Source organism: Ixodes scapularis, unplaced genomic scaffold (genome assembly GCF_016920785.2).
Source record: "Ixodes scapularis isolate PalLabHiFi unplaced genomic scaffold, ASM1692078v2 PGA_scaffold9__187_contigs__length_104089568, whole genome shotgun sequence".
Lineage (NCBI taxonomy): Eukaryota > Metazoa > Arthropoda > Arachnida > Ixodida > Ixodidae > Ixodes > Ixodes scapularis.
This window is the reverse complement of record NW_024609884.1, coordinates 29,108,719-29,180,807: the sequence shown is the minus strand read 5'-3', so window position 1 is coordinate 29,180,807 and position 72,089 is coordinate 29,108,719.

Genomic DNA, 72,089 nt, shown 5'->3' with positions numbered 1-72,089 from the left:
ACGAAATCGGTGACGTCACTTTTTCTGCCGTTCGAAATCCGCCATGTTCCAGGCGAAAAAAAATGCAGCAAAAACTCAAGAGCTGATCCGCGGACCACTGGAACGTATCCGGGGACGAGTCCGAGGACATGTTGAATGTTGTGTATCACGTGGGTAAACGTCATAAAATAGGTCCACGGACCTGTCGTACTACGGCTATCAAGATTTTAAACTCGTTCAAATGCCGGTTTTTCCTGGCTCGGCGAGGTTCGTGCCACGTCCACGGACTCGGCAACTCAGAAGGAACCAATCGCGCCAAACTGCTCGCGCGAAAACGAATGCACAAGTCGTCGCTTTTCTTTTTTCCTTTCCTTCTTTCTTACGGGCCGCTTTTAATTAATAAAAAAAAAATGATTTGAAGACAGTTTGGATATGAACTGGCCAAACCCGAAATTAACTGGTTGCAGTGGAATTGTACCGGGCAAATTGGAAATCAAACTGTCGCCACTGGCCAAATTTGGGAAATGAACTGGTCAACATGGCAGCGGAAGGGGGAACAACAGCAGCATCTTTTCACACTTAGGCGTTGATATGCGTAAAGGCTGAACCGCACGTAAGCGATTAAGCGAGCGACGGTGACAGCGACGAGAGTCAGCGAAGAGTGACGGAGATTTCCCACGGTCACTCGTCGCGTCGCTCGGTTTTTGGATTTCTAGAAATCGTCGCTCGTCGCCTTGGTCGCTCGCTCCGTCGCTTTCATGCAGTTTGCCTCGTCGCCCGAGTGACCGAGCGACAGCGAAGCGGATCGTCGTCGCTTGTCTCGTCGTTCGCTAAATCGCTTAGTACATGCGGTTTATACTTAATTGCCACGAGACTGGCACCACATGTACGATGGGCACCACGCTTCCATATTTCCTCTTATACTGTTTATGACAATACTTATTATTTATTCGTGGCATTAGTCAAATACAATTCTAGAACAGACGGGTGGAAATAAATCTGCCATGGTTCTCATTACTGATGTTTATTCTTATTTCAGATGCCTTGGGGTACTTACTATGTTAGCCCGACACCCCAGAAGAGGTGGAGATCTCGCCAACCGGCTGAGAAACATGAACAATACCATGACAAGTTTTTTTTTAAAATTTTTTTTTTGAATTGTAAGGAATTATGTTTATATGTTTATTTTTGCGGTCTGAAATATGTGTATTTTTTGTGGAAATAAAGTGAATTTTGAACCGAATGGTGCTTATATGCTATTTCTTGTAATTACTGTCTTCGTCTTTACCGCATGTAAATAACTTTTAAAAATCGAGGATGTTTTACGCCGTTTGTCATGGCAAAATTCAGATATAGGTCTTAGCATTTCAACAGAGGAAACACAAAAGGTAAACGTAGTTATCTAAAAGCCCCAAGCAGTATTATAATACGTATGTTTGCGATCTCATAGCAAGATGTAACAAAGAGTTCCAATACCACAACGCAAAATCGTGTGGTCATTTATGACTATCAAAAGTAGTAGTGAAACGTGGAATATACATTTTATTTCGGGAAAAAAGTAAATGTGTTTTTATTTCTCTTATTCTATTTCCATTCACCAGATGATCTCGCGTCCCGGAAATGATATTTATTTTGATTTAAATCAATTATAAATTAAAAGGCAAATGCTAACTGCAAAAAAATGTTCAATGCGTTCAAGAATAAAATGCTGTGACATCGGTTCGACCTTGTAGATCGATAATTTCTGTTCCTAAACATCGTTATCGCTTGCGTATCATTGGGATTTAGGCGGAACACGATACGTTGCTATTTATTCTCGGATGTTCTAGGAGACATTCAATTAGTTACACACTTGTATGTGACACAGAATAAAACGTCTTTCGTTTAATGTGCAGATGTGGTCCGCCATTATTCTTTTAAAATGGCCGACCACATTGCCGCAAAGATTTCCGTAATCTTATTAACGCATCGGTTCGCTATTTCCATCCGGAAGCTGAGTATTTGTCTCCAATTTTCTTTCTATTTGGGCACTTCCCAGGCAAGCCTGATGGTTTCCCACTCGGGCCTGATGCTGCGCACGATGTGAGCGAGGCGTGTCAATGCAGGATGCTGTCGTATCAGCCACAATAAATCGCAACTCTGTTTCGCAGGATAGCTGTAAAGTAAAAAAGAAATTCGTGTGCTATTGCCGTGTTTCTTAACTATCCTGAGCCCCTTCCCGTCAGTTATTCCACCATACCAGCCTCTAAACGCAATTCCACGAGGCAACATTGATGAGTGTACATGTTCTTCCCAACTTTGTCGCTTTGATGAAGCGCAACTCCGGTACAAGACGTAGCTGAAAATTACTAGCGTTAGGAGCTTCACTCGGCGTCTACTTCGCATTTCAGTAAAACGTGACCTAGCCGAGCGAACAAAGGCCAACATATGCAGAGCGTCGTCATGGCCGGGTTCAAAGCCAGCGGTGATGCGCAAACTATGCAAACTATGCTAGATATCGGCAGCCTCGTCAACGTAAAACAAGAAGTCATCAAATCGCCTTTTTGGTAACTTACGGCATAAGGATCCTCATCTTCTCAGTAGGTTTCTGTGCGTGCCCGGGGAAGCACAGGCTGTTGCGCCATACGAACTGGAGGCCGCGGTAGAACCTCCTCATATACCGTATCCGTCCTCAGCAACTTGGCCACTTTTTTTTTTTTTTAACCTTTTCTTGCTCTAGCTTAACGTTGCGTTGCTTTGATTTCCTAAAAAAAAAACAAAAAAACAAAAAAACAAAAACAAAAACGTTTTACCTTTTCTAATATATAACACAAATATAACCGGGCATATAGAACTGCGCGGTTCACGTGAATCAGTCAGCGTTCAATGATCTCACCTGCCATGTAAGGCCCATATACCGGCAGAAGGCAGCCACTCTATTTCTTCGCTGAGGCCAGAGTTGTCATTTTATATCGTTGTTTCGGTACTGATCGTATTGGAGGCACTGCAGTTGAAGAACTTCTTCCACGAGTAAAGAATGCCGCTTCGTCGCTGGGGCCCTTCATCTTTGTCTTCTTCACTGGCAGATTGGCCAGACGCTAAACCCAACGTCGCGTGCGTTGTCTGGTGGTTCTTTTTTTTAGCTTGGAGTGCGGCGAAAGCTAGGGGCGGAGGGTGACAACTTTGAGAATCTCTGATCTTGTTTGGTAGCACGCGCAGCGAAAGCAGCAACCGAAACTACGAGCTCGGACTCGCACTCCTCACTTCGGTCCATGGTAACCATGGGATTGAGAGCCAGATCCGCGAAATAACCGCGGACCTGCCGATTTCTGCGTAATGACGTCAAGGCACATTTCTTTGGTCTGCGGACCTGGTTCTCTTAATTTGTTCGCCGTGTGAATACACCTTAAACAAAACATGATTACTAACGGCACAGAACGTACTGACGCGGTCAGTATTAGCGTCAAAAACCCGCCAATTGTTTTTCGCCGACTTCCCAGTTTTGAAAGAAGCTCTGGTCTTACAGGGCTAGAACGCGAAATTTAGGCTCTAGTCTCTGAACCCTTTGACATATAGAGATGAAGAAGCTACTGGCCAGTGGTCCGATGAATAAACCGCTTCGGCGTTAATGGGGAAATTCGAGCCAAACCAGAGAATAACCTCAATGCATAATCATATAGAACCCCGCCAATCAATACGAGGCGGAGAGTGGCGATTCGGAAGCAGTCGCAATTCCCGTATACGATCGGAGCAAAACGGCGCCGAGGAATTTCGATTTCGCCACTTCGAAGCCCCCTGAACTCTTCAATGACGTCCAGTCTCCACGTGTCACCGCACTCTCCAGCGCGGGGAAAGTCCCGCCTGGCGGGTCCTCGAATCGCAGTGCCCACAAGTCCGGCACGAACCGCGCTCGGTAAGCGCGCGTCGGCTCAACGACGCACGTGGGAACAGAACTCGTGCGAGCGCTCGGGACACGTGGCCAATTTTACGTCGAAAATGTTGCGATAAACAGACGCCGCACGTGGATACGACAGAATGTACAGACGGGGGAGGAGACTAGCGAGCGATGCGAGTCTGAGAAGAGCCGCCTCAAGAAGCGGGAAATGCGAAGGGGAATAACGCCGCGGGTTTACCGGCCGTCGCAGTCAGCGTCATCGGCCGCCTATCGGGCTGCGACGGATTGCGGCATATCTCTCTCGCAGTCATTGACGCGGAGAAAGCCGGAGCCTCGTTGAGAGTCAATGCGCGGCCGCTTGACGTGGATGGCAGTCAAAGGGAGCCGCGAGCAGAACGACGCGGCACGTATATATCGTCGGAGATGCGCCGATGGTCGAGTTCCCACCTACCGGGCCACCAAAAGGAGGTGACCACTGGGGTGTTTTTCCACAGTTGGTCGCCGCCGGCTCGTCAGAAACAAAAGAAGCAAAAAGGAGGTTACGCGCGCGAATTAAACTTGGCGTCGTTGGTAACTACGACCCGGTATTTACCCCGCAGGATTACCCACTCCTCCCTGCGTCGATCTCGGTCCCGCTGTACCCCTTCTTTGAGCCCTCCTCGAGAGATCGGTAATAATTATCATTATTCACGCGCCAGACCATCCGCCGAAGCGGGGAAATCCCCGGGAGCCCCGCGTGGCTGGCCCTCTTTTTCCGGCTGCTTTCGGCCGCTGGGATTCCGTCGGCGGGCTGACTTGTCCTGCTTCGCTCTGGGCAGTGCAGACCCGTCATTAGGAGAGACTGCGCAATGCAGCCGCACTGCAGCAGCGCGACTTGGCGGAAAGCGCCGCCGCCGCGTGCACACTGGGCTGTGCGGCGGCGCAGTGCGCCCTGCTTTGTTATGCAAGCAGGCCCCGGGGACGTTTCTGCCCTCGCACGAAACGAACGGCCAGGTGCCCGCGCGTGCGCCGCTGTTAGTTGGCGTGCGTGCGCCCGCGTCCGGGAACGCACCCGGGCAGTGAAATCCACCTGGAGGGGGACTTCCCTCTATCGCGAAGAACATCGACACGAGGGCCAGCCGCTCAGCGGCCTTGAACTCGCGTGCCGGGCACTTGGGGCGAGCCCTGCAACTCGCGCATGTACGGCACCGAAGGAAGGCAACGAACGCAGAAATTCCCCGCGAGCGAACATAACGCAGGGGCGCTGTTGTTGATTCCACGTTGCATTCCCAGAGAGGCCGCAGGGATTCCCGACTGCATCCGTTTGATAATACGGATTTAGTGAGTCGACGGGTCGTGGCGCCCAGAGCCATAGTGCTCGCGGCGGGGGAGACGAGCGAATGCGGCATGTAAACACTGCACGCAAACCCGCAGTGAAGCACGCGTAGAGAGCCCGTGCAACGAAACGTTTAAGTGCAAAACAATACGATGAACAAATCGTCTCAATGTTCCGGTCTTGTTCGTTGGCTTCAAGGTTCTGCCGTTCCCTGTGCCGCCGAGAACTACCTTGCAGATACAGTGCTATAAAACTCAAAAAGCAAAGCTCAAAAGCGAGAGGACCAAGTAACATGGTGAGACTAAAGAATCAGGGCCGGCTTGCTAGAACAGCGTATCAGCTGAGACTGGGTGAAAGACTGCAAAGTCTGGGGCGCTGGAGCGTCTTGAGATGCGGTCTGAGTCCCGCTCAGCTCGTACGCTGGAGTTGGCAGTGCTTCCTTTCACCCAGACTCAGCGGAGACGCTGTTTGTAGCAAGCCGGCCCAGATGTTGAAACCGCAAGACATGCAAGTGCACACAAAGACGGCTTTTAAGCCTTTAACGCATCGATGGAGTGTCCGTGGTATCGACAAGTGCGCAAATTAACAGCAAAACTGAACTTCAGTTGACACGAGTCAAGTTAGAGTTTGACGCAGATTTACGATGATACTCGAACGTTCAAAGTTTGTGATGCGGCAGAAGAACCGGCGAGCTAATAAAGGTGAGTTCACCACTCCCCTGCCGGGCAGCGGCAGAGCTTAATGACCGCTGTAAAATTTTCCTGCTAGTTTTTTCGCCTCACATTCGACAGGCAGCGAAACCTTCGGTCGGCTCGAAAGCGCAGCCGCCACTCCCGCCAGTCGACAGGATCTCGGCCAGCCAGGACGGGGAACGGGAGTGGCTAGGTTTTCAGCCTAATTATCTTGAAGGTATCGATTTCCTGGTTTGGAAGCAAACAGAAAAGAAAGTTAGCTGCCGTTTTCGTGGGAGCTCCGTCCTTCGGCCACCCGCCTCGTTATAGACGTTAAATTTCCTAGGCAATGAAACACATACCAGACAAAAAAAAAAAAAAAAAAAAAGTCAATAGAAACAAGAAAAAAAAAAAAAAAGAAGGAAAAAAACGCATACACGAACAGAAACGGAGGTCAATTTAAATGTTTAGTGTAGGTCCTATTCGAAACGTCGATTAAAACATTTCAGAGCCGCTCTTACTGCCCCCGTTTTCTAATACTGCTTACAGATTTTATACTTGTACCCAACGGGGGCCGCGATTCTATCAAGTTTACCGACGTGAGAGCTCCAACAACAGGTTCGTTGACGTTATTCCCTCAAGGTGACACAGGGCACAGCATATAAACCAGAAAGATTAAACGGCAAAGACAGGTCCGTACTCGTCAGTTTTGGGTTTTGCTTTCAGAGTAAGAAACAAGCAAAACAATTTAGCGAGAAAAAGAAAGGCGGCAAGTTCCTCCGGGGACAGGATCGAAGTAACTAGAGAAACAACGGCGATCTATCGAACGATTCGAACACGCATACAACGTACCTAGAGATGCACACACACAAAGCAAGTGGAAGGAAAGGTATAAGCATGACCGGGCTAAACTTCCCTTGTGTTCGGTTGGTACGAGCAGACCTTTAGGGACTTTATCTCCTTCCGTCTTAAGGTGGATTATACTTTATCCCGACCATCAAGATAACTCCTCCTTCGAGCACGCGGAAAAACACAATATAAAAGAAAGCTAGGGGAAGGGGGTAGTGCATCGGTGGACGCAGAATTATAGCGTCCTTTACTGCAGAACATACTCGTTATTGAAGAGAGCGAAGTTTAATGTGCATCGATTTGTGAAAGGACGTCTATATCAAAACATCGTCTGGCCAATGTCACCAAACTGTTTTTTCCTACAAAGGTAGTCGCGGCGAGAGGAATTTGAGACGATTGAGAACCTGTGTCCGTCCTTTTGCATGTTCTGTCGAATTTTTAGTACCCCAAGGCCTTACCAGTGGCAGATTCGTTTCCTCCTAGCTTGAAATAGGCACTCGGTAGAAAAGAAAGCGAACGATTTACCAAAGTCGCGGTCTTGCGTAACCTAAAGAGCTCTTTAGGACAGACGACCAGGTATCGAACCGAAACAAATCTTTGCGGTTTTCGATTCAATAGAAACAAAAATAAAAAAATGGCGCGCAGAAAGTATGTCGCAAAACGCAGTATAACGTATCTGTGTATATCCATAATTTCTGTACTTTCAGCTAACGTTATTAAACCTTAAAAACTCAACCGAATAAAAAAAAAAAAACACATCAACAAAGTGTTTTTGAGAACTTTTACACACACGTGAAAACCATCTTCCGTCTGTGACAAGCATTTATGCACCCACGCACATTAAGAGACATTGCAACGTTAATTGTAACTTGCTCTTAGAACAGAAGGCTGACATTGACCGGCTAATTCACAGTAAAAAAGTCGTCCTTACAGGAAAAACAGCGCCAAGAAAAAAGAGTCAGTAAACTGGCGAGCTGGATCATGTTACACAGAACTTCACGCGTTGACACGACTGGTCATTTTGGTTTTGCGACCTCGGTCAACCTAGAACAAGCTTTCACTGCACAAAACTGTATTTTATCGGCTGGGAGCCGAGACCAAAACAGGCCTATTTTTTTTTTTTTCGTCCACACAATTACGGAACAGTTCTCATTGACTCATGTAATTATGAACCGTCCAGCTTTACCCTTTCAATGCAATGCAATAATAAAAAACTATATATATATATATTGTTTTTTATTAGTATTTCCTTAAATCCTATTATTAACGCGCGAATTTTAATCGGCAGGAACCGCCCTTTTTTTTTTTTTTTTCAGGAGCTGAACCGGATTTGAACCCTTTTTATTAAACCACAACAAAAACCAGGACGAAAAACGCCTGGTTTCGACGCCCCGCGTTGAACCGCGATTCCTGACAACCCGTGACAAGCCGCACTGTCGACACACTCTATGTAATGAGTACGTGTGCTTTGGTAGCTATACGCGTGCTCAGTACGTACTGATGGTTTCCTCCTTTTTTTTTCAGTGTTTAGGCATCTGGCCTCACACCCGCCTCGTGTTTGCGTGCAACGTGGAAGAAATTACCCTCGCACCTCCCAAACTTCGGCAGGCGCAAATAGCGTGGGCAGCCAGCTCTTCACCTGCTGCGTGAGCACGAGGTAGTAGATGGAGGGGTGGGTGCACACGTACGGCTGAGCTAGAGTCACTGAATGTTACCAGAGTACCGAATTCCATTCATATTGCCACGCGCGTCGCTGAGCGGGCTGGTACCTAGCCGAATGGGTACCGCGCGGAGGATCTGCAGGTTCGATTCCAGGGAGCGGAATGTTCTTTTATTTATTTTTTCTACTTGGCGTTCTCGCAAATTCGAGAACTTTCTCGTCGAATCGAGTTAGGAATTTTCTAGGCGCCGAACGTTCTAGGCCGAATGCTCCAGAAACTCAAGCGCTACAAAAGGTGCTCCGCGTGGCCAGCCGCGGGGTCAGTCTCGCTCCGGCGTTCGATCCTGCTGTTACGCCGCCACCGACGCCCGCGACGCTCTGTTATTATTGTCTGTCTCCTTTTTGTTCTGGGCACAAGTTCGCCCCATTACACGTTTAGTTTGTTTCAGTTTTCGTCGCCTCATCGATGAGTTAGAACCGAATGTAAAGTGCGTTGATTTTCTCTAGAATATTTTATAGCAAATAGCCGCTAATCTGGTTCGCCAAAAGAAGATTGCCGGCTCGTTTGCTCGTTCCGGTTGCGCTGGTACTGCGTTTAAAACTCTACGCCTCAGCCGCTAAGCCTAACACTCGAATTCGACGTGTTTCGAGGCGAGAGAGAGAGAGAGAGACGAGACAGCGAGGAGCTAGTCACGCATCACTCGTAACGAAGGAAATAACTTTAATAAAAACAAATCATAAGTCGCCACAGGCCAGGAACGTGGATTGAAGAGCTCATACGAGAACGAGCGCTACGCTGTAACCGCTTCCGACCGCACAGGGCAGCGCCATGTTGGGGATCGCGACTGCTCTGCCGCGACTCGGTTCTGAAGCGAAGCTTGGGAGTTTCGGTACTCTGGGAACATTCAATGACTATATGCTGAACCTTTCAAATAGAGCGGCAGCATGCGCCACCTAGCGAGTCTTTTTAATATGAACATTTAATCTCAGCCAGTCACCTCTACCTAAGACCCTTTTAAAACTACGCTCTTTTCTGCTAGATTTCAAAACCCTGCCCAGCAGCGTGGGCAAAAGGCACCATTGAGCTGACTGGAGTATAATGTGTACTAGGGCTATTTCCGACCATCTGTACGAGCACGTTTCGCGGTGTTGGTCGTTCCGCCTCATTGCAGGGTCTTTAGAGCTTTGCGCAGTGGCGCACTATTTGGATAAAACAAGCGGCTGTCCACATTATCGACTGTGCGGTGTTGTCGTACCGAACCGCCACGAATGGAAGCGCACCCCCCAGTTCATGAAGGCCCGAATGGATCAGGAACGACCGCTATCGATGCCGAGCAAAAATATCGCGCACTTAAAGCGAAAACAGGGAGGAAACGAAAACAGAAAGGAAACGGAACACAGACACGTGATTCGTAAGGCACCGCGGAATCTCTTCGGGACTGACGATCGCCCACGGCCGGCTTTCTTGCGGTCAATGCAATGAGCGCGTGCACCGCGCACTTTGCTTAACTTGGCTGCCGCCACGACTGCGCAGGTCGCGAGAACGCCGCGCCAAAGCGTGGCCGCGCCCGGACGAATCGATGAGCGCACGGAGGAACGTCACCCGCTGAACCAGATCACGTGATAATTGGCGGCGTAATTCGCGTAATTCCCAAGTGCAGGGTCAGCAGAAGCCCAGGAGCGACGCCCAGGCACGTGCGAAGGCGTTATTAGGCCCGAACGTGAGACGCCTGGGAACCAGGCTGCAGCAGCGCCACTGGGTCGAAGCGGTTCAAGGTCGTCCGGGTCAATACCGTTTACCGTCCCATTCGCCACATCACGTGGCCCTCCCCTGCACGCATGCACGACCGGGCCGAGTCCCTTTTTGGCGTGTCCGCGGCCTCCATTAGACAGTAGTAATCCGAGCAGCCATTGGTACTAGTCGGCGTCCAAGTTCCAGCGGGCTCTTCTGGCCTCACTACACGTTGGTGGTATACGCGGCGACGTCCGACTGCAAGCAGCAGCGTCAACGCTGCGTTGCTGGAAGCTTCAAATGCGCTGAGACGAAACAACGAGCTAATTATGTCGAGTTTCTCTCTGTTTACCCGTTTATTTTGCTGCGGCTCAGCAAATCGCTGCTGCACTGACACATCAAGTTATGTAAGGCCGAAGAGATTACGGCGTCGACGTATACGTATGCATTGAAGAGCGCCTTGATTGCGAATCTAGAATTCTTCAAAGAGCGAGCTGGCATAGTCTGACTTCAGATGCGTAATAAAGACGAAAAGGATCTATCTTTTTTTAATAATATTTTATTTTATCATCTAGGCATTAAATTGGAATAAAATTTTCTATATATACTTTGATATGTGTTTTTGTATGATGTCGCGAACATTCCAGGTGCAAGAATGTGGATACGATTTCCCTTTCCCCTGACCTTGCATTTCTACAATTGAAATCAACTTTTGCAACGATAGAGTAGTTAAACAAAATATGAGCAATAATATATGGAACGGAACATTCCGCCATTACAACGATGACTTAGCAGGGCCGTGAAATTAATCGATCAATATGACGATTAATCGATGCAATATTCGCTGACTAATTTCTTAATCGGTGAAAAGCGGATCCTTAAACCTGCGGGAATGTAGCGGCCATCATCTTAATTCAACATCTACAATTTAATATACCCTTTTCAAAATGATGCACAGATTATGTGTGGTCGCCATTAGTTGGTCACGCAATATGTGAGCACGCATTGGGCACGAGCGCTTCGTCAGCACTCGGACTGTACTCGGACCGAAACGCATGCCACACGAATGCTGCGTCAGTGCTCGGCGCGAACTCGGAACCAATGAGAGGCTTCACACCGGAATTTGGGAAAGGATCAATAGACCCTTTCCTAAATTGTGAAATGATGCACACCCTTTCCGAAATGGTGAAATGATGCCTACCCTTTCCAAAATTGTGAAATTATGCATAGATTATGCGCAGCCACCATTAGTTGGTCTCATCGCTTCCGGCGTGAAGCCCGCGATTGGATCCGAGTTCGCGCCGAGCACTGCAGTGTGCAATGCGTTTCGATCCGAGTACACTCCGAATGCTGGCGAAGCGCTCGTGCCCAATGCACGCTCACAGTGCATGACAAACTAATGGCGGCCGCATATATTCTGTAGACCATCACGAAATTGCGAAAAGGGTCTATCCCCCGCTTTCGTCGAGTGCTATGTTTTCCAACACATTTTCATTTCCATTGTGTGGAGAAGCTGTCCAATACCGCCATTAGGGCGTCAGGTATGGATCTGCACCGATTGGATAGACTGACTTTTGACAAAGATCAATTCAGTGCCTTTAAAATGCCTGTGTGGAAAAAAAAATCGGCTGTGCTGATAACGCCATGTGTGTGCAGTTCGTACCCTACGATGGCGGATTGCACAACTTGGGTCGCTCGACGGTTTTGTTAGTTCCACGGAAGTGAGTCATTGCTTTGACTCGCTTGGACGGAAAGGAAGTCCGTGGCTCCAATACGTAATGCGGGTTAAAGCACGCCACGGACAACGAGGAACGCGTACACGCAGGTGATGCGGCTGATCGATCCGTTTCACTCCTTCTAACGGCCCCCTCGGTCGGATTGTCGCGGTAGCGGCGGCAGCCCGCTCATTGCGTCGCCGACATCGTCCTTGTTTCGCGGCATACAGACTCCTGCCCAAGGAGGCCGAGGGAACAACAGCTCAGCCAGACGGAGTTGCCAGCCGGAAACGACGAGTAGACGCCAGCTAGGTGGGGGAAACAAGAGTGACACGAGGGAAATGGCTTCGCTCTCCTCATCGTTTGCCCTGTTCCTCAAATCCGAAAAAAAAAGCTGACGCGGAGAAACTTTATTTACGACAAAAGACGACGCTCCGAAACGCGCGGCTCCTCGAGACGAGCCAATGTCGAGCTCAACACTGACAATGTGCCAAAGCAACACAAACTGCCTCAATTTTGTCACGTTTAATTTCCGTGTATTCTCTTCATTCTTTTCTGTTGCATTGGTGGTGCCTGCGCGGGTCTGTCTATTTGGTGGGGAAAGAAATTTGCAGGGTTTCGAGCATCGCGTGACACTAAAGCTGGCGAGCACGTGACAGTTCCACACAAGAAATAGTAGTGCTTCAAACAACACTCCTATAAACTTTTTTTTTTTCTTTTTTGTGAGGGCGCCCGTTATTTTGACAATTGCGGCGTCGACGACGCCGTCTAGTGGCCTAAAGCTTGAAATACCGGCTGGTTATGGCAGCACAGCTATCTGGGTAGGCAATGGAGTGGGTAAGGGGGGGGGGGGGGGACTTGGCTAGACTTGGGTATGGTGGGCTACGATAACTTGGCCGGTTGAATTGAGCTGGCCATTACCATGCCTTCTCGAAAGAACGAGGATGACGACGATGGCTGTTTTTGATTGAGTTTCCACAACGAAGGCATATATGAGCAGTTTAATGTAGGTATGCAAGTGGGCTCGACGCACTTCATAGCTGCATGTTGAGTGATGGCACCGTAGACATTTTCATATCCTCCACATATCATGCAGCAATAGCATACCGTGCAGTGATAACTTAATCAGAGCACTCGCACTGGGTTGGAATCGATCCTCTTGCCGTACACGACGTAGTCGTGAGCATAAACGTGATGAGGAAGCTGATACAAAGCCCTCGCGATTCACGCTCGCAATCGACCGACTTTATAAGTAAGGATCCTTGTAGAACGTGTGAAGCCCAATAACATTGCAGCCACACTCGCGCTGCAGCTCCTTGTGCTCATCGCAGATTTTCCGCTATTGTTTTTACGCTTATTAAAATTATTTGCGCACACAACGACGACGCAGTGATAGCCAGAAAATTGTAGCTTTTGTAAATTGTAACACGGGAAAACGAAGCACTCTGAACTAACCCACGCACGACGTGCGTTTCTAAGCCTTTTCGCCCAAACCCTTGGCGGTTGTATGCCCTGTGTCAGCGAGCAATCCAAAAATGCACCGGGCAGAGGGTAGGTCAGTTGCTCGCTGGTATGAGGTTATGGCACAGTTATGCGAAAAAGGTCTATAGACCATTTTATCGTGGCTAGCGCCATCGGAATACTGCAGCGCCATCTAGCGAGCGTTACGTTCCACGGTCATGCTAGGTGGTTAGAAACGTTAGGTGAAAGTATACTCTTCGGGGCGCCGCTCCCGCGTTGGGTGTGCTGTTGGGTGCTCTAAAGTGCTGGGTATCTGACTTAGGGCGCGTCTTGTGTTCTTGTGTGTCGCAGACGGTGTTTTTGAACTCACTGAGAACGCTTCTTTCCCCGCATTTTGAGATCTGCCAGTGCCGCGATGCCGAGAAGAGCGGCACTAAACGCGCCACCGATAGAAATCGGAGGTGAGTACTCAAAACCTTATATCTGTATACAGCGATTGAATTTCCCTTCTTTTTTTTTTTTTGTCGTTTTAGATGTTGTAAATCGATAATATTTTTGGTGTTTCGTGTCGTCCACAGTAATGAAATATAACGCGAACAAGGTCGGGCGAAATAAGAACATTGCAGGAAACGATCGCTCCCTCCGGCTTGCAGATGTTTATAAAAGTTTTCATTGATGATCCTATGTCGACGAGCGTGTTCTTTGTCTTCAACTGAAAACAGCGAAGTCGAGATGGGCCCATTACCGGAGCGAGTCGATCAATGATTCAACGAGTCGAAATCGATGCATGAGCTATGTTTCAGCAATAGAAATTGAAGTTTTCTTTCCAGCAACGTTATATACTAATCTGGAAAATAAGAACAACCCAGCCGCGTTTTGACGGTCAACGTAAGTTTATGGCTCTCTGCTATCGGGCGGGAGATCGCAATTAAGGAAAACCGATAAAACTAACTTTTCGACAATTTTCAGCCTCACCCGGCGGCGGAAGTGAGCCTTCAACTAAGCGTTGTAGATGATCAAAATAAAATCGAGTCAATGTCACCACTGCAAGATGTGAGCATTAAGATAAACTAGGTTACGAAAACCTAAAAGCTGAAACAGGGATTCTCACGAGAAAACTTGCACATACCTTGCGAGCGTACCCCACGTTCATCGACGGTACAGCGGTAAATTTTGTGCGCGTTCTTTTCACAAAATGTCCCGAGCACACTCGAGAGGATGGCGTCGGGGAGAAGTATTTTTTGTTTACGGACGCAACTTACTGGCGCCGGAGGTTTTGGTCATCTGGAAAGCGATAAAGTTTGAAGACATTGCAGCCGCAGTTGCCTTGTCGGATCCCGTGCGCGATACAAATGTCCTCCGATAATATTCTGCGCTTCAGACAGAATATTTCCAAACAATAATGTCCCGATGACCACGGGATTGCCGTCATTGATTCCACTAGCTCTAATTACGTCTGGAAGTAAAGTAAAATGGAAAAAACTGCGAAGAAAACAACCAAACTTGGAGAGACACACTCGTCCAAGGCGTTCATCCAGGTCTTTCGCTCGTTCCAATACCACTCAGTAAGAAAGAAAGCGCCGGCAGCCTTTCCCCCCTTTTCTCTCTTGCCCTCTTTCAGTAAAACGGTCTATAGTTATTGCCTCGAATAAAAAAAAAAAAAAAAAAGCTCGGACAGAAATTGTATAATACAGGAAAACGTTAAGATACATGAAGCGAGTGATCGTCAGTTTTAATGAGTAATGACTACTCATGCAAGTGTATTTGAGACTGCTTATACGCCGACAGTCGCGTCTTTCGCGGGTCTCAAAAAAGTAAGGTTACGAGGCAGTCAACAGATTTTCCTCCAAGGAAGCGGCAAGGCGTGAAAATGCGCAGCACACAACCCAATTTACGCGCTCAGAAGAAAAAAAAAAAAAAAAGGAAAGAATATAGGTGCATTTTGGTCCCCCTAATATCGCCACAGGTAGTTAAACCCCTCAAATTACGCCGAACCCTATATATAGGGAGAGCGCGTAATGACGGCGGAACATCAATATATAGGTCAGGTAATCGCGTGCGTTGCATAACAGCCCAGCGGTGCACACCGTCGCTTGAGCGTAGCCGAAACATTATCTGGTTGGACCGTAACCGCAACATTTGGTTGTTGCGGTTACGGCCAGGCACTGACTGTGCCATGTGTTGAGGATGTATGTTTCGATGAAGAACGCCGGATTTCCGTGCCACTCTTTTAACGAGGCATCGTGCACGCGCGCTGAGTGACATTTGGCAGTGATCGCGCATGTGCACATACAGCCGGGGCATAGAGCAGCATACTTATTTAGCAGAAACAGGGTGAAAGAGCAATTTGAACACAGTCTCCTTCAAACCTGGAGCCGCCACACCGGCAGGAGCTTTGATGTAGGGATTTCGAACCTGGGTGTAGGGATTTTTGACGCTATTTATGGGAAAATAGGGAAACTAACCTCGTTCGTCAAAGCTGGGTGTGTGAGCACTTGAGCGTGCTCACATTAAAACTGTGAGCACGTCTTTGGCGTGTCGACAACAGCCTACGGTTTGACAGGAGCGTCGATTGCGCAACCAAAGTCATAATTTACATGGGGCCATTTTGCTTGCGAATTCGCAGCTGCGACGTCGGACACCGCAACTTCCCCGGGCTTTTTATTTTTTTTTTCCCCGCACGAGCGACGTCGCAACTGCGAAATCGCAAGTAAAATCACACCATGTGAATCAGTTAGGATTTAGTCGGGCAACAAAAAAACCAACAGCAGTACGTCCGCTGCCACATGCGCCGAAACTTCCGTCTGTTTATAGACTAGGAACCTCCTGTTTATAGACTAGGAACCTCCCAAGATCGGACACTCCTTCCTCCGCTGTGGCAGAGGAACAAAGCGGCGGCAGGATCCTGTTTCCCCGAATAACGACGTGAAGAGAACGCGAAGAAACCAGGCTCCTAATATGTTGTCACAGTCTCTGTCTTCTTCCTCGCCGGCGTAATCGCACGCCAACTTTCCGTCCGCGTAATAGCATCACGGATCGCGGCACCGAAGGCAGCGTGTGTTGTGTCTGGGGCTTCATATGCAAATCGTTCGCGGAACGAAGCACGTAACAGCCTTTTCCACACCTACGCGTCGCGACCGCGTAGCGATGCCTATGGTCCGGCCGTCGTCTCTCCGACCAGGTCTCGTCAGACCTCGCAAGCTCTCGTCCGTGGGTCACGCGTAGACAATACGACGAGCCGTTGTTAACGCGCGTGCAGCTGGACACGAAAGCGCATGCGCGGAGCTGCTGTCGCGAATGTCCGCCACGTTCCGCGCTAACGCACACGACCGGTATGCAGGAGCGCACCACGAGGCAGGACCGGTATCGACGAGTGGGCGCTGCGAGGCGTGTGAACGTGTGCGCGAGGAAGTGGCGCCGAACATCCGTCACCCGAAATAAGACGGCTCAGTCAGCGCGGACTCGGCGTCGCCGGTGTCTCCTCAGCGTCGGCTGAAAAAGACGACATTAAGCCCCGTCGGGATTTATTCCTATATTAATTTCGCCTTAGCCCGGGTTGCGTGCGCGCCCACTCAGAGCCTCTGCAAAGGATCGGGCGCCGTTCCGAGGCACCGCGAGATATTCGTTTGTCGAGCACCAAGTCACCAAGTGTCGAGCACCTCTGATACAATTCAGAAATGACCAAATTCGTTTCCAGAGCTAATGAGAAGGACTGTACACAGCGCATTTGAATTTCGGATGTACTAGACGAGCCAACTTTCCTTTTCTTTTTCTAAGTTTTTTTTTTGTTTTTTTGTTTGCCTGCGGGCATTTTGTTTTTCAGTGTTTCAATGAAACACTGCAAAAAAAAAAAAAAAAAGGAATGATACAAACAAAGTTACAGGCCGGAAGGAAGGAAGTGGCCGCATTCAAAGTCCGGAAAGAATTATTACTCGAAGCGCGCTTTGTTCTCACTGCGGAACGAATTGCGCTCGGAAAAAGGTGCTCGGGGTTGACTGCTCTTTCAAAGCGCGCTTTTGCGGACGTCCAACGATGCTTCGCAGCGACAAGGGAACGCCGGTGGAGCACCCCACGGGCCCCGGACCCCGTAGCGGAGGCACTAGACTTGAAGCTTAACGAGTGTGTTAAAAAAAAAGAAGTTAAAGATACTTTATTGAGGTTTGTGTAGGTGAGTTATACTGTTGGGGGGACAAAATATAGGGGGCTTATCGTCACGATAAGTCAAGCAATGAATTAAACTTCCTTAATTAACTTTTTAATTAGTGGAAATAGGCCATTTGGTTCTAATCAGAAACTTGCTGAGCGCCATCGAAAACCACTAAATCAAGAACCAGTAGAAAAGACTTCGAGCGCGTGGGAAGTGCACTATTGCGTTCAAGTTACCACTCGCGCAGCATTTACAAGGCTGGGGGAATTATCTTGGGAGCGATAACTTAAAAGCAAATTAAAATTACAAAAATAAGCAGAACATTTTTGCTCCGTGACACAATCGGAAAAAAAAAAAAAATGAAATGATCGGAGGGTTGGAGCGAAGCGACTGGCCATTTGTCTGCGGGTTAGGACCATGGCTGCCGCGCCGAGGACGTGCACGCATCGTCGCCTCGTCGGCCTCGTCGCTAAGCCCCTTGCTAAGTTTAGGCTCCGAACACGATCGGTGCTACCAATGAACCTGGGCTGTTTATACATCGGCATCGGCGAACCCAACACGCGCCGGCGTAGAATGATGTTCGTCGTCCACTTCTCCGCGTCTCGTCATCGAATCCAGCGCGGTGGGATCAAAGCAGCGATTCGGGGAAAGAAGCTGCACCGTCATAGGTGCGAAAAAAGAAGCACATGCTTGCTTGGGATAACAAGTGCAAAGAAACATTTGTTTTCTATCAAATGTCACATAAAAGTCTACAAACAAAAAAAATCCCAATGGCGCGTCAGTGAAAGCATCCGCCAGCCGGATTTGACGGATTCGATGCACTCGCGTTTCGCAGCAGCCTTCCACTTTGATTTACATGAGACGTTGAAGCGAGCGGATGATTCCTAAATTACGCCGTTCACGCGTTCAAAATTGTAGCGCACACCGAATAAACATTTCGGGCTTCAACTTCGTTTTCATCGCCACACCGCTTCTACATATGACATTTCTTGCTTCGAGAGGGAACGGCTGTGGGTGAGATACGACTAGCTCCATAGGCGGAACGTTTTAAATTTACCGGAGGCGGCAAGCCGACTGCTCATCCCAAAATGCTTACCGCTGATCTCACTGGTCACGCGTTTTCAACACACTACGTTGAGCTATTTTTGCCTGACCGATTCAAAATATGATGCGCTAATATTGCATGGCTACTACTTGTTCCCCAAGTAGCCCGAATCACTAATGAGGTGATAACATAAATAGGTCAGAAGCTCAAATGCCATTAGAGGGTCCCTTTAATCGCGAGACGATGGCTTGTCTATCCTGAGATAGCGCGACTCTATGACAGACTTTTAATTCTTACCACTTCATAAAACCTTCCGATGTGCTGCTTTCGTGACCTTCATACGCATTTAAGGTAGTCGGTTCCTCGGTTAAACATCGCACCTCTCGAGGTGTAAAGGCGTCGTCATCTTAAAGGAAAGCTGAAGAGGTTCTTGAATAAAAACGAGGTTGAGGTGAACTCTAGAGTATTTTGATTTCGCAAATTTGAATATCACGTTCGTTTTCCTCAAATATGTGTCTAAACGTGAGAAAGCACGAAAAACCTCCGACCAGTCGTTACGTCATACCTAGATCTTTTGGGCCGCCAAGCGCGTGTCGCTCGTGTGGGCAGTGCGTGCAACTGCAAGGTTGCCAGGTATATTGCCCGCGCTGACACCAGTCGTGACATATTTTTCTGACCTTTTTTGAAAATAGCAAGAGTACGCGTGCATAGCTTTGATAGGCGCTCAAGATCCGCAAGAATGGAGATGCCGTCGTTCTAAAAACTCCATTTATGACGTAATACTCCGAGAAGGAGGCACTTTAGCGGTGCTTTGGAAATGGTTTTCTGCAGCCTCCTGTCACCAAATTAAAAAAAAAAAAAATCTCGATATTTGGAATCCCGAAGGCCAAATGAAGACGATTTAAGTGCTCTTACCCGAATTCAGAATCGCTTCAGCTTTCCTTTATGTTGACTTTCGAGATACGCAAAATATATCATCCAGTTAGAGAGATAACCACGTGCGAGACACTACGGGCTAGCAAACATTATCTTTGTAAGTGGCGAGTACAGTCAGAGCGAGGGAGCCAAGCACGTGTGCGAGGCGCACGTATTGTCACGTGCCTCCCGCCTACGCACCCATTGGCTCGATGGGGCCGCAACTTTCGCTGACAAGATGAGAACGGAAGTTCTCACACTGTCAGCGGTCCTGCCTCTAGCGCGAGCAATATCTTCGGCAACGGCATCTCCTCGAGCGAGCGTACGCAGCCAAAGCATGGCGGAAGGCGTGTAGCGCGTGCTGAAGGCCGGGCGTTCGAAAGACACGCGCTGTCGTTTTCACTCTGTTCGTGACTTTGGCTATGTTTTGTTTTTAAATGTAACCGAACGTATCACTTGTACACTCTTCCTCGCTTCCAGGTTGAACTGGCGAATCACGTTGGTGTTTAAGCGTGTTCGACGCACCTTTGCCTGCACACTGTCTTACTACGCGTCGGGTTTGGCAGCAGCTTTCAAGTGGCTCGTCTCATCTCAGCGACAGAACAGCAAACACGGCTCACTGACGCGTCAAATGCACCTTGTTAGCGCGCTTGTTGGCGCTAGAACCTCACGAACTGACCCTTTTGTTCATCCGGCTGGCAACGATCGAAGTCTTTGCTGGATGACTGGATGTAGCTTAACCACCCCTGCCCCCCCCGCCCCCCCCCCCCCCCCCCCAGAAAAAAAAAAAAGAAAAAGCTTTTCTATTTTTGCATTTTTGTAACTACCAGCCAGCAATGTGGGATATCACCAGGATAACCTTTGTAAATATCACCAGGCATGAATACTTCGTCTACAGTTGCCTATTCCCCACCGACATCGGCCTTCTTTCTTTTTCTCTCGATTGCAGGTTTCACTCTGGGTTGCTCGGTCCAGTCCGGAAAAACTGGCCTTGCCGTTGTCACCTGCCGCCCTCGCAGCTCGACCTTGTCCGAAAGACACACGAGACAGAGGAAGGGGAGAGAAAGGGAGAAGAAAAAAAGAAGGAGCAAGCGACGTTAGTGGGGGCGAACGCAATGCAGAAGGATGCCAGATGAAACGAAGAAAGCGAGGAGAGCCAAAAAAGCAACCAACCTCGCGAAAGAAACAACCACGCCCTTTTGTAGCGCGCACCCGCAAGAAAAAGAAGGAAAATAATAATAATAATAATAAAAAAGAAAGATACTTGTATAGCCAGCGACATAGAGGGAAAAGATAAAGGCGCAATCAGAGCAGAAATACGCGCTGAGAGAGCAAAGCAGCACCCAGAGACAGGGTCGAAACGACGGCCACAAAGAAAAACGGAAACGGCCGCCGCAGAGGCCGGGCGTCCGCGCAGCCGGGGGGAGACTAATTCGGAAACCGCCTCGAATTGGGCTTTTTGCTCGAAACGGTGCTGCTTTCGTTCCTTTTCTGGGGCTAGCGTCATTCCCTCCCAGTTTGTATTTTTCGCCTTACCGTTTCGCGACAGTGGTCATGTAAATACAGCCAGAAAATCAGAATGAGCCTCGAAACATTGCTCGGAATAAGGCATCTCGTGAAGAACAATAATGGGTACAATAGTTTCATATTCACCCTCTTTGTTGCGCCGAAGCAACTCTGCGTAAATCTCATCACTAAAAAAAAAAATAAAAAAAAAATTAAATAAAAAAATTGGGTTGTGTGTGTGTTTATACAGCCTAGAACTTGGTCTGCCTCAGAGGGGCGACGAGTCTCCCAGCTGTAGATGAGAAATTTAGCCAGTGCGGTACAGCCGCTAGCCTGGGGTCTTTAACGTGCACCACGCAGTAGTGATACACGACCGCACGCCGGTACGATGCTCATCCAGATCGAAACGGGCAGGGGTGGGGCTCGAACCCAGGATCCCTGGGTTCTGCAGCGCGAGCTTTCGCTCCACGTGCTCCGAGCTGGTGTGCGCTAGACCACTCGGCCACCGATCCCCCCCCCCCCCCCCCCCCCCAAAAAAAAAAAAAAAAAAAAAAATTAACATTCTTGAGCAGACGAGACAAACGAATATTTGTGTTTAAATATATATATATATATATATATATATATATATATATATATATATATATATATATATATATATATATATATATATTGGATTTTTGTTTTTTTGGATGGGACACCACGAGAACTTGGATCTAGGGCCGAGATATCTGTAAGGGAATTCAGTCAATTTTGGTTGCCTTTAGATTTCAAAATATTTTGGTGCATTTTAGGAAGACGAAACCAAACGAATAAGTTAATTCATTGTTTGGAGCAAGTTAAACTACTTTTTTTTCCCAATTAACAATTTAATTAAGATTAATTAATTATTTTTTTAAATATTCAATTTAGAGCAAAAGTTCAAATGACAAAGTTGTAGAGCGTCCTCACAAACATCCAATTCAGTACTTCTTTTTTTTATCAAGAAACCTTAACACTTTTTTTTTTCATGGGCTTCGAAAAAGTGCTTAAATTATGAGCAAGAAAAAAAAAAAGAAGAAGAAAAAAAGTGTGACTTCACGCATGTGCACCTTGTATTGCAGCGCTCTCAGCCACGTGGCTTGGATAAACTCGGCCTGCATGCTAAAAGTCAAATTTGGGGGCTTTACGTGCCAAACCAACGGCGGGCATCTGGCACACGCCCCAGCGGAGGACTGAGGATTAATTTGGACCACCTGGGGATCTTTTGACGTGCAACCGAAAGCTCGGTTACACGGCGCCTCCTCCGCAATAAGCCTCCGTCAGATTGCGGGCACCTCGGCCGGGATGTCTGCATGCTGAATAGAGCACTGCTGACAGGGCGCTGTTGACAAATTAGCGTTTTTTTTTTTCCTAATTGAAGCACTTTTTCTGAAGCCCGAAAAAACGAACCGTAGAGGTTTCTTGATCAAAACCACTCAATTTAATGTTTGTGAGTACGCACTACAACTATGTCATTAGAACTTTTGCTCCGAATTGAATATTTCGAAAGTTAATTAATTAATCTTAACTAATTAGTTAAATGACCAAAATATAAAAAAATAGCATGACTTTCTCCAAACAATGATCAACCTTATTCGTTTGGATTCGTCTTCCAAAAATGCACCAAAATATTTTTAAACCTTGGCTCAAGTTACGTGGATCACCCTCTCTGTCACAAAATGGTTTGCCGACGCCGGGAATCGAACCCTGGCATTCTGGGTGAAAGCCACATATCCTTACCACTAGACCACGCCGAATTGTTATATTTTTATGACAAGGAAGTTATATAACAAAAGACACATTCGTCCAGGCAAGACTGCGTACGATTACAAAAGGGGTGGCCAAACCGCGGCTCGCGAGCCGCATGCGGCTCTTTGCTGGTCCAAGTGCGGCTCGCGGATCCCTCGTAAGGGGACCCCCCCTCCCCTCCTTCGCCCCTTTCCGCGTTTCTCCAGGAAAAAAAAAGAGAAAGGATTTCAGAATAAAGCACACTGCAGCTTGCAGTTTGGTAGCCTTATACTCCCATACGTACTGTCGTACAGCCTTGTGCCCAAATACGTACAGTCAGACTCTAAACAAAAATTACGTTTGCCGCCGCCCCGCCCCCCCCCCCCCCCCCCCCCCCCCCCCGCGGCTCTTAGAAGTTCTGTGGTTTTGTTTGCGGCTCTTAGGCCAGGCCAGCCTGACCACCCCTGATTTACACGAATAAATAATATATACAAGGCACATTCATCTCGCAATCAAACTTGGCATCTTTTACATTCGGCAATTTGGTTTGATATTGATACACGCTACAACCAACAAAGAACAGAAAGACACAGGAAAACTCAAACTATATCTACCCGTAAAGATCTAGAGGATTGACATAGATAATTATTGAGCTTAATAAAGCTCCAAACAAACTATTTTTTTTTTTAAATCTGGCAATTCTATGCATGCGCCTAGAAGTGGAAACCAGTCAGGTTGAACGTTTTGCGCTGCATATGCACTGCTTAGTTGAGCCATTTGCGCCACAAAAATAGATTTTGTCGTAAGAGGCGGTTCAGCATTTCGATCAATCGTTCTACATTTCCATAGACTGTGGAGGCCTAATAGTACAAACAAGTCACGCCGGAGACTACGAATTTAGCGAAAAACACAAAAATGAACGAATTTCCGTTCGGACTAAGGGCATCATGCTCTGTACGTGAGAATCGGAATAACTCACATATGCTTGGCGGCACAAAGACGAGGTTCGGAAAATCGGTTGTGCCGTAGACCCGCGGGAGTTTGGGGCCACAATCACCAAAAACTGCCCTTATTTGAACATCAAGGGAGCGTACGATAATGTGAGCTAGGAAAAACTCTGGGGTCAGCTGAAGCAGTATAACTCAGATTCAAATTTGGTTAGGTTTCTTCAGCAGGCGTACACAGCCAATAAGGTAGTTATAACATGGGACGCAGAAACTACATAACCCGCAGCAATTAAAAGAGGGTTTAGGCAGTGCTGTCCACTGTCACCTCTGCTCTTCATGATATATCTGAATAAAATGGAAAAGAAATTAGAGCAGTACAACTCAGGTTTTGATGTGAGTTATATGGAAGGAGGGAGAAATGTAGTAGAGGTAACACCAGGACTGATGTATGCAGATGACATAGTACTCATGGCAGATAACCAGGATACATTACAGGAACTAGCTGGAATATGTGGAGAGGAAGGGGACACCTTGGGCATGAGTTTTAGTAGTGAAAAGTCTGGAGTAACGGTGTTTAACAACAAAAAGAGGGAACCCCTGACGGTACAAGACATTCTAAAAGACCATGTAGGAAAATACAAATATCTGTGAGTCTGGCTCAATGAGGGAAAGAATTATCTAGAGTAACACGAAGAGAATATAATTAGAAAAGGGAAAAGAAATTCATCGATTATGAATCTCAAGACACTATCGAACTATAATAGATATGAAGTGGTCAGAGGTATATGGAAAGGAGTGATGGTATCAGGACTGTCTTTTGGCAATGGGGTACTGTGCATAAAATCAGAGGTTCAATCAGGATTTGAGATTCATCAAAAAAGCGTAGGCAGTTTGGAACTGGGAGCTCATGGAAAGACACCAAATGAGAGAGTACGTACAGGGCGGACATGGGCTGGTTCGTTTTTTGAGAGCAGGGAGGCAATGAGTAAGTTAAAATTTGAACAAAGGTTGACTGAAATGGATGATATGTGGTGGGCACGGAGGGTATACATGAAAGGTTTAAACACAATATGGACAAACCGAACCCGAAGGCTTACATTTAAATGCCTACACACTAGTAATGGGGCTGAGCAGACTACTTCAGTGGAGAGGGAGTGAAAGAGGCAGAAAGAAAAATGTGGGAGGTAAGAATGCAGGAGAAATCAGTTCTAACAATGTACAGGACCCAAAAAAACAGGACATAAGAAAGGTAAATGTGCTTGACAATTCACTGGGAAGTTCTTTACTGCTTGAAGTGAGAACGGGAGTTTTGAAAACGAGGACGTATAGGTGACATTCACTTGACGTCACTCGCTAGGTTCGCTAGCATCGCCCACCACAGTCGCCATCTTCGAGGTCTCTATATATCGCGGGTGTCGTTTGGCCGGACCTTTTGAGCGTGGTTTAGCAGAATTTTACAACTTTAAAGGGTCTTTTTGACCGAAACTAGGGGTTATTCTTATACTTTGGAGCTTTTGAAGCGCTGTAGGAACATTTTTCGCGTATTTTAATTCGTTTTTGTCGCTATCGGACTCGTTCACCGCGGCCGCGTTGCCCCCTCGGCTCCATGAAGCGCTCCGTGTCGCGCGCGCTGCCCACGGCGGTAGCTCTTGCAAGAGCTGAATTTTCTACTTTGGTGCTTTTCTAGCACGGTGTGATTACTTTTTTTTTCTCTAGCGAATTTTTTGCACTACGGCCGTGTAACCGTGTTGCTCCATCGCCTCTGTGTCGTACATATGTCGTGCCTTCGGTGTTCGTTCATGTGCAGAAACATATCTGCGGCTCACAGAGTGCGAAGCTTATGAAAAATGTGGCGCATTTTTCATTAGCCCAATCGATTTAAAAACCGCATGTAAGCGATTTGGCGAGCGGCAAGACAAGCGACGGCGACCCCCTTCGCTGCCGCTTTGCTGCCGCTCGGTCACTCGCACGACGAGGCAAACCGCATGAAAGCGACGGGAGCACACGACCAAGGCGATGAAGGCTAAGTTTTCTAGAAATCCCAAAACCGAGCTACGAAACGAGCGATAGTGAAGGGTGAACAGCATTAAGCGATTTAGCGAGCGACAGCGACGGGAGTCGGCGACGAGCGACGGAGATTTCTCACGGACGGTCGTCGCGTCGCTCGGTTTTTGGATTTTTAGATAACGTCGCTAATCGCCTTCGTCGCTTGCTCCCGTCGTTTTCATGCGGTCTGCCTCGTCGCGCGAGTGACCGAGCGACAGCTAAGCGGGTCGTCGTCGCTTTCTCGTCGCTGTCGCCGTCGCTCGCTAAATTGCTTACATGCGGTTCAGCCTTTACACACGGTACTCGGCGGCAACAAGGAAACTAAAACGGCCCGCCCCCGAGATAAACCTTTTTCTCTCTTTTGTTCAACGAAGCTTCTTCAACTATATGAAATTAGCACACACTACCAACGCACGACCCCGTACCTACGCGTACGCAAGCCAGTCAAACCGCGACCTCGAAGATGGCGGATCGACGGTGGCGCTCCCTGGCAAAATCGAACCTGCAGGCTCAGTGAATACCACCTATAGGGCTAAATTTGAGGAGACAAGCACATTATGTGCTGCCTGCCAGAATGAGAGCGAGACACAAGAGCACCTGGTTTTGAAGTGCACGGGGCTTCGCCCTGCCCACCCTGAAGGGGTAACGGATTTGGCCGGGGCCCTGGGTTTCGCTGGCGACGATGGAAGGACGGAAGAGAAAAGGATTACAGCCACAGAAAAGCGGTTAGAAGATCGGTGGAAATTATCTAGGGAAAATTGAATGGTGCACAACTGACTAGCACAGCTGGGGACAGGCGGGACAGAGGAAAATTGGGACTCCCTCCCGCGTGGCTCCGGCCCAAAAACTTAACCCTGTCCCCCAGTGGGTCCGGTGCTGGGGTAACGCCGACAAGGTTTGACCAGAGGAAAATTAGCGACTTCCTCGTCGGGGGGAAGAGGCGGGGGTGAGGGGGGGGGGGGGGTGATATGTTTTAGTTTTTTTGCCCGATCCCCCAAAGGTCATCCTGGTGATATAGCACACCGCCTGGTGATAGCTGGAAGGGGGGGGGGGGGGGGGGGATTGGTCTTAGAAGGGCGGGAGGAATCGTATGTTTGTCTTTTCAGACTTGGGCTAGGTGGCGCAAGCTACCACCCACTACAAAGGGTATAGCCATTAATGTCCACCCATCCATCCATCGGGCACGAAGAAGAGCGTGATTGGATCCGAGTCCCAGTGATGTGATTGGCCTAAGCCATTTTGGAGCACCTTTCGGAGCAGCCAAAACAGTGTTTTGGAGCAGCAAATGTTGCCTTTGGAACAACCAAAACAGTGTTTTGGAGCAGCAAATGTGCCTTTTGGAGCAGCCAAGACAGCGTTTCGGAGCAGCAAAGGTGGCTTTTGGAGCATATATTCTTAGGGAATTAAAAATATTCGTTATAACTACTGTACAAACGAAGGGCACTTTGTGCTGTGTTGCGCTCTGATGTGACGGACCCTGCTGCTAGTGTTTTTACTGTTGAGACATCCCGCAAGCGCACAGTGCTGTAGGCATTGCCGAGCAATCCACGATTTGCAAAATAGTACGCGCCACCTTTCGCGCAACTCCGGAAACATAGGTGCGAGGCTGGAAGGTGGTTGGAAAACAAATAGGCTTCGTGATGCATGGTTTTGGTTTGCCTTGGAACACGTCGGCGTAAAACTGGTGCACGCAAGCTGTCCGTCCTCGGAGCCTTCTTTCTTTTAGGGTGATGCAAAATCGGCGTACCCGTGACAAAATGCGCGCTGCAGATCCGGCAGTGCTCATTCGGCTGCCATGGTGAGCGTTAGCCATCCGTGTTTCTTCTCCTTACAGCAGCTATCCAAGCTTTTCCGCAGGATACAGCCTGGCCGACGGAAGTCTAAAAAAACTCGGTGTTCTTTGCCGTAGAAGTAATTCGTGCAACCAACTGCGCAACACATTGGGCCGGCATGACGACAAACAAAGCGAGTCGCGAACTCTCGCTCGGCCATACTCGCTTCCGCGCCTCTGTCGCAGCCTAGGAATAGCCGGCACGCCGATTTGTTTTCCAACCAAACACTCTGCTCGGGCATGCGCAGCAGCTTTTTTGCAAATCGTGGACTCCGAAAAACCGCTTGCCACCGTTTTACTGGTTCCGACATGCCAGATTTTCGTCAAAGGTAAGCAAACGTAAAACAATGGATTGCAAGCGTCCCGACTGGTGCCTCTGTCATTCAATCATGTTCGCATGCACGTGAGAGAAACTTCGGCAGGCTTGCAATTGCGCGTGATTCGTCGCGCGAGCTGATACAACGGCTGTTGGATCGAAACCGAAACCATGTCACTCCGCGCCTTCGCCAACTGATTCCCAAAATTGTGTGCAAAATGTAACTGTCGAGCATACGACAAAAAACAGTTCAGCGGCGCGGGCTTGCCACGCCGGCGAAAAAAAAAACACACACAAACACACACACACACACACACAAACACACACACAAACACACACACAGAAGGAAAACGATAACCTCGGCGCAGCGTCGCAAGACATTGTAAGCCGGGGTTAAAAGGTACTTGGAGCGCTTAGGGTGCCTCAATGTCCTTCTGTTTAGGGTGATGCCACCCTTTGTTGTACCCGATGCCGACAGCACGCGCTCACGGGGAAAATACAAAGAAATCGACGAAAACAAAGTGTCGCCATAGCACAGTTAGCGCTACAAACGCGTGCAGGGTCACGCTCTTTCACGCGCTTCTGAACAAAAAATAAAAATAAAAGTGTGGGACAAAATGGTCAGATGTCTTCACCCTAAGCAAAGCGCACATAAAGGCACCCTAGGAGCGCTTTGTGCAACGACTAAACCCTAGACTAGTGTGCCTCAATGCCTTTCTGTTTAGGGTGATGCCATCGTTTGTAGTGCCCGATGCCGACAGCACGCGCTCACAGGGAAAATACAAGGAAATCGCAGGAAACAAAATGTCGCCGTAACACAGTCAGCGCCACGCGCGCGTGCAGGAGCACGCTCTTTAAAGCGCTTCAGAACAAAAAATAAAAATAAGCGTTCGAAACAAAATGGTCAGATGTCATCACCCCAAGCAAAGCGCACATGAAGGCACCCTACCCTAGACAAACGAGCGCGCTATGCGGGCTCAGCGTGCAGACATTGCCTTCTTTGCTTTAGCTCACTTCTCTTCACCAACTTTCTTTCGCTGTAGATTTTTCATGTACCGGCATCCCTCTCGAAAGAAAGCCTATCGAGAGAAACCTAGGTAATCAATACTTCAACACAGCAGTCTGAGTTAAGGGGGGATTTTTGTAGTAACGTATGATTTAAAGAAGAACAGGAATGTTGATGAACATGCGGCGGGTACTTAGTTTAATGTTAGAAAGCGCCATATCTGCAGCAACGTTGGGACGGCAAAACCCGACGTCGCGCGACCATGGTGACTAGAAGGCAGAGACCAAATATAGTTTCCCCACGCCGTTGCTTTCAGAAGTGAGTGCTTCAGCTCATAAAGTAACTCCCGCCGCGCAAGAACGTGGTCTCCTTTCACAGCATGACCGCGTGGCTGGTACCCGGCACGCTAGCGTCGGAGCCATAGCACACACCCGCGTCTATCGTTGAAAATATTTTTAAACAGACGCCAGACGAGACCCGCAAGACGACGAAAGCGCGAAACGCGGGACGCCGGGAAAACCATGCAAGACGGGATGGACAATTGATGCAGGGTACTTTGTGTCGGGCGGCCACTTGCGCCACATAACACACGCATGCTCAATTACAGAACTCAGTTTAGTTTAGGTTTTGAAAGGCGACCGAAATTGTTTTTTTGGCGCAGGCTTGGCGCAGATTACCCATATTTTGGCAAAATGTAGCAGGATGTAGCAGGGTTAGCCCCTTGGCGCAGTTTGGCGCAATTGGCGCAGCCATCACATCACTGGAGTCCCCGCCGAACGCTGACGCAGCGCTCGTTTTCGATGCGAGCCGAGCCGAGTTCGCGCCCAACGCTGGCGCAGGCCTCGTGTCCAATACATGCTCAGTGACCGAGCAATGGCGGACAGGTGTTGGCGCACACTTTTCAAAAGGGTCTATTAGAATGGAAGGGAGAAGTTTCAGTCGTCCCGCCTCCCGCGGGAGCTACCTACTTTCAATAACGCTTGGGCGTCTCGTGAGCCTCGAGCATGGACGCGCAGCCAAAGCACGGCGGAAGGCAACGAGAGTGTGCTGGAGGCAGGGCGTTTTGAAAGGAACGCCCTGCCGTTTTCACCTTGTCTCGTCAATATTTCACGTAACGTATAACATATATATATATATATATATATATATATATATATATATATATATATGTAGAAGGACTGTACGTATGCACCTCCGAGTAAACAGCGGGCAATAATTATTCGACATTACTCGCTAAAACAACTTGTGCTAAAGCCATCTGAAGAGGGTGTCAGCGCGGCGAACACCCTTCAGAAAGGGCGTTCGCCTCACTTCACCGTAGCACCCTTTTACACGAAAAACAGTGAAGCGTGTTCTATGCAACATCACCCCAGTCTATGTATAAAAAGGGCGCATTACTCGAAATAAGGGCGCTGAAATGGTGTTAAGCCATGGGCGTAAGTCTCAAGAGCGCTCTTATTTATCGGTTTTTACATGCTCAAATTTACTAGTGTGTATCCTGACGTGGCGGGACGGCGCTACAGAAATACATCGGCATGATTTCTGTGATTGCTTGACGAAAAAAACGTCCGCACAAAAAACAAAATCCACTCAGAACTGAGTTGGCTTAGCGCATTGTTAAAAAAAAAAAAAAAAGATAGATGTTTCTTTTTTAATTTTTAGTATTTATTTTGCGTTATAATTCCCCCCTCGCGCTTTTTTTTTTTTTTTTACCGGGGGGGGGGGGGGGGGGGGGAGGGGGGGGTGTTCGACTGTGGATATCTGGAACGACTCGTTTCCTTCATATTCTTCAGTCTTAGATTAGAGGTCAGCAGTCGTCCGCTCGTGGGAAGGAGATGGCCATGATTTCCGTTTCCCACCTTGCTTCCTCTTTCGAAGAAACACTACAATGTGCAAAGGGCAGCGTTCTGAACCAATTGTAGAAGCGGAGGAAACCGTCCGCCGGCCATGCGGCGCCCCACGTCACCGCCGGTCATCGTATCCGCTTAAGGGCTGGGCCCAGGGCGGACACGAGCCAGCTCCCCCAGGAAACTACATGACGGGCATGGTTTCCCGAAATGCAACGCGGCCCTAGTCCCGCAAACGGTGTCGCGATCTGCCCCATAAAAGAGGCCTCTCCCACCGGTCCCCCTCGCAGCGCAACACTACGACCTACGGTGCTCTCGGTGACTTCAGCAAGAAGTTTCGACACGCAGCCCAACCGATTCGCCCAGCAGCACTCGACGCCCCTCAAGACTCCGACCCGTTCAAACAGGGAATCGCCGAAGACAGATAAGAGACACGAGGATCACAGCTTCTGGCTCTAAGAACTTTCGAGTGTCGGAGGAAGGCATCGACGGAAGCGTAGCACGGGACCACCACCATGACGCAGCAGTTTTCGACGAGCCCCGTGCCTGGGGCTTCTCCCGCCATTAGACTCTTCACGAGACACGCTGGCCTGGTCGTAGCCGCCCTGCTGTGTTTGAGCTTCGGACGCGCCGAGGTTCCACTCCGCGAGAGAGTCCACGTGCCAGCCATCATGAAGCGGCTCTACGAGTAAGTCGTGTCTGGCAATTTGCTTTCTTTTAATCGTGAGCACAAGTGGCTGTGCGTAGGCGATCCTTAGACCGCTTTAGACCAAAGGCGGTTTTTTCTGTCTATTCGAAAATCATACTGTGCAATATTGCATACTGTGCATACTGTGTAATTGGCCCGTAGAAGTTCTGAGCAGAGATCCAGGCGAGCAAAATAGAATATTTGTGGTTCACGGTTTCGAACATGCGTCCATTACGCTTCTCCCTACAGTTTTTGTACACCCCGTTCCATTATAAGTGCCAGCGTAGCAGAGGCTACAAGAGCGAGAGCGCGTGCCAAGCACGCGCGCTCGTGCCGTGGGAGCGTCGTCAAGGGAACAGACTTTTGCATGCAGCTTCGGCTTTGCTATCACGCAAAGTGAAAGTGCTGACGGAGGCTATGGAAAATAAAGCTAAAAGGAATGTATGATGAAACGCTAATGCCGCAGCTCGATAGTTATTTATTTTCACGTTGTTTTTTTGTTTTTTTTTTGCGCATGGACAGAAGCTGAGACAAACGCTTGCATTCGAACATGGCTCGTCGAATGTTACAGCGCCGCTTGCGTGGATGGTGCAGCCAGCATAACATGGTCGCGTGTTTCGGACGCGCTCGCGCCGTCTGCCCGAGAGCAACGGGCCTATATACGCGCTCCCCGATTATTTAGTGACGTGTACTTAGCCTTCTTATTCACAGCTGAATCATCAGGGTGCGAGCGAGGAGTTAACATGACAAATTGCAGACATTTTTGAATACCCCCCCCCCCCCCCCCCCGGGGGCCAAGAAAAACAACCAAACAAACAACGTTTTGTCTGAGATTAAGTTAACTAGGTGACTTGGGTAGGTACTTCGCCTCTCCTCGCGCACTTTCTCATTTGAGTGCCCAATGAACTGTTACCTCAAGCGAATACTGTGAGCGTTCGGCCTTCATTCTGATTTGCGTTCATTCAATGTTGCGCAATGCCCATTCTGATTCTAGGCACAGAGCTCTCGAAGGATGTGATTCCCAAAGCCCTGTTTTCAGCATTCCTTGCCAACGGGTCAGGTGAGCATCTTCTACCTCCAATTTGTGCCGAATCGAACAAAACAACCAAGTGATTACCTTGTTTGTACGATTATTTCAGCCGTGTTGTTAGGGGTGTACTAAAAAAGCAAGTGGGAACCCGTACCAACTTCCAAGTAGCGCAGGTTACGACTAGTCATCTCATCGGTTGAAATACCTCTAAATTATCATTTTGCGTCGTCAAATTATGGTCGATGACTCCATCTTAGCAGCCCGTCGCGTAAGCAGTATTTATATGTATATACTACCACCTCCCTTACGCGACCTGTGTATACCCCGACACACACCGGGCGCTATGACACGCCAAAGCAACCCTGCAAGCTGCCAAACGTAATTCAAGTCTCGAGTTGATATTGTTGCGCAAGAGGTGTGTCGGCGGGGGCTTGGAACAGTATATACTCCCTCCAATCCTCGTTAGTATTGCTTACAAAAAGGTCCACAACTACAGGGAACAAGGTATACGCACTACAGAAGCGGGGCAGGTAACCAGGACGCAACAGAACAACCGCGTGGGCGACGTCTAGATCGGAGGGCAATGTTGTCGATTTGCATGATTGCCCATTGCTTTCTTTTTGCTCACGTAGCCAGATCCCATTTTTCGTCCACCAGTGTTGCGAGCTTGTGCGATTTTCATGTTTTAGTTCTGTATTTTGGTTATGCGTCACTGAGCATATACCAAAGGTTCGAGTATTTATTTTCGTTTTACGTATCTGTCGTTCACGTTCTTTTTTTTCTTGCGAGTGGAGGTCCTGGTAGTATGTACCGAAAAACGCCGATAAACGTGTGCCAGTTATAAAATGTGACGTCTAAAAAGTGCCCGCCAAAAATACACATTTATAACGATAATTCCCGTCCTTCTTGCCGCGGCCCACTACAAGTATTTTGGAAGTATAGTGAAAAGCAACGAGTTCATCTCGTAATGACCAAATCCCGAGACTGAGGTACACATAGAGAAAGAAATAACTTTATTTCGGGTCAAATAAAGAGGTACATATATGCGTTGAGTTCACCGCTGTTTCCGGAAACAAGCGCAGGAGGAGACACGTGTGGCCTCCAATGATGACGCTCCCGTGTCTGACCGCGTTTTCCTCCGGCCACTCACACTGAACGCCCGATTTCCGAACGACAGCCTCGGCGAGCTGCCCATCCTAATACCGCCCACGCATTTCTGACACCGCTTTTCAGCATTGTCAGCCGACAGCATGACCATCGACTTCAACACGACGCACAGACGACAACGTGGACGTGGAGAGGACTCGCCTCTCGCTCGATATGCCGCGTGAGTGCCTGGTCGCCCCCAGACCACCGCTGGAGCTGAAAGCGACCAGTTCCGGTTGGACCGGAACGAGGCAGCTCCACTTCCGGCGCCGCGGCGCTTCGTACGTCGCTCCGCTGGAGGCGCCACTCAGTGTGGTCAACGGAAGGCTGTTTCGAGTCACCCTCTCTGTAAGCATTGGCGTTTCTTCTTTTCAAGTATACGGTAGAGGTTTGGAAATGATGGTTCCAATCGCGCCGCATCATTCCCAGACTTGGTAGGGCAAAGAAAAGCCACAGGAAGGAAACTGCGCTGTTCGGCTCGAAGCACTATTTTCACACCCCGAAGAGAAGCAGATAGTCCGGAGAGACGCGAACCTCATTCACGAAGTTTCTATATTCGGCTTAGGAAACGGGGAAAATGAGAAGCACATTTTCGCGGAATATGCAATTTGACTTTAAGCTAGGAACAGCCGATTTTAGCTTTCTGATCAATCCGTGAAGCGTTTGACGCTTCGGGCCACTAGATACATTCACCCTAAGGAATGACTTATTGATGACATGATTCGACGGGAACGTGCAGCGAAAAAAAAAAGAAAAGAAAAAAACGGTGCAAGTCACGTGGCGCGCTTTTGGTACTTATGCATACTATACAGCTTCGGTAACTTTGGAGCGTAAACTGTTTCGAGGTGAATCGGGACACACAGGCATCAAATGTTGCTCCATCGCACTGTTTGCCGGGGCCAAACATTGACGTCGCAGATCGGTCGCTTGAGATAGGTAACCAAGATTGCAGATGGTGCGCCATTCCCGCTGCTGGTTATTCAGCACAAGCTTCTAAATTACGCCGACTACGCTCCAGACATCGAGTATCTGCATCGAACTATCCAAAGCCCATTGGTGATTTTATGATCGGTCGTCTTCCTTTGGCCACTAACATGGCTCAAGGCAAACGCTTATTCGAAGGCTACCTGTAAACAATTGTTAAGACGCCCGAATTGATGCCATGTGCTCGACACTTGCTGTACTCAGTGCCAGCCGGCAGCAATGTTCGAGCGACCGTCGATCCCGGAGTGGCGTTAGCATTCCTCCCGTGAGCAAAACAACTGACGCTATTGAAACTATTAAAAGGGCTTCGAAGCAAGTGTGATAAGAACAATGTTAGATCAAGGATGATGCGAGACAAGGGCAGATGCCAAGGAGGAAAAAACATGGCGGCCAGACTGCACTCCTCTCGCTGCCCTTCTCTTTTCTCATCCCTATGAGCTTCGGTCGCGGTTATTCTGGACAGCTGTCTGGCAACCTGCGCTGTCATGCTCAGATACGTTTTAGACAAAAAAAAAAAAAAAGTAGGTCGCATACAGCTCACCCGCCAGCACTGCTGTTATTTTTGAACCTTTTGAAATTTTTCATGCCAGGTGAGTCACCGAGGTGGCTCACCTGGCTTCAGGTGAGCCACCTCGGTGACTGCGAGGCATAGAGCCGGCCTACGGATCCCCAATCTGACGGAGGCTTATTGCGGAGAAGGCGCCGTGTAACCCCAACTTTCGGTTGCGTGTCAAAAGATGGTCTAAATTAATCCTCACGCCTTTCCTGGGGCATGTCAGATTCCCTTCGTTGGTTTGAAGCGTAAACCCTCAAACTTTACTTCTTTTTTTTTTTTTTGCTTTAGATGAACGAAAGCTGGGTTTCCTCGTGTCCGATGAGCGAAGCTTCAGCCAGCCTCATCTTCAACTACCCACGTTGCCACCACAGTTCTCGGCGTCGTTTCAGGCGTTATGTAAAGCCTGATAGGTAAGCCCCTTTTCAACTGAAAGAACCACACGGAATGTTGTACTTTCAAGGCTCAGAGGCGCTCCCGCTTCCTGTCTCCAACTGTTCAAATTTTTGTATAAGGTACTATCTCTTTCTTATGGCTCGTGGAATTATATAGCTCGCTTCATAGAACGCAGATGAACAGTACTGGTCTTCATGCACGAAGCGAATATGCGACGAACAACCGTTCGCCCGGCGGCACATTCGTTTTGTGCGCGGCGCAACAGCCACTGGTCTGACGCCAAGCACGGAACGAACGCCGGCAGGCGAAGTTCGTCGCTGTGACACTCGATGCCTATAGTGAACTGTAATAGATTGAACTTGATAACCCATGCTGATTTTGAAGAGCTACGAACTCACTATTGAGCGACCAAGGCAAGTCGATCGACAGTATTGATGTTTAGACAGCAAAAAGTGGCCTTAAATGGCGTTTTATGTACCCGCTGCAGGTAAAGTAGCAATATGACCGGTGCAGTCTAACTGCTAATCAGGAGCCTTCAGTGTGCATCACATAGTACTAATCAGACGCCTGTTACGAAGCCAGCATTTTCTGGATGCCTGCATCTTGCGGAGTGCCCAAAGGGTGCACTCTCGAGCCATGCGTCATCTGTGTCTCTCTTTCAACCTTCACCTACACCTACACCTACACCCCCCCCCTCCGCTCCCCTCAGCAGGCACGAGAGCCCACGCCGGCGTTCAGGCAGCAGCCCAGGGAACGGCCTCTGCCGGAGGACTAAGCTGTACGTGGAGTTCCGCGACATGGGCTGGGGCGAGTGGATTGTGGCTCCGACAGGCTACTGGGCGCACCAGTGCGAAGGCAGCTGTGCCTTCCCGATGAGCGCCAACATGAACGTCACCAACCACGCGGCCGTCAAGAGCCTCATGCACTCCATGACCACGGCCGGGGTTCGCGCGCCCTGTTGCGTGCCGGTCAAGCTGGCGCCGCAGAATCTGCTCTACATCGACTCGTACGATCATGTGGTACTCAAGACGTTTCCGGAGATGACGGTCGCCGACTGCGGATGTCGCTGACTGTCCGTCTAGCGCGCACTGTTCGAATGACTCTGAAACGCGCGCATTTCGAACCGTTGACCGCTTGACGTCGAGGATACACTCCAAAAAAATGCCCGTGCGTCTGCTTTCCCGCACAACACTCGGAGAGCCAATCAGCGCAACTTACGGAGGCAGCTCAGCGAATGACGATGCCGAAACATATTGCTTAGAAAAAAAAAACAAAAAAAAAACGCAGTCTGAGTTGTGACACTAAGCAATGCAAGCGTGACGCTTTGCATTACTTAATGTCACAGCTCGGACTGCGTTTTATTGGTCTAAACACATGTTCCGGCATCGTCACTCGCTGAGCTGCCTCCGTAAGTTGCGCTGACTCTCCAAGTATGTTGCGGAAAAGTTGATGCACGGGCTTTTTTAGATTGATACGAGAAATAACCCTGGCAACACACACACAAAAGAGAACAACGCAAAGCTTTTCTCGAGGTGAAAGTTAACCGTTTAAGGCAGAGATAAGACGTGGGATCAAGTTTAAAACTTGCTTGGAATATTGTATCGAGTATATGGTCCAAATTGCAACTGCTGAATGTAAAAAAAAAAAGTGTTTGAGAAAGCTATTACGAAAAGTTCGCTCCAAGCAGACGGCTGGGCAGCTCGCTATTGAAGCTCGTGCAGAAAAACTTGCAGATAATAAGGTACATCTGCCGTACCGAAAGTCGCCTATTCTCTCTGGGGCCGTCGAACCGCGCGAACAAAGGATAGTGTGAATTGACCGCTCGGAGACTCGATCAAAACAGCAGAACAATCAACTACATTCTTTTTTTTTTCTTCTTTTTTTTAGCTCTCTCGAGAGCTTAGCGCGCAGGTATACCGGCGACCTCACGCGGTCAACAACTAGAAATAAACGCGCGCTGTTTTGTTGTTTGTTTTATAACGTCAACCTGAAAACAGAGTTACAGGCCCTCCGAGATAAACGGAACTTTCTATTCTGAGCGAGCTTTCCCCCATGCACAGGCCCGCGGACAGAAGGTTCCTACTTCCCGTTTCATAAGCTGCTTCGTTTCATAACTTGATTGTATATACTAATATATGTATACAAAAAAAAAAAAAAAAAAAAAAAAGAGCGTGTGAGAGCACGGCCGTATTTATATCTCTGCTCGTCCTTAAGTTGCGCGTTCCGAGCACAGCTGACCTATGCAGTTCTATTTATTTATTTTCCAGTGCGGCGTCGCCAGGCAACTGCTGTCCTGTTGACATTTGAATACGCTCGGCCCTTCAATTGAGTTCTGTAGGGTTCTCCGAGAAGCGCTTCGACGCATGATTAAAGAAAGCTACACTCGATACTCCCGTCGCCTGTTGTTCCTTTCCCCGAGCCAGGCAGCGAGATGGAGAAATGCCGAAGACGAGACGAGCGGGCTCCGAGGGTGCCCTCTCACCTGTTGCAGCGGGAAGTCGCCGGAGAACAGGCTACTCTGGCGGTGGCTTACCTGCGCAAGAAAAAGAACATCGAAAGGCTGTTAGGCAACTAGAAAGGGGAAAAACAAAAAGTAACGAACACGGCTCGAGTGTCGCTCATTGTTCGTGCACGAATATAGCCGTGTAGCCTGCCCGACGGGGAAGTAAAAGCCGTCACTGATAAGGAAGCAATAACGCCATCGCCGGTGAGCCCGACGCGCCTAAAGATGCACTCCAGGGAAATTCCAATCGATTCTGAGCAGCGCGTAAACGAAACTAGGAAAACGCCAAATGGACGCGTCAGCGCGCATTCCCCGGTCGCCGTTGCCCAATTTAGAGTGGTGCGACCGAAACACGCGCGCGCGCGTGGAGAGTTGTAGCGGCGTTGAAGCTCGAATCAAAAAGTGGCATCGTCATTCCTCGGTATGAATGGAACCGATATGATGTGGCCTATGGGGCAGCAGCCTTAATACATTTGGAATTTCCCGTATTGTTCGACGCCTATGGAGATAGACTCAGAAAGTGAAACACTTCGCTTGTTCGCATAAAATCAGAGTCCTAGCTGATCTTCGCTGCGCGGGCCCCCCTTTTGGAGGGAATCCACTTGAAATGGACCTCCGAAGAAATCCGTGACAAAAAGACGATGCTGTACACTTCACCCCATAGATATATGGCTGCGTTTGCTGAGTATATATATCCTTGCGCGTGAATCTGTGTGTGTATTTGGGTCTGAGGAACTCGTTTCTCTCAAAAGTAAAAAGAAACGTAGTGTAGTACCGTGGCATTTTATGTTACAATACACAACACATTTACGCTCTAAGAAATGCCCTGCGCGTCTACTTACTCGCAAAACACTCAAAGAGCCGATCTCTGTGATCTAGGAAATCAGCTCAGCGAATGATGAGGCGGAACACCAACCGCGCAGACTTCATTTTTAGGTCTAAACGGATGTTCCGCCTCATCATTCGCTGAGCTCATTTCGTAGATCACAGAGATTGACTCTTTGAAGGTTTTGCGGGTAAGTAGACGGGTAGGCATTTCCTAGAGTCTAATATAAAATATCTCGTATATTTCTTTATTTATTTATTTATCAATACTGCCAGCCCGTTGTGGCCAAAGCAGGAGTGAATGATTGAAGTACAATTGTAATATTCACCATCGAAACAGCACAACACTTTACACATCCTCCTCTTAAACAATATGTTAATTAGGCTGCACACATATATAACGTTTTATTTTATAAAATTATTATTAACATTCATAGGTAGAGCAGAACAACCATACCGCGTGGAAACAATCAGTGCTTTGCTCCAAACTTTACATCCTTCAACATCAGGAGAGAAGAGGGGGGGGGGGGGGGGGGGTGAACGATCTGTACAGTTTAGTCTCGAGAATGGAACTTTTTGCTGTCCTCAAAAACAGCGAAATAATAACTCTTTACCAATACCCTCTTTGTTCGCTTTATAGTTTTATGGCTTTTAAGTTTCAAATCTCGTACACAGTACTGCATATCTGTCATTACCAAACTAATTCGCCAGCATACTTTTACAGCTTTCAATCTAAAAAAAAAATCCGTGCGTCTACTTTCCCGCACAACACTCGGAGAGCCAATCAGCGCAACTTACGGAGGGTGGTCAGCGAATGACGATGCCGAAGCATATGTTTAGACCAAAAAACGCAGTCTGAGTTGTGACATTAAGCAATGCAAAACGTCACGCTTGCATTGCTCGCGAGAATCCAGAATCGTAGTCCATCTCCATCTTCGACTCTACAAAATGGTCGATTGATTAATTGATTGATCGGGAGAAATGGAGACACGAAGGGACATCTTCATTTTAGAACGGCAATTTCATTGTTTTACTAATCATAATACCACGGGTGGACGTGCTTTCTTGGAGTCTATGCCGCAACAGCGACAACGCCGAGTGGATAAGGAAGTGTGTGATTACTGTTAGGGAAATCCCCGAGGTGTATGATTGTCGGTGACCGATTTTCGGTCGGCATCCCGCCGACGTGAGAGGGAACAGCCTCGCAAGTCGAGTCGTGTGCCGGAACGCAGTGGGAGACTTCTCCGAGGTCATCGGACAACCTGGTAGAACACAGAATTGTTCTAAGGGGCGTTTGATCCTGTCCTCGCCGCTCGGCCGCACACGAGTGACTGCCGTCCGGCGGCGGGAGCAAGTTCCGTTGCACGGGATTGCGAGCTTATCGCCGTCAGCGTAGTTCCGACCACTGCGTGCCTATCCAGTTGTGATGGCGTTTTCGCTCGGAAAGAGGAGAGTCACGGGAGAATACTGGGCGCCATTATTTGAGGTGGATGTTTAGAGCGCATGCTCAGAACGGAGCTCACATTCATAGGCTGCTAAGACCGGCAGTCTTGATGGTGCGGAATGCACGCTGTAAAAGAACTGTGGAAGCTCGCTGTCAGCACGCGCTCACCAGTTGCGCTCGCAGCTATGGCCGCCAGTGAATGACTCCCTCTTGCAGTTGACCCTTTCTAGGCAGCAGCAGAGGCGACATGAGACCAAAAGTAACGATCGGCAGTGCTCCAAAACTTTCTACCCTGCAACCCATAAAAAAAAAAAATATATATATATATATATATATATACCGCTTGCCACCGCACCCCCCCCCCCCCCCCCCCGCCCCCACCCTCGTTTTTTTTTTTTTTTTTTTTTGCGATGCCACAAATTTGTTTTTTGATTTCAATGCGTGAACAGTAATACATAAAATTTACAAAATGAAGAGACTTTTTTTTCTCAATTAATAAAAACAAGCTAAAAAAGAAAAAAAAAAACATGACAGCAAGCTTGTTCGTTAAAGCAGAGTTTCTCAAAACGAATGCGGTGTTTCGACACCGCAACTCTTCCTTCCGGCTCGATGTTGAGCTTCGACCTGCACTTTGTTTTCATTGACGCCACCGCAGAAAAACAAAGTATTATTTTATTTCTTGGGTTTTTTAGTTGCTTTGTTGTAAAAGAACTGTGGAAGCTCGCTGTCAGCACGCGCTCAGCAGTTGCGCTCGCAGCTATGGCCGCCAGTGAATGACTCCCTCTTGCAGTTGACCATTTCTAGGCAGCAGCAGAGGCGACATGAGACCAAAGTTAACGTTCGGCAGTGCTCCAAAACTTTCTAGCCTGCAACACATAAAAAAATAAAATTATATATATATATATATATATATATATATATATATATATATATATATATATATATATATATATATATATATATATATATAGTGTCGATAGGAGACCTTTCAGAATCATTGTTGTCTTCTCAACAATCTCAGTTGCGTAGTTACGTATCCATTAGAGCTTTCAGTTTTGCACTGCGCGTTCGATATTCGTTTCATCGTGCCCAGTGATGGAATACAGCACTTCTAATAGCCCCTTCCCCTGGCCAATAGCGGGCACTCGCAGATTTGGAACCCGGATCATCGGGTCTCGGTGGTGGAGCGGCCCAGCGACGGCTCTCGGGGATTCGCCGCACAGAATGCGGCAGGCGGAGCTGCTCACTGGCCTTTCCGGCCACCACCGCAGCGCCGCTCCGGTTGTTGTCTCCACCACTATGGTGCCTGAAACGCGTCTCCGACTGGTGTGTTTACCGCGTCCAGAAAAGTGAACTCTTTATTTCCGCCTGATGACGTCATAAAAGTGTGATGCTTCCGCCAGTCGCGACCCTGGCGGCGTCCCAGCAGCGGTGATGGATGTGGCAGACGCCTGTTGTGCTGCAGGTCGCTCCCCAGTCTGGCAGTCCACGGAAGCTTCGGCAGCCACATGTTGGAACGCCGTGACGACACCGACACTGGCGTTCGGTTGTGCTGCTCGCAGCTTCTCGCTAGCATTTCTACGAGCAACCGCCAGGATCGCGACATGCAAGAGCATGACACTTTGGCTTCTGTGACGTCATCTGCTGCCACTTTGGGGCAAGTTTCGATGGATGGGCAGCATAGGACGCTAAACACACCATTCGAAGACGTGCTCCAGGCACGCATACCACCAGCGTCGCCTTCCGATGCCTTGCCAGCCCCGCGTACAGCACGTAGACCGCGTTTCTCCCTCCGCTAAGCCCTCCGCGACGAAGAAACCGCTACTGCGCCTGCGCGCCGATGGCCTTGGCTGTAGAGTTTCAAGTATCGTAGCGGGTTGCGGAGAGCGTTGCCGGACGGTGAAAACGATTTAGGAAAACTCCCAATATACTGCCTTAGCTTATAAGGAAACCGATCGACGTATACCTTTCCCGCGAAATATTAAGAATATCCCCCCTCCCTCCCTCCCCAAGTAATAGTGACATTTTACACATCTTGATCGCCCGAAGTAATAGTGACATTTTACACATCTTGATCGCAACTCCGGCTTTTTTTCCGGGAACGCCGACATCTCGGCATGCCGCGTCGTATCGCTTCGCCAGCCTTCGCACAGCTCGTAACGAGGCTTGTAACAGCACCGGGTTAGCAGATCGTTTTCACTTTCTACTCCGAGCCTGCTAACTGCGCATGCGCTCAAACTCGGAGCGGCCGTGCATGCGCAGTGGCGATTGTGCCATAGAGCGGAGCGGGTGCACGAAAGCGGTGTACTAAAACTCTCGCAACTTTCTAAGTCAAGTGCTGCTGGTGTAATAATCTTATTGGCTTCGACAACATCGCTAACGCAAATATTCAAACTGAAATGTTGTGAGTGACTACGGAACAAACTCCTCCGAGACAAGCAGCGCAGGGAACTTCTGATCGCTCCACGCAGTCCGCCGCTTTCCCACGGATCGGTTGGAGCCGCTCGGCGAGTGCTCCACCGGCTCCAGGTCCGCCACACGGAGTGATTGCTCGCCTGTCGCGAGCGAGGGGCACAGGAATCCGCTCGGCAAGCTCGCGCCGAGCGTTCGCTATTTGCCAAGTGAAAGGGCTAGAACTATGGTGCGGGGAACGCGTCTTCGACTGCTGTGTTTACCGCATCCAAAAACGTGGGTGGACCCTCCATTGCCGCCCGATGACGTCATAGACGTGTCATGGCGTCGCGGTAGCTACACACACCAGTCAGGGACGCCCTCCAGGCACCATACTATAACTGACACTGCCAGGAACGCCAGAAACGAACAGAAGAACCGAGACCCATCCGAAGCGCTCCGTGAAGTCCCCTAAGCGTTCCGCTCTTCGGAACGCTGCTTCTCATTCGCAAAAACAAGCGCCCGGTAAGTCAAGTGGTCGGCCTTCCGTAATGACGCTCAGCGGCAAGAGTCAAGAGGCGGGGAATACAGCCGGGATCAGACACGCGCGCACCGAGAGAACGAAAATAGTGACCACGACGGAAGAAAAAGTCCACGAATAAAATGCAGCCGCTAATCGTTACGAGCATGACGTGCACGTTACGTGGCCCTTCCATTACATCGGCATTACACGCCTTTGGGAGGCTACGGTAGGAAATAATAGCCATTTGCTTGGCTCTAAAATGCGGCTGCCGTGACTCATTAGGCTTGAGTCGTCGAGGCGCTGACTGTGCCCGCGACGCCCACGGGTCGACCACAGGTAGCGAACCTGACATGCGCGCGCGCGGAGGACGCCCACACCTTCGCTCATTCTTACGCTGACGCGATGAAAACTTTTGAAAATTTGCAGCAGGTGAGTGTGGCTGTTTGCTTTCGCATCGCGGGGGTGCTACAGTCGCACAAACTCAAGTACATTGGGAACTTGGCACGTGAGTGCGGCCTGTTTAGGAGAATAATATCCTGCTGTCTCGGAAGGCTCTGACGCAAGTCTTTGAAGGACACATCATGGCCTCTTCTGCGGGTAGGCCGGAGATGGTGTCGTACGCGGACTCCGATTTCTCGAGGCGCTTTGGCAGCCGTGGAAATGAACTGCATTCAACATCCTACGTTTGACAAAAAACATAAACACACGCGTTGCGTTTTTGTTTGTTTTGTTTTTCGGAACGCGAGCGCTGGTCATCTAGCAGATGCGCCAATTTGGCAACTGACGCGAAGAGGGCCATGCTCCGACTCTCCGCTACATCAGGCACAAAGACAGGCAGGGTCTGAGGATCAGAGGTCTTTGCGAGGCCGATTGTGTAGAGTAGAACAAAACCTACCGCGGAGACAGGGGGAGGGGGGGCGGGGCATATGCCTGGCGTGTGCTCGAGTCATTTGCAGAAGGAAAGCCCTGGCGCCTAAAATACCCCTAAGCCCGGGAGCGACATTATCATTTCATCAATAGCACTTCCTGAAGGATCCATTGAGACGCTGCATTTCCTTCTGCTGCCAGTGATCGCCGCCGCAGCTCACGAGTCGGCACGGCTCAGCAGCCGTTGCTCTGCCGCCGTTGTTCGCCCTTTGGCCATCGCAGTTGCGTGAACCTCCCGCCAAGAGGCGGCCCACGTCCAAGGTTGCTGGAATCCACTGCATTAGATGCAGCGAGGCTCTGCTAATTGGTGCCACAAAGGACCGACTTTGATCCGGGCTCCCTTGCTCGCCATTACTCACTCGCCATCCGTTCCGCCACTGCCGGCGAGTCTTCGCCACGCTCCACCGATGGTCTTTGCTGTCGTGGCGGTCGGCCGCACCGACCGCCGCAGGTGTCGGCCACGGTCGAAAGACGCTGTAGTTTCGCGCGCATAAGAATGAGCTACATCTCGCGTGCGATATGCATGGTATGAGCACATCATGACGTATTCATATCTCGTACTCATATCACTTCGTAGGCTCTCATCTCGACATTTCGGGAACACTTCGGCGAGGAATTCGACCGCCGTGATTGGCCGGCGTCAAGGTTAAGCGTGGCGCCGGTCAATCACGGACCCCGGGTTCCTCGCCGCCGTTTTTGCCAAGTGTCCCCAAGATCAGAGCCCCTGGTCGGTTCGACGTATTGGTGTGTTTCGCGCGAGTTATGAACAGCTGTAGAGGTGGCCCGCGTTCGCACTGCCGGCCGGAGATATTCACGTCGGCAGTGACTTTGCACATTTCTGGAATTGTTCATAAACCACCTTGATGGATAGATGAATGGAAGGATGCTAATGGTTGCGGCTCTGAATGACTGTACCTTTTAAAACGGGTGTTAGCTTGCGCCACCTAACCTAGAAACCAAAAGTATATCTCCTTAAATAATAATTGGGGTTGTGTGGATATTTATACAGCGTGTAGTTGGTCAGCCGTTTCAAAGTTGCTACGAGTCACTCGCTGTAGATGAGCAATTTAGCCAGTGCAGTACAACCACTAACCTGGGGTCTTCAACGTGCACCACGCAGTAGTGATAAACGACCGCACGCGGTACGATGCTCATCCAGATCGAAACGGGCAGGGGTGGGAATGGAACCCAGGATCCCTGGGCGCTGCAGAACACAGCATCCCTGGGTTCTGCAGCGCGAGCTTTCGCTCCACCTGCTCCAAGCTGGTGTGCGCTAGCCCACTCGGCCACCGATCCCCCCTCCCTATCTTTCCTTTCCTCGCATATTTAAGCCAATTAACTTCCCCTCTGCATTTTTTAGCTATCACCAGGTGGTGTTGGATAATGCAAGATGACCTTTGGGGGATCGGGCAACAAAAACTAAAGACATCACAACCCGCCTTCTCCCCCGCACTCTAAGAAATGCCTGCACGTCTAATTGCCCGCAAAATGTTAAAAGAGCCGATCTCTGCGATCTACGAAATCAGCTCAACGAATGATGAGGCAGAACATCCGTTTAGAGCTAAAAATGAAGTCTGCGCTCTGGCATTACGCAATGCAGAGCGTAATGATTGCATTGCATAATGCCACAGCGCAGACTTAATTTTGAAGTCTAAACAGATTTTCCGCCTCATCATTCGCTGAGCTGATTTTGTAGATCGCAGAGATTGGCTCATTCAGTGTTTTGTGGGTAAGTAGATGCGCAGGCATTTCTTAAGAGTGCGGCGAGGGAGTCGCCAATTTTCCTCTGGTGGAACCTACACTCTAAGAAAAAAAAAAGTCAGTGCATCTACTTTTCTGCCCAACACTCGGAGAGCCAATCACCGCAACTTACGGAGGCAGCTCAGCGAACGACGATGCCGAAACATATGTTTAGACAAAAAAGAAAAAAAAAAAAAGCAGCCTGAGTTGTGACATTAAGCAATGCAAGCGTGGCGTTTTGCATTACCTAATGTCACAACTCAGACTGCGTTTTTTGGTGTAAACTTATGTCTCGGCGTCGTCATTCGCTGAGCTGCCTCCGTAAGTTGCGGTGATTGGCTCTCCGAGCGTTGCGCGGGAAAGTAGACGAACGGGCTTTTTTTTCAGAGCGTAGTAGTCGGCGCCAGAGCAGTGTATATTGGGAGAGTCATTGGTTTGAATAAGCCAGCATCTCGTGGCCAACCACAAGCCTCGAAAAAGCCCCTTGCGGTGGTCGTGAGCTCTAAAAATGCGACTCGACTAATTTAAGCCGTTTTAGCGTCGCTAGAGTAAAAAGGTACTGTTGCGCTTATTCGCACATGTCAAACGTAATCAGATTGCTTTTAAAGGAACATAAAAGGGGCTCTCTCTTAATTCGATCAAGATACGGTCTATACACAGTTTAAATAAATCTAGGAAAGGTGGGTATAGGCCCTTGAGCACAGGCACGTAGCCAGGATATTGTTGCGGGGGGGGGGGAGGCGGGGAGGGGGGGGGGCGTTCATGACTAACTGCTTTATGAGGCGGAGGGGGGAGAGGAGGCCCCAGCAAAATGGAAGATATCGGGGAGGGGGGCATGCCCCCCCCCCCCCCCCCCCCCGAATACGTGCTGCTTGAGTATGGCTGTAACCTAAAACCATGATTGACAATAGACTACTAGGTACATTACCTCATCAAGGGCAAGTAAAACTAGACAAGCAAGAGCTTCTTTAAAATTAGAAAACAAAAATACGGCGGATCAGAGATGAAACAGGTTTTGTCGCACTATACTTCATCACATCCTACTCATCCGCACGAATGCTATTTTTATGTCCGAGAAGGAGATGCGAAAGTATTTAATAGTGTGGAGTGAGCTCGGTGATACCAACCGGTCAGCCTTAGACGAAACGTGGAATGCATAAAATCGCTCGACGGAAAAGGTCAGGTCACGATGAATCTGGAATAAGAAGCACCTAGACTTTGTACAGTAATCACGTAGAGACTTGATCAACACCTCCGGCCAGCTGTTAGCTGTCATTGTCGTTGGCCAACTACTTATTTGACGTGGTGGAGCTCGAAGCGCTCGCAGAATCGTTCCTGACCCGAGGATCAGCTCAACAAATTGCTATGCTATGCTCCGTTCCGCCATAAATCGTTGCTATGCTCCGTTCCGCCATAAGTCAAAGCACGGATTAGCCGGCGACAGGATATGCACGAACAGAAGACGATATTCCGTTTAAGAGCAAACGCAAACGCTGCACGTTCACGTTAGCGATGCGTGCTACACGCTGCGCAGGCGCGCGTCGTCGCCATGCGCCAATCTAAGACTGCAGTATCCACAAAGCAGTCGGTATAGAGAGTCAATCGCTGCAATGTGCGGAGGAAGCTCAGTGAATGACAACGTTGAAATTATGTTTAAACCTAAAAAAGAAGAAACGTGTGGTACATGACGTTTTACCCTACGCAGTGACACGGCGCAGAATGTTTTTCTATGTCTCAAGCTTCTTTCAGCCTCGTCATTCGGCTTGGTCCCTCCGTACAGTGCAGCGATTGGCTCGCCCCAAAGCTTGGCGGAAAAGTACACGCTCCAGATTTCTCACAGTGCAACGCTCATGAAGACAATGAAATCTTCTTTTCGGAATGGCGCGTTCCAAGCAGACTTGTACACGTTACTGAAAAAAGTAACCGATTGCAATTACAGTTACAGCCTCCAAAACGCAATCGAAAAATTACTCTAAAGTAATCGATTACTTCCCACGTTACTTTTCAATCAACTTTTTTTTTTATTACGGTAGCATAATCCTTGAAATATCGCGCTCAGTTGTTCCGAAAAAAAAAAAAAAAAGAGAAAGCCTTGATTGTTTCGCTTACAGCTGATTGAGAGACGCCAACAGACCCAATCCCTCTCGTGAAAAAGAAATGAAATAAAAAAGAGCGCTGTTTAAATACATTAGTCGCAAGAGGCTGGATAAGGTCATTTTTCATACCCGGACGTAGTCTCCGGTGTACCAAAAAAATGTACCCAGGAAACGAAGCAGAGTGAAGTGGCCTACTAATCCTCGAGGTCACGTGCTTATTTGTTTCGAAAAAAAAAAAATACCGTTCCCCAGAGCCGAGTGACTACAGCACATCTGACCTCCACGGTCCCTACCCAACCCCCCCCCCCCAAACCCCCACCCCCCCCCCCCCCTCCGCTCCCCCCCAAAAAAAATAATAATTCGAGAAAATTTGTAATGGGTAATTTTGTAATCGATTACAGCAAAAAAGTAATTCAATTACAAGCATCGTTACTCCTTAAAGGAAGTAATTGAAGCCTTACGAAATTACCGTAAAATGTAATCGACTACAAGTAATCCATTACTTGTAACGCGTTACGTACAAGTCTGGTTCCAAGTTAATGCCACCGCGAGCCTCTCCCAGACTGCATCCCTGAGAGTGCGATTAACTTCTTTTACAAGTAACGACAACCAATACAATTAACAAAGCACATTCCGCTGGAACAAAATGGCGGCATTCAGTTCCAACCTCTGCTGTGCGCCGCCATTCGCTTCCTAAAACCTGCACCGTCACGCAGTCGGCGCTTCAAAAAATGTCGCCACTTGTAGGAAGCTCTTATCTAGGGACTCAATCTCTCGCTCGGCTGTCACGAGATGGCGTCAGGATTGGACAGCGCACGTGCTGTACTTTCGTACTGGTTCGTGTACCGTTATAGCGGTGGAGGCCTCGCAGCTTCTCGGCAACAGCGCACGACATGCGTACGGCGAGATATCCACGATGCATGATAGACGTCAGTACGTCGAACGGGCCGGCGGAGGCACTGCACCTGCTCAAGGCCATTAACTGTATAAAGTAGCAAGACAAAGGTGCCAATCGAATAACCTCACTAAAAATAAAGAAAAATATATACGTATAATTAAGTTTTCCTAGTAACTTCCGAGACTCTGAATGTCTGTAGCTTATATGCTAAACACTTTTTTTTTCTTTTTTTTTTTTTGCAACGCGCTTATATTGTTTTCAACAGTGATTTCATTTAGAAGATGATTTTCATTGAACTTAAAAAAAAGACATGATCTGATCATTTCTGTCACGATACTTAATTCAGTTGAGTTCAGGGGCAAATCTATGGGACAGGCTTGGGAGGGTGGAGGAGTCTGCTGAGATATGACATTACGGCCGAAACGTTGCCCAGATATATTATGTTTCGTCAATATTTGCTGTCACAAAAAAACTACACTGTTGGCTAGTGTATATCAATTAAAAAAACAACAACAACAACAACAACAACCACTAAAAAACGACCTTCAAGGGCTCGGGGGGGGGGGGGGGGGGGGGATCCCCCTCTCCTCTCCTAAATCCGCCCCTGGTTTGGTTCCAACATAAAATTATTATTATTATTTTTTTTAGGAAACACGAAATCTATATTCGATGCAGCAGTGTGTAGATTCCAGACATATTGCATTAGACCAAAGCTTTCTTTGTTTCTTTGGGGGGAGTAAAAAAAAAAGGGGGGGGGGGGGTACCGGCAGACTAGGGAAGTAATCCGTTAGTTTAAGTAATTATGTAATTGCCACGTTATTCTTTGCGGCAGTAATTTGTAATGTAATTTCGTTACCAATTTTGGTAACGGGTTACTTTAATTACTCGTTACTTTTTAAAACTATGAACATAATACAGAAACTGGAGCAATACGAGTGTGCGACCACCCGCTGGGGACCAAAGCTCAAAAACGAGCGCCCACGCATTTTTCTTAACTGCATGCAACTGCACTGCGTTCAGGCATAAGCAGACAGTGCATCAAAGCTACAGGCACGAGACCGCAGCTTTGAGACGTTGCGGTGACGCTTGAAAGGCACGTTTCAAAAGAGAGCTTCCGTAGATTGGTTTCCTACCTCCGAATCTCCTAGCGGAGGTAGACGCTACTACTGAGCATGCGCACCGCTAGCTTTCTCTGCAGAATTCCAGGGATATTTTCCAGCCACCGTAAGCTAGCGGGATGGCAGGTGGGGTTGCAGCATTCGCTGTCTTGCCAGCTTATAGCTGTGAACTGAGAACACTTAGATTATTTCTCTTAAATACAATATTTTATTTTTACACGGAATCTTGTGCGGGCGTATGAAAAGTGGAAAGTATAGTGTTCCGAACATCTTTGAAAACATCCAAAAATATTTTATAGTTTTCTTACGAAAACAGTAACGAGAAAGTAATTTGTAACGTAACGAGTAAAGTAATTCATTACTTTTCAGCGAAAGTAATTTGTAACGGTAATCCATTACATTTGAGGCTCGACAATTTGTATTTGTAATCCATTTCATTTTTCAAGTAACATGCACAAATGTGGGACCGAGTGTGTTAAAAAACCGCAACTCGGAATGCACGTGGAGCGAAAGCTCGCGCTGCAGAGCGGGACCTCGAGCTGAATTCCGTCCGGCGTGCGGTCGTCTTTAACGCTTTAACGCGTGTCATAGGTTAAAGACCCCAGGTTAACAGTCGCATTCCAGCTCATAAATTTCCCGTCCACAGCATGAACTAGAGCATGAACCGTGATCGCGATTATACAACGTCTCTTTTTTTTCTTCACTGTTATTAGTATTTTTTGTTTGTACGTTGTTGCTTGTGTTTGCGTTCGGGATCGAGCAAAGAAAAAAAAAAAATTCTAAAGACCTTTTATTGAAGACGAAAATACTACATTGCGTGGTTCTTTGTAATGTGCGGAACGAAACCCCGGGTACGTAAACAACATCAGGACCAAGTTTAGCCTTTTGACGCGTATCAAAAATGACCAAAAACCATTTGAGCTGTATGTTTTTTGACGCAACTGCTCAAAAGTCAACTTCACGCAAATGGATGCTAATGACTACAGAGTGTCTCGCGATAAACCCGGGGATAATTTTCAGGGAAACCCAAGGCGTTCTCATTCATAGACGATTACTTTTTTCGGCCCATCGCACCGACTTAATGGTGCCCGGACGCCAGGCGGTAGTCGAGAAATGCTAATTTCCATATTTAAGATCACTGGGACGGATGCTTTAACGTTCGCCTCGATTCGAAATGTAATTTTCTCCGAGTGCAGAGAGTCAGAGAAGACCTGTATAGAATACTTGATCGCGGGCAACATTAGATGGCAAATACTTTGGGGGCAGGCGAGATTTCCATTCCGGCAACTAGTGCAAACAGACCCTTAGCTTGAAACGACGTAGTGCCCAGCGAGATCTAACGGGACTTTTTAAACAGAGAAAAGCTAATGCACGGCAGTTATTCAGTCTCTTCCAGAGGCGGGGTTTGCATCATTTCCACCAGGCAGACTTCAAAGGTGCCCCCCCCCCCCCCCCCCCCCCGCCTTAATTAACCATTTTCTCCCCCGGTTTGCACACTGTTTTGCAGTATATATTCATATATGGTTACCGAAAAACGCCCAAGTAATTTAACAGCTGGTAGAATAGTGACTTTTTGTCGATCGTACGCTTTGGAGTTTCGGGCCCTGTGGGTCCGTGCTCGGTCCATGCTCAAAATGACGGCAAGCACCGCCGAACGGAATGCTATTGAGTACGATCTACGAAACGTCCCTAATAATCGGCCGTCCTCACAGTGCAGACCAGGCTTTCTGTCCTCAGTCTTCGGGTCACTGGTTATGCGGCTCGCAAATACCTCATGTGAGCTCGTTTGTAGTGCCGCAGTATCCCAAGCATTGAAACACTCATGCGTACTCTCAGTGGAAACAAACAGTGCGGACCTTCCAGCCCATTTCGAAGTTGCCCTTCCAAGAGTCTCCAGGAATCTGACTCGGGAGTCGCTGTACAGACGCCTGGATGACTACAGAAATTGGAGGCGGCGTTATGTGAAAAGCCGCGGAATCTACACTTACGTGGTCGGTTCTCCGCTTCGCAATGCGTGTGATTTCTTTGGAAAGGCTGTATGCTGTCTGCTTGTACACGTAATCTGTTTATGGGCTGAAGTTTACGCGAAAAGCGTTAGGCTCCAGCGTAACGAAAAGGTGTCACACGCAGGCCAAGCTAACATAAAGCATACATAGCCCATAGCAAGCAATACATGAATCACATAGAAGCATACTTAGTCGAAAGTAACCGCACTCGATTGCGATAACCAAGCGGCGTGACGGGAATCGAACCCCTGACTGAGCGCGATCCGCAACCTGACGCCTTTCCTCAACACCATGAGGAAAAGATGAACGGGAACGCAGGCAGCTGGACTGGGTAGGACTCCAGGGCGCCCGCTGTTGTATATATAGACCTTTTCTGTGTACTCCCATCTACCTAATAGGCGTATTCGGTATGGGCGACGAAAAAATAATCCAACGTTTCAACCTGCAAATAGTAAAAAAATAAAGGGGAGGCAAAACGAGAAAGTGTGACGGTTGTGCTTATATCCTAAATGCCTTCTACTGGCGTGGCAAAGGCAAAACAATGTTTGCGCCCATACTGGAAGTGACGTCAATTCAAGATGGCGGCTACACTTGCAGAAAAGGTCTATAGTACGACTGGCGGCACACGCAGATGGTTTCCGAATGACCAAGCGTGGCTCCCCACGTGATCTCATGACGACGCGGGTCTTGAATAAAAGTAAACTTGTCTGGCTTGTTCGGATAAACCCGAATAAGCCAGACAAGCTTGAGTATCTCGTGGGCACGACGCATCCCAAACCACCGGAAGAATTCCGAAGCCAATCAGAACAAATCATAACGCACATAGAATGAATGCATCAACGACACATTCTATACCCCCCGGGCTATCAGATTGATCGAGACATACAATTCAGTTAACTGAATCCAAAGCAGATGGTTTCCTTCGTGTGTTGTTGATATTCACCACCATTGAGAAGTTTTTCTTTCGTTGCACATCGTAATAAAAAAACAATAAAAAAAAAGTATTTTTACTTTGAGGAACGACACAAGTGCATGCATCTAGAGTACATGGGCCGAAAGAAATTGTGTCTACTACAAGAAAAAATTCGAACAGCACGCCATTTTTTTTTCTTTCCTGTTTTTTTTGTTTTTTTTTTTCGAGACCTTCCCCAGGGCCTGGGGGGGGAGGTCTGTAGTATGTTTTGTAGGAACCGTGTCTATCATTTTTTCTTTTGAGCGTTCATACTATCTCTGATTGATTAGAATTATTACTCCCTTTGTGCACAAAAGAAAAGACTCATGTGGTTGTTTTCGGACACAAAAAAATAAAGATTATTATTGTTATAAACTGTAGTTGAAATATTTTCTCCGATAAAGCAGCGGCTAGGTGATCTCGCAATTCACTATATGTATATATCGATCGAATCGAAATGCATCTGGACGAAACCCTTGCGCATGCATCGGTTTCGTCCTTCCAGGCGAATGCATGCGCTTGCGTAGTCCCAAAATTATTAGCCCGTTTTCGTATTTCCGTACATACCTCGTTGCCATTTTCGTAGGACAACGTGGTATTTCGAAGGGGGTTTCTTGACAGCACGGGGGGAAAACACTGCCTACGAAGCAATATCAGGTTATGTTCTTCAGTAGATTAATTATATTGAAGCACTTCTGAGGCGCAGTGGAAAAACATGAACTAGGACTGGATGCAGGCTATGAACGTTCTTTCGGAGCGCACCGTTATACAAGAACTGCTTGAATGCGGCAAAGACGTTCCGTTTGAGCAGATTGACCGTTTTTACTTAGCACGCGATTTTCAAAAGACATTTATTTGGAATATATTAGAGATTCGTGAATGCCTTTTAATTGTACCTTGATAAACGGTGTTAATTGGCGTTTAGGTATAACGGCGATAGAAACAAAAATAGGTGAACGAATACAAATGAAAATACGGTTCCAAAGCAGCAACACCGTAACCATTTCCGAGTTAATAATAATGACATTAAGGTTATTACAGTTCAGCAGAGCCGTTGCGCCGCAGAAAGACGAGTGGCCTATATATTTTGGTATACACATTGGAGCCTTGGAATGCGGCGTCGCCGCGCGAAAATGGAAGCTTCCACATCTCAAAAAATAAATAAATATCTATCTATCTCTCTCTCTCTCTCTCTCTATATATATATATACATATATATATATATATATATATATATATATATATATATATATATATATATATATATATATATATAAGTCAAAGATGCGTACTGTCGGAGTTACTAATTCGAAGTTTATTATGATGTTTCGAGCGGGGACCTGATGAAGAGCGGTCCCGCTCGAAACGTCGTAATAAACTTCGAATTAGTAACTCCGACAGTACGCATCTTTGACTTATTAACCTTTCCCGGTCCATTGTTTTTATATTTACCTCACTTTACCTATATATATATATATATATATATATATATAGATCGGACGTTCAATCTTATAATTTCATCGAAAGCTTCAGCAGCTTCTGCTGATATTACTTCGTCATCGTCTTTCTGCGCCATCGTTCATTTTTACATCGAAGAGAAAACAATTTTTTGAGACAAATATATACTTTTATTTTTGATGTTGTGGTCAGTGGACGCACACTAGAAACGAAGGGTATCTGAGGAGCTGAAAGTGTTTGATGAACTCCGTTGGACGTAAATGCCATTTGGAAGGAATGCCATTTCCAGTCGCAACGTGGCGCGATAGCACGTTTAAAGCAAATGATCCGAGATTTCAAAGACCTCTGAGATACCCGTGAGACAAGGTATACTTCGGTATGTTACTTCGGGTTCTCGCAACGACTGGACAATGCGGCGCCCCCCCCCCCCCCCCCCCCCCCTTTCCAAAGGAAAAAAAAAAAAAAAAGAAGAAAAGTCGAAAAAAACACGGAAACAAACACAAAACTTGTGAGGATCCGTTTTTCTTAGGCGGCCTAACCTCCCCCCCCCCCCCCCCCCACACCACACACACACACACAGAGCCCCCCACCTCCCCCCCCCCCCCCCTCCTCCCCCAACACACCACACACACGCATAAAAATACAGAGCTCCTTTGAGCGACTTTTCCAGCGCAGACCCGTCAGTTTTAAACGGATACAGAAACGAAATGACGTGACCGCAAGCTCTCTACCTCTCGCTACAAAGTAGGCAAGCGAGAAGCCCAATGCGTATCGCGCTTGTGACGTCAATAGTTGCTGCATGCACGCCCAAGGGTACTGTAGTTGCGAGTGTAGCCGCTTGATGGCGTCAACGGGTGTCAATCTCGCCTAGTAGTAATATCCGAGCACTGTACGCCCTATGGGCTAAAGCCTATACATAGGTTTCCCGTAACGTCATTCTCGGCCATGCCGGTATTTTATGTGCCACGAGCATTCGGTTGACCGTGTTATTTCACACCACAGAAGTAGCTCGAGGGTACCAATAAGCAACAACGGTCAGTAGGCAGCAATGGCGACACCTGCAGGCTATGCATACAAGGTATTCACTAGGTGCCATATTTGAGCGCGCTATTCACTTCGCATCCCGGGAAAGGGGGGGGGGGGGGGGGGGGTGCTTGGCTTGGCAGATGTCCCCGCATCCTCAGATCAAGCTTCTACCTAACGTCTGCAAAGGACGGCGATCTTGATGATGTGAAATACACGTTGCGGAAGCACTGTGAGAGCTTTAACCTATACAACGTGGTAAACGCATTAGAGATCTCCGCCAAGTCACATTCAGGACCAAGTAACTCCACGAGCGAGCCATACTGCCGCGAACTGACGCTGCTTCTTAGGAATTCATGACGTGGCGGCATTCCAACGGAGCTTCACAGACCTTCATCAGACGCGATTTTGAAATCTGTTAATTCGTTTTAAAATTAGTTTCTTGAATTTTCTGCCGGTAGCCCAGAAACACTAGTCTAGGTTAGTGTTTCTGGCCTGCCGGCACAACATAGACCACATCTAAACAAAGAAATAAGCGCAAACGTTTCCTTTCCGTACCCTTTAAATAGGCGCGACAACCCTTTGTACCCAAGAACGACACCCACAGCAACGGACTGGCAAAGTACGCGTTCATCCAAGACACCGGCAGGGCAGCAACCGCGGCAGCTGCGATGGACCCTAACTGAGCAACGTTGGCCACAACTGCGCGTCGTGCAATGCGCGATACGGGGCCAATCGCAGAGCGGGTCGGCACGCGCGCACAACCCGCTCACCGAAGGCCGCCGCTCTTCATCGCGACAGGCGGCAAAGCGACCGGCGGCATCGTAATTGCGCGCCCCGACGCTCTCCAGAGACATTCCTGGCGCGCCGAAGGGCAGACAACCAACACCCGCCGAGGTTGCCGACGACACGAAGCAGCGACGACATCGAGCCCGAACTCGGCACCCGCTTCCTCGATCCAGCTCCTCCGAGCCCGTCTCGCCCATTTCTAGGTCAGGGATCACCCGCGCAACCGAGAACGCCCAGAAACGCGAGCAGATGCAAAGCGGACGGCGGCAGCGCGCGTCCAACGCCGTTCGCAGCTGCCGACACTGCCTCGGCGCGCGCGATCTAGTTTCGACAATTTCCCATCCAGCGCTCGTTATTCCATCGCCCGTATTCACCGAACCGTGCCGCGTTATCCTGGCGACCACGACGATGCCACCCTAATCGAACGCCTAATTCACGTTCTCGGCCCATTTGTCTTCAAATGGGGCATCATACGCGTCACCGAGAGGAGAAGGGAACGTCATTGTCGCTCTCTCTTGCCCGCCTTACTCCTATAGCTAGCCCATTCACGCAGTAGCGTGGGACCACGTCGCGGGGACTAACCTCGAGATACAACCGCGATCCGTGCTTCGTGTGAAGCGTGGATGATACGCAGCAAGGATGATCCGGTCTCGCAGTGGTATTTCAACAGAACGTAAACAAACGTGGTCAGTCGGTACTTTGGTTGAGCGGCGGAAGGCTCCAAGATTTACCGAGCTAACATAGAGAGTGTCGCCGGCGGCAATATTTCGTCAAACGACGCACCGTTTTTTCAAAGCATTTCCAGAGTGCGTGGTCACAATTGGCTACCTTATCTCTATGTCCGAAATAAATGAGAAAAAAAAATAGGTCTACTTAGACACTGAACCCACCCCCCCCCCCCCTCTTATCGCACACACACACATACACACGCACAAAGGAGTAAATACGTTTCGTTGAATGTCATCGAAATGATATAGCATATGCGACTGCGTGCTTCCACTATCAAGCTGACTGCTCCCATTCCTTAGAACTTCAAAACCAGTCAAATGCATCTGACGAATTCGACACAGGAAAATATCTGTTTTCGAGCGAATAACACCCGAGCCGCCTACATGGACCGAATCCTTTGTGTTCTCCCCTAAATGCACCAAAGGTGAGCAAAACGCTCCTATGTCTACAGAAGGTTCTTCGCCGTAGAAGATTTTACGGAGAATCCACTAAGCGTCTCGTCACGACTGCCGCTGTGTGCGTCACGATCGCAGTGTATGATCACGATCAAGTGGCCCCGGAATCACCACGTGGTGAATTCACCACGGAGCTGGCATTACCGTATTACATTCAGCGCACATCGGGATTCGTTCGAACGCGAGGCGAAGGGGGAGCGAGAGAGAAAGAGAAACAAGTACCTCTTGAATGAAAAAAAAAAAAAAAAAAAAAAAAAAAAAAACCTAGACACGGAAGAGACGAACCAGCCCGATGATCGTCACGGTTCCGGCTTTTAAAGAACAGAACAACCACGAAAACCCGTCGCCTAATGCATCAACAAAGACATCGCGCACGGACAGTTCCGCGTGCGCGCGCTGGAGCGCGTGATCCAGATGATGCGAGACTGTACCTCCGCCGCAAGACACCTGTGACGTCACACGACGTGGCCGCTGCGATGCGACGTCCGTAGGTTCACGTCACTCCGCGGCCGAGAACGGCCCCTGCAGCACACGACGCCGCCCGGGCGTCGTCTGCTTCGTTAGTTTTCGCTGCTTTGTAACGTTATCGGCGATGCTCTGTCATCTGCCGCCAAGGCTGCTTTGGGGCATACCCGCTGGTCAGTGCGTATAATAGAGTCCTTTCAAACCGCCGAAAGTGTCTCAAAAAGTGCGCGCAAAAACGAAGGAAGGATTGAGTAAAGGGGAGAAGCACATGGCGGGGAACAGAAAAGAGAGAAAGACAGAGAGACAAAGAGAGAGTGGAAAAGGGACAAAAAAAGAAAAACCGTTCGTAGGGGTGCAGTAGACGGCGTGACGTCGCCATTATTACCAAAGTAGTTTTGAGAAACAGCCGTCGGCGAAACTGGTTTGGGATTCCCTCTTTGTCTCTGGCGGCACGGAATAACGAAGAGGCGCGACAAGTCCACGACAAAAACCAAACGCTCTTACAGAGTAAAACAAAACAAAACAGAAAACGACGAAAAAAAAAAAAAAAAGCAAAGAAGAAAGGTGCCGTTTCGGTGCCAGGCTGCTCGAGTTGGCGAGTCAACCGCTTCTTTGTGGACGTCTCCAGAGGCGACTATTGTAGACACAATGGAACTGCCGGCTAACTCGCCCCTTCTGTGTCATCGCTGCTGGACCCTAAACACTTCCACAAGCACACATACACACAAAAAGGGAAGTCCGCAAAGCACACAACGTTAGTTCATTTTTCGTCGAATTGCGGCATCATACTCAGGACCGGCTAGTGGAGCTGGAGCATCTAAAGCTATACCTAGACACAGATTCGTTTTATTTACACCCTGTGATTCGTCACCCGGCCACCAATAATCGAAAAATGTTAACGCAGTTTCCCGACTCCGTTTCTATATGTAGATACATGCGTTGCCACGAGGAAAAAGACAGGCAGTCGCCGGCGAGCCGCATCAGCAATTCGAATTAAAACTATCGTAGGGTAGAAGCGTCTTGCTCCCGCATTCGTTCGTTCCATCTGAAAGGTCTCGCCTGTGATCATGCTCTCATCCAGGGATGGGCAAAATACATGCAAATATGTATCGAAATACAAATACAAAGTACTTCGTCAAAAATGTATTTAACTACAAATCTAATTACATTTCCAAAAAAAGCATTTAAGTACAAGATACAAATACAACCAAATGTATGTGGTCTCCTCCAAATACTTTTCCAAATACATTCCTCAAAATTTGCGTCAGCGACATCAGGGCACCTGCAACGGGTTTCTGGGTATCTCATTTTAATTTTGCATCGCACAGTCGGGAGTTAGTGTGCGAGGCTCTAGTAACCTAATAGAAATATAATCACACAAAAAAAAATGTAATCAGCTTGGACGTAATAGGTGAAAAAAGTACAAAGCTTCAAGCAGCTTTTTTTGTCGATTACATTTTGGTACAGACCAACAAAGAACCGAGACGACCAAGACGCGCAGCACTAGCTAGAGAATTTTTTTATTGTTGCAACTCGCACCAGTTACGAAAATCTGGACGACCCGCGCATTTAGAATGTTCCGGGCAAAAATATGGATGGAAATCAGGCTGGAAAGCGTCACAAGTTGTCGCAGGCACTTATTTAGCCAGTCTGCCTGTGAACGTCGATTTCGTCACTATTCTTGCCCTGGACTAGCACCGTAATCACAGTCACTAAACGCTTGTGCTAGATTGAGAGACACTGCATTCGGTGCAGAACGTAGTTTTCTTCCTTCTCTGGACAGTGACAATAAATTTGAGGGATGTATTTTCGCCCACAAAATTGTATTTAATTACAATTGTATTTGAAATACCCACGTTTTAGTACTTAAACACACGTCAAATACATTACCCAATATAGAATTAAATACAAATGCAAAATACACAAAGTATTTGAAATACGTACTTCAAATGCTTGTATTTGAAATACTGCCCATCCCTGCTCTCATCCTTAACAAGCTGAATGTGTAACAGCAAGTATGTACAGTTTTTTTGTGTGTGTGTGTGTAACAGCCAGGAATGTGTAACACCCAGAAAGGTTTTTTTTAAGGGGGGAGGGGGGTTAAAACGCTTGTGTATAGTAAAAGTTGGCTGGGTTTAGGGGGGGGGGGGGGGGCTGATGCCCCATAAGCCTCCCCCCTGGCTACGCCACTGGCATGTAGTGTGTTTTGTAGGAACCGTGTCCATCCTTTTTTTTTTCTGTGTGTGTGATATTTGAGCTTTTATACGATCTCTGATTGATTAAAATTATTATTCCTTTTGTGTACCAAAATGAGGAGCCATGTGATTGTTTTCGGATAAAGAAAATAAAGATTATTGTTGTTATAAACTTTTGTTGAAATATTTTCTCCAATAAAGGAGCGGCTAGGTGATCTCGTAATTCATTATATGTATATATCGATCGAAACGAAACGATTACTCGAAGTCGTTGAACGCACGCAAACTCGACACTGTTAAGCCGGGTCACATTGCTTATACATCCTATAAATTGATGAAAAAACAGTGAGTGCGCAGGCGAGCTGGTGGAAGTTGATCATGATGTAGAATATCCGAGACTGTGGTAAAAGCTGGGAAACGTGGTCGAAGAAAAAAGACAGGGGAAAAGAACTTCTCAAACTCAGCTACTGCGTTTATTTCCTCCAAAGCCTTATATGTCCGCAACCTAATCACCGACCATCGACGTCACAAAGTCAACCTTTCTTATACAATTCTACCCACACTGGTCTTCACATCTTATTGAGGTCACCGTTTACGGTTGAGGTGAAGACCAGTGTGGGTAGAATTGTATAAGAAAAGTTGACTTTGTGACGTCGGTGGTCGGTGATTAGGTTGCGGATATATAAGGCTTTGAGGAAATAAACCCAGTAGCGGAGTTTGAGACGTTCTTTTCCCCGGTTTTTCTTCTTCGACCAAGTTTCCCAGCTTTTACCACAGTCTCGAGTATTCTACATCATGATACAAATTGAAGCAGACATTCTGGCAGACATCAGTCACAGCAATATCCGTGGTTTGAATGCCGCGTGCCCAAGTTTCTCATTGAACTCACTGCCATGCGGCATTCGAAGCACGGATCTCGTGGTGACCCGCGTTCGAATCTGTTTGCAGACTGTTTTTTGTATACGATGTACAAGCAGTGTGACCCCGGCTTTACGGTATTAAACAACTGCTGCCCCTAATGGCGCTAAACATATCCGAAATATGCAAAAATTGGAAGCCACAGGAATCCTCTAATTCGGGCTTTGGTAATAATGCTCTTTTATCTTTTTTTGTTTTTAATTGCCTTTCTTACCGGAACAATGAATCGCGGAACGGTAAAGCGGAACGGTGAATCGCGCTTTTTGTCAGGCCTTTTTTGGAGAAGCCGAAAGAAAAGATAAAACAAACAATCGAAACTAATACTATAGTACCTCAGTAGTTCTACAAAACATTGGCCACTGTTCTTGCAAGCTTGGTCAACGTTTTTTTCTTACACAGGTGTCACATCAGTTACGAGAAAGGCTTCAGCCTAGGTGAGACCATAGACTTATTAAAATCTACGATATAGTGGTTCAGCTGGCGCTATAGTGTGCGGTTTCAAGCAGAGCCATACCGGTTTCAAACAGAGCCAGGCTCTGGTTTCAAATTGAAGCGCACGGCAACGCAGTCTAAAATTGACTTCCGGTAAGCATATCTAAAGGAAAAGTTGGTTCTTTTTTTTTTTTCGCGCTTGATTATAAAAGCAACTATTACGAAGAAATATTTTGTAATATATACTGTAAAACCCTTTAGCTTCGCGGCCCCATGTTTTCGCGAATTGGACAGCGGGGTCATATTCACGACCATTAAAATTCGCAAGTTCTAAAGGCTGGAATTCGCCTACAATATTCGCGCCCACTAAAATTCGCGAATGTTACAAGTCGCGAAATTCGCGACAATTAGGGGCTCGCGAACATTCATTCTTTTACAGTGGGTTGGAACATTTCTCAGTCGTCTAAATAATAATATTGGTCAGTTGCAGTTCTTGTTTTTTTTTTTTTTTCGAATTAACGGCTTTAAACAACGTACCCCAATATAGCTTCCTACATGCCTTTCTGTGCACTGTCCGACACTGTTAGTGCGAACACGGCATCGGCACTTTTCGGCAGGGAGGTTTACGCGTCAAAGCAACGAAGGCCATCTCGAAAATCAAGAGACGTCAAGAACTACGCACTAAAACTGGATCATGTACATACCCACCTGCGGAAGTATACGATCAAAATAAAGTGCGAGCCTAGTAATGAGTGCGAGTTGCAATAAATAACATTTATTGCAACCTTTTTTTGCGCAGATTTTTTAAAATTTTTTCTGCTTACATAGAGCTGCAAATTTAATTTTGTTCTATCTTCCAAACATCAAATGCGCATGCACGAAGACTTTGAAAATGAAGTGAATGTAAGGGCGCAAACGAGCTGGTTTAGATTGAACATGACATAAACCCCAAGACCTTCTGGTGTTCGTGTCGTTTTTTGCCTGCCGTCTCGGGGGTTTATGTCATGTTGAAAATGAAAGCCATAAAAATCTTGTTGCCCAGTATAATCAGCACAAAAAACAACAACAACCAAAAACACCTTTAATAGTCTGTGTACTTTTACTGCTTTACGCGTTTTAACCACTCGTAAATGGGGGTCATTTTAGTCACATATAAATCATGCAGATTATAAACATTAGCGCCCTCGGGATGTAGGCGTTCCTTAAACAATCCCCGCGTTTTTTTCGACTGTTATTCTTGCTTAGATCCGTCGCTTGTCTTTAAAACTCTCGCTGCGGAACGGAGCACCGGGCCCGAATTATTGGGAGGAACATAAACATTGCTCACTGATCGGAAAAATACCGCGACCAAAGCAATTGCACTTTTATAATGTTAATAAAGTTAGGCTACAATTCACTACGACCCAAGTAAGGAAGGTAATTCCCATTATTCTCCTGCGAAAAGACGAAATGCACGCGCGCGTTTTCCCCTAGGAATGCACAGGACCACTGCAAAAAGGGACTGGTTGCTGTTTGCTTCAAGATGAAACCGGAAAAGTCCCGTAGACACTGGCTCCAGTTGAACCTCTAGCGTACATTATAACAACTCTATGGGTGAGACGGCTATGGCACACACAGTTCAGGGCTGTGCAGACCGGCCAGGCTGCAAACTCCCTTCCCCCTCAAGATTCCCCGCACACCCCTCCCTCTAGTCACGTGAACAATGCGACAGGACCGTTCGAGTCGGAAGGCTGAAGATTTGGCGCTGTCCATTTACAAGGTGAACTAATTAACTAGGGTCGCTTCATATCCCCGAGTTGGAGCTTAGACGAAACGTCTCTCGGGAAGCTACAAGAATTCCTCTGGACGACGTGCGGGAGCAATCTGCATGCGCGTTACTGTCAACCGACCCGTCGCTCTCGTCAATTAAATCGCGATCGGTGACGATTGCTTTTCAAACCTTACCCATCGCGTTCATTACATAAATAAATGATAATAATAAATTAAAAAAAAAATGACGACAAGGATGAAATGATAGCGAAATTTATTTGCTCACAAAGCTCGACTATAGTTTATGCCGGGGATCAAATGCGCATCACCCATTTCGACCGCCTTAATGCAGTTTTCAGCGTGCCACTTTCGGCCAGCCGACGCTGCTGCCGACGAAAAGTATACCCTATAGGCGCCTTAGCGATCCTTTCTTTGGAGGAAGCGTGACTTGAGTGCGCCTGATTCACGCGGGCCTTTGAAGGGACAGATATGCCATTGTACTGCCGTTTCCTATCTTTAGGCAAGGTGTGAGCAGTCTATCTCGCATTTCCCGGTGCATATGGGGCATAATATATATATATATATATATATATATATATATATATATATATATATATATATATATATATATATATATATATATATATATATATATATATATATATATATATATATAAGCACGATTAAAGACGACATTCCTACATGTGGCTGGTGCTCTGATCTCTTGCTAATGGTGCGTTTACACTTGCGAATCCACGGGTGGATCGCCGGCGGCGGCGAGCGGATTCTGGAGCCGGGTGGCGAAATCCGCTCGTCACTGGCGGAAAATCTTACCCTGTCCGGGATGCATATTCAGATTTTCCGCCAGCGACGTGTCGATTTCGCCACCCGGCTCCAAAATCCGCTCGCCGCCGACGCGGATCTGCCCGCGAATCCGCAAGTGTAAACGATGAAAGTGGAACCGATGGACGAGCGCGGAAGTGCAGCTGCCGTAGATTAGGTGTTGGCCTCCCCCAGTTCGCGCGCTGAAAAAAGACTCGAAAAGCGCACCGAACCTCTCATGTAAACGAGCAATCGACGTTATCTCGAACCGGTTTCAATTCGCTTCGCTACTGTCGCATTCGTGGAAACGAGGCCAATAATTATGTCACTCTTCTCCTTCGAAACGTCCCGTCCATGGATCGCTGGTTCCACCTGTTCCAAATGCTCGTCAGGCACCCAGCTGCTTTGCTCGGCAGAGCGCACTGTCCTTGGAGTCGTCAAGTTGGGCAAAGTGTACGATCTGGAAGTTCGCCTGCAGCGTGCACGAGCACAGATCGCTGCCCACTCGAGCTCCGTGGGTCGACTGCGTCGCTTAGCGGCCGAGGCAAAACAAGGCAACAGCGCGCCCGGAAACCCGCTAACCAGGCGGTTCCCCTGAAAACGACCCGCACGCGATAACGCGAGAAGAGGATTTGCACGGGGACTGCTCTTCGCTAACCGCCGAGAACCTTGACTCGCGTGTTGCTTTGCACGTCCTCTAAATAACATGGGAAGATGCGTCTAACACGGCGATCACATGCAGGATGGGCGCGCGTGAGCGCGATTTTATAAGAGAGTTCTTGAATAGGGGAGTTCCACGCTTTGGGTCTCCCAAACAGCTTGGGACGTCACACTGCCCTTGCGGAGAACTTGCGCGCATGCGCAGGTAGACACGAAGTTTAGGGGCTTTCTATTCCAAAACTCTCTAGTTGCTTCCCCGCGCACTCGTGCGAACAAAGCATCTCGCGTATGTAGCTTCCATGACACGGCACACGTACAACTGGTGAGGTAAAGCGCAAAAGAAATTGCCTCTTTATACTGGAGGGGGACCTAATGAGCGAATTAAAAAAAAATCAGTCTTTATTACAGAAGCGATACATTTAGTGTGGTTACTACTCACAGACAGAAAGGAAATAAGCAACGTGCACCAAATTACAATTCGCGCGAATTGCTAAGTCAATTATTCGCTTCCAAATCTACTTTGCAGTAACTTAAAAACAAAGACAATCCGATTGCTTTTACACTAACGGTAACGCACAGCAAGAGCAGCTCGGCGCTCGCATACACCGTCATCGTTGTGACTCCGTTGTCGTTTCTGCGGCTGAGCACGATTCTGAAGACTTTCAGGCAATGCTTTGTTTGGTTCTCGACTCCGCTCCCGTGTTTTCCTCATCCGTACTTCGCCTACGAAGAGCCTCCCCAGCGCCACGTAATCGAAATGCGCGTTCTTCGAACCCGCTAGGGACTTCCGAGGTCCAAGTTCGTCTGCTCGAATGGTACGCGCATGCGCCGGGTTAGCGACACCACCCACGAGACGAGGCCCGCACCTCTCTCTCTCTCCCCCAAACATCCCCAAGCAGCACATAAACGTGAAGAAAACGTCGAAAGAACGTCGAAGACGTCTGTAACGTGACGTCGTAAAACGTCGAAGGTCCGGACGTTACCTTCCTTCGACGTCGATGAAACCTTTAAATGTCCGCGAGAAAAGGTGCACAGAAGGTCGAGGGGACGTTCCAAATGACGTTTGTTTCACGTCACATGAACGTCTCAGTGAGCCGTTGCGTCCTCGCTCGACGTTTATGATACGTGTGTTTACGACATCCGGACTGCCAACGACGTTCACAGAACGTCGAGAAACCTTTCCAAATTACGTTCCCTAGCCGTCGTGAAAAAACGTTGTGTCCCCCCCCCCTCCCCCCATAAAAAAAAAAGTATTTTTTTAGTATTATTGCGAAGGCAGGTTGCTATCATTCAAGTACGAAGGAAGTAACCAAAACACAGGTTTGGTACGAACTGTTTATTTGAGCACTTTCAGACACGAGATGCAATACGGAGCGCCCCCAAAAGACGTCCCTGGATGTGCCAGCCTCAAAAATATAAAAGAACAAACAAATTCACGTAAATAAATGAACAAGAGACGATGTCACGCAGCACGGAATGTTCCACCGCTTACCTCGTTCTGCTTCTGATTAATGTGCTGACGCGCGTGCTTTAGCCGCCCCATCGCAGATAGCTAGTACTCTCGCTGCGTGCACGGGAATGGTTTCAGAAGGGGGATCCCGTCCGCTGGGCGTTCTTGATTGGGATCGTCGGAGGCGGCTGAAGGGTCTTGATCGGAGACTGGACTTAACGCGCCGTTATGTGCACTGCCACTTGTTTTCTGGGGGGCGTCATTCATATCCTCACAGGCACCTTGACCCGAGCAGTAGTACGATTCAACGTGTGAAGCGTTATGGCCTTGAAAAAGGTCCTCGAGCCGTGACTGAATACGACGGCGTTTTTGGCGATCACCGACTTCTTCATAGGGGCGACTTGAACGACTCATCCAACCGCAGCACTTACACTGTATGCAGACTCGAAAAAAAAATCACGCCGACACAGCACCCTGCCTCGTAGACCCATAGACGTGTCGGCCGGTGCTAGTGATTGGCTTTCGGAAAAAGCTGGACCGGGTCCCAGAGCTTTTCTCTCTGGGCTAATTCGAAGAACAGAACATTCAGTGAAATATTTTGGGAACGACTGAGAAAATGCGTGCACCCGGAACTTACGCTTGTCAATTGTTCGTCGTCGCTATCTTCCCCCCCTTTTCTCTCGCCCTCTTCTTGCCGAGTTTCCCGACGCATCGCATTGGGCTCTACGGGGATGCCATTGGCATCTCCTCTGTCTAGCTTTCCCCCTCTCTCTCGCGCCGTGCCGGCTGTTTTTTTCTTTGTTTTTCTTCCTTTTTTGTGTTTTTTTTTTTTCCGACACGTAGGTGCGGACTGGACTTGAACGCTTTTTGGACCGTCATCTGGGCCATTCAGGTTTTTACAAACCGTTGACAGTATCCACTGGATTTCGTCATTGCCGGGCATTTTATTTATTTTTTGAGTCAACTCCAAAAATGCACAAGTGTGCAGTGAAGTTGTGCTCTGATATAATGTGTGCTGGCATGTGATTTTCCTTTCGGTACGTCACCAGTGGCAACGAAAGCCAGATCTGTACTGACAGTCATGTGACAAGTCTTTGCGAACCGATCTACCGAAAACGCTAAGGCGCTGGAAGTTGGTGTTGTGGATGAACTGTGATGTTGATGCGAATTTTTTTGTTGTGCGCAGGTGAGCATGGGTTAGAAACTACGAAGAGAAATTGACGAACCTTAAAACTATCTCGGGCGGTCGCGGGGCAGTATGGATGCATGCCTGAAATCACCTGGAGAGGGGATAGTGTAGCGGCGCCCCTGAGGCGCGTGCCAGGGCCCAGGACCCATGGAAGACGACAACGCGCGTGCAAAAAGCAAATTGGGTTATGGGTATATTTATACAGCTTGTAGTTGGTCAGCCATTGAAAGTTGCGACGAGTCCCTCGCTGTAGATGAGCAATTTAGCCAGTGCAGTACAACCGCTAGCCTGGGGTCTTTAACGTGCACCACGCAGTAGTGATACAAAATGCAAGAATTGCAGAATTCGATCGTTCTAGACGCTTCGTTCTAGTCGCAAATTAAACCCGTAACAATATTTTAAACAAACCAAAATTATAACAAGCACATCTAAAAGGAATGATATTCCCAACATGCTTTCATATTATTTTTTTCTTCTCTTCCGTGTACATTGAGTTTTGTAAATTCCCTCCCTAGCGTCATCGATGTGCAATCAATAGCATTTTTAAATACGCAAATTGATGTATAAATAATTAAATTCCTCAAACTCTCAAAAATCAAGTTTTGTTCGAGGCTCTTGAGCACTGTCACCTTGACCACAGTGATTCTGCGGCTGGAGGTGGAGCTGGAAAATCTAAAAACGTCGAACAAAACGTGAGTGGTCGCGTTGCCAGCACGTCTTGTTTGACGTTTACGACATTTAGGTGTGAACGCGACGTCGCTGAAACGTCACTGACGGGTAATAATGTAATGTCATCCTGGACTTTATTTTAACTTCGAAGAAACGTGAGTGTTCGACGTTGCTAAAACGTCTAGTCTTGACGTCGTGGCGACGATGACGACGTTAAAGTTGAGACGTGACGTCGCCAGCACGTCACGGACAGGACGATAAAGGAACGTCATTTATGAACTTCAGTTCAACGTCAAAGAAACGTGAGCGTTGGACGTTGTGAGAACGTCGTGCATCGACGTCGTAGGAACGTTGACGACGTTTGAGTTGAAATACAACGTCGTCACAACGTCACTGATTGGACTGTAATGGAACGTTATATAAGGACGTCACCTCAACCTCGAAAAAACGTGATCGAAGTCATGCGGGACGTCACGGACGTCCGGGACTTTTTCTCGACGTTTCCACGACGTTTTGTGCTGCCTGGGTCATCCCCATAGACGTTGTCTGTTTCCCGTCCTTCTCAGTCACGTGGATTTCCGTATCTGGTATACGGGACGAAAAAAACAATAAAACGTTTCAACCTGGAATACCCGAGAAAATATAGGCGAGGAAAAACAAGCATGCCGTGAATATTCCCCATTTTTTCGTAAGCAGCTTCCAGCGGCGTGGAGACATCAAAACGGTGTTTTACCGCATACCAGCAGTGAGAGCATTCAAGATAGCTGTGCCCTTGTGGGAAAGGGTGTATAGACCCTTTCTCCAAGGGCGCCGCCATCTTAGTTGTCTCGAGCTTCTTATATAGCTTCGACAACGGCGTCTGGTGCACCTGGAGCGCACAGCCAAAGCACGGCGTGCTTGCTCGAGGTTCACGAGGCGCCCATTCATAGATGAGGAAGAAAGAAATGGAAACTATACCCGCCTTGCATTTGGTGAAATTGCTCCCATCCAGAGCTCAGTGCGCCGAGAAACCGAAGGAGAGGAGAAGGCGCCGAGCTCTGGTTCGGATGATGGAGAGGCAAAGCTGCTGAATGCCTTTGTTTCTACTCGCACTTGGAACTCGTTCGAATGCCAAACGCCGGCGTTCAGCGTTCCGCGTTCGCATTCGAACGCCTTCGAACAGCGAGTATCTGTGTCCACTAACCAGTTCAGTGAGAGCTCGGAGCCCTGGTGACCCCTCTCATCTCCTCCTCTCCCTGAGTTTCTGCCCACATGGACCTTTTGCCGAATTACCCCGACATCAAAGAGAACGCCGAGAACACGTACACGCGCTGCACGCGCTGCATGGCGTCTGCAGGAGTAACTGTACGAAAAAAACAAAAAAAAAAAACAACAACAAATCAACTAATGGGACTTTGCAGGTGCGTTTTTCAACGCTTTATTTTGATTATTTACTTCGAACCAATTATGCAGGAAACGCGAGCGCGTGCAGCACACCTATCTACCTTCCCAGCATTCTCTTCGGAGCTTGAGTAATTTAGCGAAAGGTCTATTAATGTGGTTTGCTGTCATCCATGGGTCGCTGATTCGAATTGGGCCCGACTGCGGGAATCTTGTTTTCTTATAAACTCAGCGGCGGCGACAGCTAGGAGCGATCATGTGATTGGTGACATCACCGATTTTTTTTTTATCCTTTAAAGTATTTGTTTTGAGCTCACGCTGGCCATTTTTTGACCTATGCTAGGATGTGTACTGTCACGATCAATATGAGTGCGAACACCGCTCCGCGTGGCCCGCAGTAATATCAGTGCCCCCTGGCGATTGCCCTTTGAAGTATAAGCGCACTTTGCGGTCGAGACATATCGTCTCTAGCGATCGCCGCGCTACTCTTCTCTTCCGGGTCGTCTGCTAGCGAAAAACGGTCGGCGAAGCCGCGAAACTATTCACCAATGAAGAAGTGCTTTTTTTTTTTTTTTTCGCTAGCAACGTGCGCCAGCAGAAATAACTTCGATACATATCTTTAGGGTCATCTATTTGATTAGCATGTTTTCGTGGATTATTCCCATTACTCCGATAACAATAGAGAGTTTTAGTAGATCGTTCCGATACCTCCGATAGCCCCGATAACGATACTATGCATGCGCAAGGGAGGCGGTGGCGGAGTATCGGGATATAGTTATCGGAGTCATGGGAACGATCTACTAAAACTCTCTAATACCCGATACTTCGCCGATGCCGTTAAGCATGCATCATATTGTTATCGGAGGCATCAAAACAATAAACTAAAACTGCCTATTATTTCATTCGCGTGAGTTTTGCGAGAGCAAAGGACCACCAATGCGCCGAGGCAAGATGTTAGCGCGGTGCGAGCGTGGGCGATACCCTTCATCATGGAAAACAGCGCAGAAAAACGACGATGACGTAAAAGAAACGCACGGGACGTCCCCGTCGTTTTTTTTTCTTTCTTTCGTGCTGTTTTTTTATGATTAAGGTTATCACCCACGCTCGGCACCGCGCTAACTTTTTGCCTGTGTGCGTTGGTGGTCTTTTGCTCTCGCAAGAATCACGCGAAGGAAGTAATATAGGCAGTCTTAGTTGACTGTTTTGATACCCCCGATAATATGATGTATGCTTAAAGGCGTCGGAGAAGCATCGGGTATTGTTATCGAAGTAATTAGGATAATCTACTAAAACACCCTAATCAAATAGATGACCTTAGAAATATTTATACAAGTTATTTCAGCTGGCGCACGTTGCTAGCGAAAAAGGCGCTTCGTCATTGGTGACCAGCTTCGCGGTTTCGCCGACCGTTTTTCGCTAGCAGATGACCCGGAAGTGCAAAGTGGTGCGGCGATCGCTAGAGACGATATGTCCAGTGTTGCCAGATGGTCCCACCAAAAAACTGCCAAACAGCTGGGAGGAATAGTTCAAATATAGCGAAAGCCATAAAATAAATATAGCCCAAAATAGCCAAGACTAAAAACAACGATTTTTAAGCCTTTTGTTAACAATTCTCCATACGCGTAAGAAACAACACGTTACATTCTCTTTTTCAACCCTCAGATGCGCCACTTGTTTTGTACATTAAATCCCCTGATAAAAAAAAAAGAGAAACAAAAGCTTCAGAAGGATGAAAATTTGTGAAGCAATGACCATGACCCATCCTACGTAGGTTTTCAGAAGTAGAAAACATACATGGACAGCTGTATTGTGAAGCCCGGGAGATATGATCATACAGTAAAAGAACAGAATGCTGAAGCAGAACAGTCAGAACTAAAAGTTTCAGACCAGAACCCCTTATATCTAAGGTTCTTACCAATAACTCACCCGTTTATTTTTCTTTGTGTAGAATATGAGCGTCGCCCGTTCCGGTTCACGCTATTTTTTATTGTGTTTCTTTTCTTAAAGTGGGCGATGACTAAGAATTTTCACAATGGGCACCAAAGCTGCGTTTGGAGAGTTCAGTCTACGTCCGGGTAGAAGACGCGCTACCGGGCCTGTGGTAATAGTGCAATCTGTTTGTTTGATTTGTTCCACTGCGCTGTGGGGAGACCGCTTGAACTCTGCTAGCACTGTTTCTCTGCGCATTGTGAAAACCCCGAAGTTTGTAGAAGTTTGAAGCCATTCCCCTTCCTCGCTCTCCTCTCGACTTGCCAAAAGAGAAACAATTGTTTTTTCGAAACTGATTAGAAGTTTGAAAATTAACTAGTCGAACCTCAAAGTTTGACGTCAAACCTGAGGTTCGACAAGAGTTCGCCGCACCCTTAGGAATAGCCCAAAAATAGCCACATAGCCAACCACGAAATTTTGACGCAAGCTAGAAAAAAATGTAGCCCAATTTGGCTATATATAGCTCAATATGGCAACACTGGATATGTCTCGACCGCAATGTGCACTTATACTTCAAAGAGCAATCGCCAGGGGGCACTGATAGTACCGCGGGCCAAGCGGAGCGGTGTTCGCACTCATATTGACCGTGATAGTACATCCAGTACATTGAATATGCTGGGTGGAGAGTTACCTTGAATTTTTTTAATTGTTTAATCCATCAGCATTCATCCATCTACCGTACATGCATACATATTGCTCTTAAAATTACGAGCGAAAAGACTTCCTCACTGTCAGCTTATACAGGTATATACAAAAGAGAATTTTGTGCTCGGTGGGCTGTGCTGCTATTTTGTTTTTTTCGTGATACTCACTGATCGTTGCACCAAATCCACCCCATGTTTGTCTCGCTTTCTCAATTCAGATTGTGGATTTCTAGTGAAATTTG